We start from the raw sequence: 72,089 nt of genomic DNA, 5'->3' as shown, positions 1-72,089 counted from the left end.
ACCCCATCAGCATCCAACATTCCAGGGAAAATAGCCCCGGTTCATTCAGCCTCTCCCTATAGCTCAAACCCTTCAACTCCAGCAACATCCTTGTCAATCCTTTCTGAATGCTTTCAAATTTAACGCCATCTTTCCTATAGCAGGGAGACCAGAATTGAACGCAGTAATCCAAAAGTAGCTTAACCAATGTCGTTTGCAGTCACTTCATGACATCCCAACTCCTATACTCAATGCACTGACCAATAAAGGCAAGCATACCAAACACCAAACACCTTCTTCACTACCCTGTCTACTTGCAAACTCCACCTTCAAGGAATTGTGAACCTGCACTCCAAGGTCTCTTTGTTCTGCAACACTCCCCAAGACCCTACAATTAAGTGCATAAGTCCTGATCTGATTTGCCCTACCAAAATGCAACACTTAACTCCAACAACTCCGAGTTGAAGGGAAGAAACATGAACAAAAATCTCATAGCTGTGTACTATGCTGTGATGACCCGAATCCTAACTGAAAGAGCATGTTTGGACCCTACAGATGTCTCTGTGATGCACACCATCGTCAAATAGCTACTGAGGCTCAAATGCGAATAATGGCCACTTGGGCAAGGTATTGAAAAGGTGATTGTTACTTGTGGAATCACACTGGCTGAAAGTGTGTAAAAGATGGAAGGAGTAGAACACGAGTGAACAAACCTGCCCTTAAAACAATGTCATAGGTACTTTGAACTGGGTGAGAAACAGTTGATAAGAAATCCTGTAAAACTGCCATTCTGCTTTTAATTATTTATATCTCCTCCTACTACCTGGAGCACCAAGGACACAGCTAGGCAACAAAACCTTCTCCATATAAGGGGATGCATGGTTTTCATCCAATCAAAAGAAAGCATTGATTATCCGAGGTGAAGTGAGTCATTAGCCTTCAGAATAGAATCATATGGTAAGAAATGAGGAAGAGGTCAGAGGTTAGATATTTTTCAGAATGCACAGCATATTTCTCTACAGTTGATTGGGAAAGGAAGAGCAAGAAGTTGGCTTAGATCACTAACTATTATTAACCCTTCAGCTCAACTTCTGTGAAATACAAAACTGACACAAAATCAGACCATATCTGTTTGATGTTTTCACAATTAATATTGCTCTGGGGTCATCTACTGAGGCTGGAGGCTGCAATTTCTGTAGGGTGGTATTATTTAGACAAAGCTAATTAGTTTTCTCAAACAGCTACAATTCCGATCATAGTTTACTGTACTAACTGTGTTAAGTCCTGGTTTATAAGCTTCAGGGGCTAACTTGTTTCTGTTTTTATTTGCCTTTCCATTTCAAATGACTAAAATCATTCTATACTGAAACAAATCAAAGAGAGCTTCCTCCGCCACATATGCATTTGACTTTGGAATGTTTAAGCTGAATTACATGGCAGTCTCTTTCTTTTTCTTCATATTAAAAATGACACTGTTTGGGAGCTTGACTTGACTTGGTGCCAACAGAAATGAGGGCTGTGAGAGAATGAGTATACATTCCAAGAAGCCATGATGGAAAATTACAACACAACTATGACTTTGGTGTTGCCTGCCAGAATTAAAATTAGCAAAACATTCGTAATTTGATGGACAAGTGTTTTTTTCCTAAAATTTGGAGGGTGAGTAGAATTGACCATCCCAACGACCAAGATTGGCACCAGCTCCTGACTAATAAATGAAATGTGACAGGAGAACCTGCACAGGAAAAAACAGAATTTTTAAAAGCTATAAATTGGTTTCTGCAAATGTCGGGCCGACTACCTCCTTATTTGGAAAGGATACAACTTGGGCATTTTCCCAAAATTTGACTAAGCAAAACCAATAGATGTGCAGGCTTAGTGTACCAGAGGACTTTGCCCATGGTTTGACAATTGAAGACTATGTAGGTTGCCCATTATGCCCACCTTAAAGCAGGTAAAGATTACACTAATAGACAATGCAGCGCAGCTAAAACTAGCCAACAAATTAGAAAACAGAATAATGATTATACAGAAGCAGAAATATACATCATGATGCTGTTGATAACAACATTTCAAAAACAATGAATAAAAATCAGTACCCTGTGGTTTAAAATATCGCCTTCAGGACAATAATTAGAAAGGTCTTTGGAAGAAGCAACCTTTCAGTCTTCACAACAGCATGTTTGTTAATAAGTGCACCCTTGACAAGCACACAGAGCTCTAATGCTAATGCAGTGACTGAAATAGACTGGACAAAGACTAAGACATATTGAGGATAGACTGTAATTTTTATGTCAGATCAAACTGAGCTGAATAAAATCTTGCCAATGGAACAACTTCAAATCAAAAGGGGTAATCAATTAAATCACAGAATTTTAATACTCTGCCCTCCTTTAAATCTTGCATGGCATTGATTTTTATCACTTCACCATTGGTGTTGTGTCCTAAACGCTGGAATCCCCTTTCTCGACCCAGACTGTCTGAAGTTTGCTTTGTGTGGCTCAGTGTCAAATTTTGCTTTAAAGGATTTAGTGAAAAGCCTTGGGACAGTTTATTGGATATGTTCTATATAATCCTATTCTGGGTTGTTATTCACATCTCTGGAGTAGGTGGGATTGGAACCTTGGTCTCCTGGCTCAGATGTAGGGACACTCTCACTGCTCCACAACAGCGTTTTTCTCTTTTTGCAGTATATTCACATAAGTTGTTGCTGTTGTCAGGAAGCATGCCTTTTGACTCATCACACTGTGCAGGCTGTGTTATTCATTTCCTCTCATAAGCTATCATAAATGCTATAGAGGACTTGATTAAATGTTTTTGTCTCACTAACCCTTTTATTTGTTTATTTTTTAATGACATGTAGACATCACTGGCTGAGCCAGCATTTATTACACTCTAGCTGTTGCCCAACTCAACACATGTCCCTCAGATTATGTTGCCAAAATAAACATTAATTGGTCATTTTTTCCAAATGGTGTTTGTTCAATCCTGCTGTGTACACATTGACAATCAAATTTGCCTCGATGTAATTGCCCAGATTTTGCCATCAGTGGTGAAGGAATAGCAGACAATTAGAGTCATAGAGATGTACAGCATGGAAACAGACCCTTCGGTCCAACTCGTCCATGCTGACCAGATATCCCAACCCAATCTAGTCCCACCTGCCAGCACCTGGCCCATATCCCTCCAAACCCTTCCTATTCATATACCCATCCAACTGCCTCTTAAATGTAGCAATTGTACCAGCTCCACCACTTCCTCTGGCAGCTCATTCAGGTCTTGTTACCGGCCTGTCCTCAAACTTTCTTTGGATAGAATTGTATTTATTTGGTTTCCCCAATAGTGTGTAGAGTTAATATGGTACCAGGCCCGAGACTCAACCCATGGTGTGTTCTAATCTTGGCAGGCAACTGCTGCCGCTCTCTAGCTATTCTCAGTGGCCAGTGATTCCTTTGGAAAGTGTCTGCATGTGGCCATTTCTGTGTAAGTAGTGTCAGGTTTGGCTGTGATGCCATCTAGAATCGGCTAGCTGGCCAAAACTTAATGCCTTGGCTCACAATTCACAGCATTTGGACGAGACCTAGAGAGCTGCTAGAGTTTGTGAAAGCAAAGTTTGCATGCAGGGCCTTGAAAGGAGAGAACATTTAAATAAAAACAGGAAGCTGCCTCATGAGTGCCTTGCATTTATTTTTTATTGGGAGGGTTGAGGTGCAGAAAGATAACAAACATTAAGGGAAAATTTCATAACACTGACCAGATTTTGAATGGATTTTTTTTTGCCTCGGATTGGAACACAGGTTGCTTTATGTTTCATTGGAATGGAAGTGAAACTAATTTGTTGGTGTTGTGATCACTGATCTGTGCCAAAATAGTTTTGTTTTGCTAAACTCAGCTTGGGGAAACTAAGCCTGGCTGTGTTTTTTTTGGTGTTTTCCACTTTCTCTTGTATTCTGACACTTATTTTGGCCAATTGATCCCTGCTGCAGTGAAATCTATTAAAGCATCCACGTAATTAAATTCAGGACTACACACCCAGCCATCAAATTATTAGCTTTTATTCTAACTTCATTGTAGTGTTTTATAAGCAGCCAGAAAAATTCAGCGAACAGTACACATTCTGCTCACAATCCTGGGCGAATAATAAAAAATAGCCACTCAAAAGTGTCTTGCTTGGGCTTTTCGAGGATAGTGGTTAATTCACTGGACTCATAATCCAAAGGCTTGGGCGGATGATTTTGATCAATTATCGCCCATCATCCTTTGAGAAGGCGTTGTAATCATGTGCTGTAGGCACACCTACAGTGCTATTAGCAAGTGACTTCCAGGATTTTGATCCATCACGAGTGAAGGAAGAACGATGTTGTTCCAAGTCAGGCTGGTGTGTGCCTTAACCTTACAAACTTGCACATTTAAGTGAGCAGGGTAGAGATGCTATATTTCAGTCATGTGTCATGAGGGAGAGAGAAGACTGCATTGCCGTCCTATGTGGCTTAGTTTGGCAGGATTTGCTGCTGAGACTTACAGTCAATCCCCATTTTGAGCTGGTCTCTAATCATAGCATTGCAGCAATTCATAAAAATATGTTCCCTGGAATCCTGTATGCTGAAAGGCACAGGTATGTCTGAGTACTGTGCTATACCATTTTATGACAGCAATTTGCAAAGTTGACTCTGCCATTCCCTACCTGTAGATTGCAATCTCACCCTTATATGTAAGCATTCTTGGCTCAGTGTTCATCTTCTCAAGGGACATTTACTGTACTTTCATATTATCGTAAACTGATAGTTGCTGATGACACTATCACGCCGTAATGTTGTGACACAGGAGGGATGGGAACTGAACTACACAGAGTCATCAAAATTCTTAAATCTATGTATCATGAAAGGAACACTGTCATTAAAGGCAAAGCATTATTTTACAGTTTATTTATAGGAGTATGTAATAATGTAACTGACAAGAACTCCGGATCAGAGTTGATGATCTGGAATCTGAGCTTCAAACACTGCGGCATATCCGGGAGGGGGAGAGTTACCTGGACGCTTTGTTTCAGGAGGCAGTCACACCTGGGAGATTAATTAATTCCCACTCAGCTAGTGATCAGGCACAAAAGAGTGTGACTGTAAGTGAGGCAGGTAGGGGGACCCAGAGTTCAGGAGTGGAGGAGCCTCAGCCCTTGACCTTGTCCAACAGGTACGAGATTCTTGCTCCCTGTTCGGATGAGGAAAAGGGCTCTGGACAGGATGAGCCAACTGACCAAGGCACCATGGTGCAGAAGGCCATTCAAGAGGGGGGAGCTAATAGACAGGTAGTGGTTATAGGGGATTCTATAATTAGGGGGACAGATAGTATCCTTTGCAAGCCGGATCGGGAGTCTCGCATGGTGTGTTGCCTGCCCGGTGCCAGGGTGCGAGACATCTCTGACCGGCTTGAAAGGATATTGGAGCGGGAGGGGGAGGATCCAGTTGTTGTGGTCCACGTTGGTACCAACAACATAGGCAAGACTAGGGTGGAGGACCTGTTTGGGCATTACGAAGCACTAGGCAGGAAATTGAAGCACAGGTCCTCAAGGGTCATAATCTCCGGATTACTGCCCGAGCCACGTGCCAATTGGCATAGGGACAAGAAAATTAGGCAAGTAAACACGTGGCTAAGGGATTGGTGTGGGAAAGAGGGATTCCACTTCATGGGGCACTGGCATCAGTTTTGGAACAGGGGGGATCTGTACCGTTGGGACGGTCTCCACCTGAACCGATCAGGTACCAATGTTCTGGCGAAGAGGATAAATAGGGTGGTCAGTAGGACTTTAAACTTCTGAGTTGGGGGGAAGGGAAAGTGAAAGCGACAGGGAGTATGGAGGTAAATGGAAAGATAAGCAGCAGGATAGCATGTTTCCAGGCGGATTTAAAATTGAGGCAGACTGAGAATGCAGAAAAAAGCAAGGATAACTTAGGACATATGACTTACAACATCTCTAATAAGGAAGTTAGCATTAAGGCACTTTACCTGAATGCTCGTAGCATTCATAACAAAGCCGATGAATTAATGGCACAGATAATAGTGAATGATTATGATGTAGTAGGCATCACAGAGACTTGGTTACAGGGGGGTCAGGACTGGCAGTTAAACCTCCATGGTTTTTCGACTTATCGAAAAGACAGAGAGGTGGGCAGAGGGGGTGGGGTTGCCTTGTTAGTTAAGAACAAAATTAAATCTATGGTATTGAATGACATAGCGTCGGATGATGTGGAGTCTGTGTGGGTGGAATTGAGGAACCACAAAGGCAAAAAAACCATAATTGGAGTTGTGTACAGACCTCCTAACAGTGGTCAGGACCAGGGACGCAACATGTACCGGGAAATAGAGAAGGCATGTCAGAAAGGCAAGGTTACATTGATCATGGGTGACTTCAATATGCAGGTGGACTGGGTAAATAATGTTGCTAGTGGATCTAAAGAAAGGGAATTCATGGAATGCTTACAGGATGGCTTTTTGGAACAGCTTGTCATGGAGCCCACAAGAGAGCAGGCTATTCTGGACCTAGTGCTTTGCAATGAACCAGACTCTATAAAAGATCTTAAAGTAAGGGAACCCTTAGGAAGTAGCGACCATAATATGGTAGAGTTCAGTCTGGAGTTTGAAAGGGAGAAGGCGAAATCTGATGTAATGGTGTTACAGTTGAATAAAGGTAATTATGAGGGCATGAGAGAGGAACTGACTAAAATAGACTGGAAGCAGAGGCTAACCGGGAAGACACTAGAGCAAAAATGGCAGGAGTTTGTAGGTATAATTGAGGACACTGTACAGAGGTTCATTCCCAAGAAAAGAAAGATTAACCGGGGAGGGATTAGACAACCTTGGCTGACAAAGGAAGTCAGGAAATGTATTAAAGAAAAAGAGAGATCCTATAAAGTGGCTAAGAACAGTGGGAAATCAGAAGATTGGGAAGGATACAAAAGCAAACAGAGGATAACAAAGAGTGTAATAAGAAATGAGAGGATCAAATATGAAGGTAGGCTAGCCAGTAATATTAGAAATAATAGTAAAAGTTTCTTTCAGTACATAAGAAACAAACGACAGGCAAAAGTAGACATTGGGCCACTTCAAACTGATGCAGGGAGCCTAGTGATGGGAGATAAGGAAATAGCAGGAGAACTTAACAAGTACTTTGCGTCAGTTTTCACAGTGGAAGACATGAGTAATATCCCAAAAATTAAAGGGTGTCACGGGGCTGAGTTGAGTATGGTTGCCATTACGAAAGAGATAGTGCTAGAAAAGTTAAAAAGTCTTAAAATTGATAAATCTCCTGGCCCCGATGGGATACACCCTAGAGTTCTGAGAGAGGTTGCTGAGGAAATAGCAGAGGCATTGGTTGAGATCTTTCAAGAGTCACTGGAGTCAGGAAAGGTCCCGGATGATTGGAAGATGGCTGTAGTAACCCCCTTGTTCAAGAAAGGATCAAGGCAAAAGATGGAAAATTATAGGCCAATCAGCTTAACCTCGGTTGTTGGTAAAATTCTAGAATCCATCATTAAGGATGAGGTTTCTAAATTCTTGGAAGAGCAGAGTCTGATTAGAACAAGTCAACATGGATTTAGTAAAGGGAGGTCATGCCTGACAAACCTGTTGGAATTTTTTGAAGAGGTAACAAGTAGGTTAGACCAGGGGAACCCAGTGGATGTGGTCTATCTGGACTTTCAAAAGGCCTTTGATAAGGTGCCACACGGGAGACTGCTGAGCAAGGTGAGGGCCCATGGTGTTCGAGGTGAGCTGCTGGGATGGATTGAGGATTGGCTATCTAACAGAAGGCAGAGAGTTGGGATAAAAGGTTCTTTTTCAGAATGGCAGCTGGTGACGAGCGGTGTCCCGCAGGGTTCGGTGCTGGGGCCACAGCTGTTCGCATTATATATTAATGATTTGGATGAGGGAACCGGGGGCATTCTAGCGAAGTTTGCCGATGATACAAAGTTAGGTAGACAGGCAGGTAGTACTGAGGAAGTGGGGAGGCTACAGAAGGATCTAGACAGGTTGGGAGAGTGGTCCAGGAAATGGCTGATGGAATTTAACGTGAGCAAGTGCGAGGTCTTGCACTTTGGCAAAAAGAATATAGGAATGGACTACTTTCTAAATGGTGAGAAACTTAATAAAGCCAAAGCACAAAGGGATCTGGGAGTGCTAGTCGAGGATTCTCTAAAGGTAAACATGCAGGTTGAGTCTGTGATTAAGAAAGCGAATGCAATGTTGTCTCTTATCTCAAGAGGGTTGGAATATAAAAGCAGAGATGTACTACTAAGACTTTATAAAGCTCTGGTTAGGCCCCATTTGGAGTACTGTGTCCAGTTTTGGTCCCCACACCTCAGGAAGGACATACTGGCACTGGAACGTGTCCAGCGGAGATTCACACGGATGATCCCTGGAATGACAGGTCTAGCATATGAGGAACGGCTGAGGATACTGGGGTTGTATTCGTTGGAGTTTAGAAGATTAAGGGGAGATCTAATAGAGACGTACAAAATAATACATGGCTTTGAAAAGGTGGATGCTAGAAAATTGTTTCTGTTAGGCGAGGAGACTAGGACCCGTGGACACAGCCTTAGAATTAGAGGGGGTCATTTCAGAACGGAAATGCGGAGACATTTCTTCAGCCAGAGAGTGGTGGGCCTGTGGAATTCATTGCCACGGAGTGCAGTGGAAGCCGGGACGCTAAATGTCTTCAAGGCCGAGATTGATAGGTTCTTGTTGTCTAGAGGAATTAAGGGCTACGGGGAGAACGCTGGCAAGTGGAGCTGAAATGCGCATCAGCCATGATTGAATGGCAAGTGGACTCGATGGGCCGAATGGCCTTACTTCCACTCCTATGTCTTATGGTCTTATGGACTTAAGATGCAATTTCCTGTGGGTAAGCTATGTGTGTCAATTATGCCCATTTGTACATCTATTTTGCCAACGCCTAGTTACAATCATATTTCCTGTCAATTGCATTAAAATATGCCTACACATGAAGTTGAACACAAGTAATTGGGACCCAAGGAAAGCACTACATTCACGTTCTATGTTCAATTTTTATGCCTGCAAATTAAACATTTAATGTTTTTGATTCTCTTTCATGCACAAGAGACAGAGTGGGTAGATTAAACTGGTTAATTCATTATAATTTGCCCAAATTCAGCTAAAGTAGTGCAAAAGGTCTAGGAGTTTCAAATGCACATTACACCCAGTGCCAGGCAGGTTTCAGTGATTTTTTTACCCTAGTTTGAAGAAACAGCCTGCTGCGAACGTGGTGTCCCCACCATGTACTATTGAATTAATAACCGTCATGGAATTTTCATTAATTATACTATTTGTGGCCCTTTTAGATTGTTTTTAAAATCAAGTTGTCCTTTTTTGATGTAAAGACGGAATCCTTTAATTTTGACATATTTTTGTGGATTGAAATGGGAAAAGGACTGTATGAAAACTAAGGATTTTTGATGAATTGCTGTAGCTTTTAAAACTCAGTAACCTAACATTTAGTGTAAGCACAGTTGACGTAGCTGCATGTTCAAACAAATGTGGAAACAATCTGCAGATGAGCTAGAACCAAACAGCATGACGAATGGAGATTTCGCTGGCAACAAGTAGCTGATTGGTCTCTAGATTAGTAGCCATTTGTCGATGAAAAAGGCCTGCTGCCTGCCGACAACTATGTGATTGGCTCCCAGGCAGCTGAACATCTTACTGCTGTGTATATTTTGGGAAGAGAGTTTGGACCTCTTGAGGAGAAGCAACTATTTTTGCTCTGCTGGAAGGGCCACCTTAAGCCTGAAGAAAGCCAGTTGCTGTAAGCTGTGGCTTTTAACCTCTAAATCAGAGACCTTATATGTGTGAAACAGCCACCCTGTACCTTCTATAAGCAAGTGAAAGTATCTGCAGAAGGGGCATCAAGGAGCAGCATCACCTAACAAGCCAAAATGAACACCGCAGTGGATCCTGTGAATAGGAATCATTGAATTGCTTTCCCAGTCCTCTCCTCCATCATAATATCCATGCATTTTTCTCTGTCTAATTTTGTTCGTATGTCTGTTTAGAGTGGAGTTTGTTGGGAGGTAAGAGTTTTAGTTCAGAGAGTTATATGCCAATGACTTGCAATGTTTATCTGTAATTAGAATCTATTTATCTCTGATGAATAGTCATTGTTACAAGATGATTAGGGGTTTAGATAATGTTGAACATGGGAACCTTTTTCCACGTATGGAGTCAGCTATTACGAGGGGGCATAGCTTTAAATTAAGGGGTGGTAGGTATAGGACAGATGTTAGGGGTAGATTCTTTACTCAGCGAGTCGTGAGTTCATGGAATGCCCTGCCAGTAGCAGTGGTGGACTCTCCCTCTTTATGGGCATTTAAATGGGCATTGGATAGGTATATGGAGGATAGTGGGCTAGTGTAGGTTAGGTGGGCTTGGATCGGCGCAACATTGAGGGCCAAAGGGCCTGTACTGCGCTGTATTTTTCTATGTTCTATGTAGAAACCTGGTCTGTGTTTTCTGACAGCCTGAATCTGGAAGATGTGCTTTTTTAATATCTTTAAATTTCGTGATGACTTTGCGAATAGTGAGGCTTGATTTCTAGTGTGGGCCCCACAGTGAATAATAATAAAATAGGTGGGATTTATTTAAAAAAAAAGAAATTGGCTAATGTGCATTAATGAAACCAGTAAATGCTATTGTATTCAGTGCCATATTCAGTTATTTAAAATCAGGATACTCAAAGATAGATTACAATATCATTATAAATTCTTACATATTGCAATATTTTGCAATAGGCCCACCTACACAGAGCTGTGTTAATAAAATTGCATCAGGTTACCACTCTTAAAGAAATAAAATAATGTTTTTAACTCAAGAAAGAAAGGTATATTGTTTTAACCTAAAACATTGCCTCTTTGATTCATGAAGCATTTTATTTATGATTTTGCAAGTTAGTTTGAATGAAACTTAAAGCATATTGGGAAATAAAAATAATTTTGAGCACAATTTGTGCCCAGATTATAAATTTAATCCCGAGGAGAAATTCCAGCACGTTTCACTACTTGCAACCGTGAAACATTTTAATACTGCCACAATAATGTAATTGAAGAAACAAATTAGACAGCATCTCATTGAGGATAACTGGATGCGAGAATGCTCAGTGAAACAAGGAACCTGATTCGATTTCTCACATGCCTTAAAGTTTTGCTGTTCACTTGATACCTGCTTTGAACCAGGGCAAGTGGAGGAAATTTGAGTACACAGCACTTTATCTTGTGAACAAATCTTTATGATGATCCCAGCACAAAAGAGTGTGGAAATTTTGAAGGAGCATAATTATATGTATATATGTTACATGTATGTAAGTAACTATGTATGGGTTTAGTACTGTTGGATCTTACTGTGCAAGCCAAGGGTAACCAGAAAGTAAATATGTATATAATTATGAACTATGTATAAAGTCCTGCACAAAAGCTTCTTTGATTTATACACTGGGTATTTGCATCTTGCTTTGATTAATGTCTCTGAGCCCATGTAAACAGGAAATTCCACACCATTGTTTCCTGTGCTACAACCTGATAATTTTAAACTTTCATTTTAATTGGAATCTCGTATCTCTTCCTACTCTTCTCTTCCAAATCTCTGGATTCTCAAACCCATTGTGATGCTGTCATTTTGAACGAACCACAAAGTTATATTTTTAAGCATGCTGAAATATTTAAAACAATCTTTTTGACTAACAAAAGAATGACGTGTAAACAACACCACAATTAATTCAGGTGAATGGATTCTTGACTCAGCATACTGTCACAGTGAATATTCTTCCCCTTGCAATGCAACATTTAATGCAGCAGATTAGATGACACAGGGTAAGCCAAGTCATATCAATTTACATGGCATTTACATGTGCCCTTTACACCACTGCACTGTAAGAACCAAGAACAAAGTAACAAGCAGCAGGCACTGACTTTAGGCTAACAGTGAATGATGATTAAACCAGGCCTGGGAGTTGCTGAAATTCCTATTAGGTACTGGAAATTGAAAAGCAATTGATTGCTCAATTGCAAATGTTATTGAAACATGTTTTGAGACTGCAGCCACCATAGATGAGGATAACTGTTTTAAAATAAAAAACATCCCACATTGTAATCTTGTTTCATTTCTCCAGTGTCTCTAAAGCAACTGCATGTACTGTTGATCTGCAAACCTATCCACCTGTCTCAGCATCACAGCAACTTCACAATCTTTTTGGAATTATTTTGGTTCCATTCAACTTTCTGGGAAAATGGAGCAGACACATTTTCCAAGTTGTTATCTAAGCCCTTTAGTTTGCATGGAATTAGTCTGTGCAAGCCAAGGGTAACCAGAAAGTAAACATGCGATGTTCATTAAGGTCTGCTGTCATATAAAGAGTTATTTTTAAGACCATGGCTTTGTGGTCACTGATTTTAGTGAATGCAGCAAGTTCAGATTGTGTTTGTTGTCAACTATATTTGAGACTGATATGTTGTAATTCGGCTTCAGTGGCTCTTGTACAATATAAACCTGGTGTTTATTGGAATGTTGTTCCATTAGGTTTCATCAGCAGTGTCCAAAGAAAGGGTTCTTACTATAATTAGCATTTACACACAGGAACTTCCTGAATGCTCTTGAATTGTATTTTCAGTTTTGAATTGGCTATGATTTCTTTAAGTGCCTTGTGTCCATTAAATTTAGTGAATGTCAATCTTCCTGGTTTCTGATGATTTTTCTCTTGTGGTACATGCTGGACAGTGTGTGGATAATGGGAATGGTGAGGACAGTGCCAGGCTTGCTTTAATGTTTTCAAGAGCTGCATAGGTAACTGAGACTCAATGAGTAAAGAATGGATACCTTCGACAAGATACCAGGGAAAACATACCCTGGAAAGCATCAGTGTCTTCATTACAGCAAGGAACAGAGGCTTGCCAAACAAAGAGACCTTGGGCTGCAGGTTCATACTTTCTTGAAAGTGAAGTCACAGACAATAGTGAAGAAGACTCTTGCCTTTATTGGTCAGTGCGTTGAGTTGGCAGGTCATTTGCAGGACATTGATTAGGCCATCTTTGGAATACTGTGTTTAAATCTGGTCGCCCTGCTGTAGGAAAGATGTTGTGAAACTTGAAAGGGTTCAGAAATGATTCACAAGGATCTTGCTGGGGTTGGGGCTTTGGGGGGGTGGTTAAGCTATAGAGAGAGGCTGAATAGGCTGGGGCTGTTTTCCTTGGAGTACCGGAAGCTGATGTAGTGACCTTATTAAGGTTTATAACATCGTCAGGAGCATGGGTAGGGTCAATAGCCAAGGCCTTTTTCTTAGGATAGAGGAGTCCAAAATTAGAGGGTTTAAGGTGAAAGGGGAAAGATTTAAAAGTTACCTAAGGGACAACTTTTTCATGCAGCAGGAGCTGCCAGAGGAAATGGTGGAGACAGGTGGGCGGCACGGTGGCACAGTGGTTAGCACTGCTGCCTCACCAGCGCCAGAGACCCGGGTTCAATTCCCGCCTCAGGCGACTGACTGTGTGGAGTTTGCACATTCTCCCCATGTCTGCGTGGGTTTCCTCTGGGTGCTCTGGTTTCCTCCCACAATCCAAAAATGTGCAGGTTAGGTGAATTGACCATGCTAAATTGTCCGTAGTGTTAGGTGAAGGGGTGAATGTAGGAGTATGGGTCTGGGTGGTATACGCTTCGGCGGGTCGGTGTGGACTTGTTGGCCGAAGGGCCTGTTTCCACACTGTAAGTAATCTAATCTAATCTAAAAAAATTACAACATTTAAAAGGCATCTAGATGGGTATATGAATGGGAAGGGTATAGAGGAATGTGGACCAAATGCTGGCAAATGGGACTGGATTAATTTAGAATATATGGTTGGCGTGGACGAGTTGGACTGAAGGGTCTGTTTCCGTGCTGTACATCTCTATAACTCTATGACTCAGTGCTGGTGCCAGTCAGCCTACACAGCAGTATTAATCTTAACTGAGGTATCAGTTGCTATGCTGAGGAATCTACACACGAGTGCCCTATATTGGCCATGTTCCAGACCCTCTGTTGATGTCCATGTTTCTTCAGGAGAAGGGTGGGAAATTTGCAAGGGGGTTAGGAGTAGGGGGCAGGTGGCAAGAAGAGTAACTATAGAAACTGTAAAAGAAAATGGATAAGTCTAGTGTTAACTATTCAGACTATGGTAAAACACTGCACATTTGTAATCAAATTTAGTTTTGCATCTAACTGCAAATGTTTTCTCAAAGCCTCACTGTAAGAAGCTGAAAATGTTATATTTTAATTAGTTTACCCTCACTGAGCAGCTTCCTTTTTCTGTGTTTTTTTTTAAACATGCACACAGCAGCTCTCCATATGTCACGCCGACATATGAATAAGTCTAGGGTTGAGCTTCCTGAACTGTGATAACCAAGGCCAGTTTAACTGCGAGCAGAGTTTTCTTGTGGTGCTTGCTTTATCAAGGCTGAGGTGTGGTCATTTATACAGCAGTCACTATGGCTTTACTGATTTTATTTGGAAAGTGAAATATAAAACAGATCTCATAGTGAGGAATACCCAAAGGAATCAACCATGTGTTCTAGTAAAGAAAAACTTCAACAAAATACAAATTAAAACAACATGTTCTGGTTTGTGAGGTGACCTCAGTCTTGAGCACATGCACTGTTGCCCAGGTTCACAGTTTAACCCATTGCATTCTGTTTTTCTCTTCTGGCATCATATTTAGGAGAATGAAGGAAAATAGCTCTGTTTACCAAGTTAATTTGGTTGCTAGCTTCCTGCGAAACACTGAAGGAAGCTATTTTCTCACAGAAGTTTTCACCTAATCTCACTTCCACCTTCACTTTTTATAAACTGTTACTTTTTGAATAATCTGAATAGTTATGCGTTTCCTTTTAAACTGTGGTGGGCTCAGATCCCATCAAAGGTTCTCATAGTCAGATTATTGTTCACTTTGTATTGTGCCCATTCATAAAGGGGACAAAGAGTGCTACTTTCAGACCCAAAAGGCCCAGCCTACCTTGTTACCCTGAAAGGCAAAGCATCTCAAACGTTTGAACAACAGGTTAGGCAAGCGTGCCATGCTGCTCCCGAATAGTGGCTTCACAAGTGCTATTTTCCACAAACAGTCTAAAAAGAAATTCGAAGCAAAAGTGAGGACTGCAGATGCTGGAGATCAGAGTCTAGATTAGAGTGGTGCTGGAAAAGCACAGCAGGTCAGGCAGCGTCCGAGGAGCAGGAAAATCGCTGTTTCGGGCAAAAGCCCTTCATCAGGATTCATTGCCCAAAATGTCGATTCTCCTGCTCCTCAGATGCTGCCTGACCGGCTGTGATTTTCCAGCACCACACTCTCAAAAGTCAAAGCTTAGTTCACTTACACTCCTAAAAACAACATATAGTCATGCACAGGCATCCATTCTCTGCAATCAAAAATAATATCTTCAAGTCTTGTACCTTTCTTAAACTATCCATGAATTTGGGGAATCTTTAGTTCTCATTGGTTGGGGCACTGCTATAGAGAAACAATCACAGTTAACTTGCCAACTAATCACCACCCTTTCTCCTGAAGGAGAAATTGTTCTGATAGTTTGAAAATTAGTATTCTTACCTTTGTCCTAATGAGAAGCTTCAGTAACAGATCTCTTTTCAGTTACTTTTCAGAAAGCAAAGCAGAAATTGAGAAATTTTGTACGGAACATTGCAAAAGTTCTTGACTTGCCAGAACATCAATCCAGTGCATTTCTATCTCACATAATGAAAGAGAAGTCTCATATACACACACATTTTGCTGCAGAAATGCTACAGTTAGTAATAGCTTTATTAATTTTTGTGACCCTTTAACAGATGTACAACATATGAATTGAATTAGTAATTTCCTATGAATGTGCAACTCAACTCACTCAGTGATTGTGGAAAATACAGAAGCAGTTTTCCTTATTTGGACTTTGCTTGCAGAATGTTTGTTCTTGTTCAATGAATCCAGTCAATCTGAGGGAAACTATGCAGACAATGTGCCAAATACAACAAAAAGGGACCTCAGAGAATGTTGCATTGCTACATTTGATTTAAACCAGTCACTAAGTTACAATGCATGGTGCACAATTTAAAGAAGGAGTATTGTAAAGTTGTTGCAAAGCCTCTGCAAAAACACACCAGATGATTTCTGCTAAGATAACTATGATTTAAGTGATGCACTGTCTACTTTATTTCTGCTGCCGTTTTGTGACAATTCTGATTGCAGCTGATTTCGAGTGAGATGCAGACTCTTCTGTAAATCTGGCTCGTCCAATTCATAGATGGGCATTAAATGCCAAATACATTGCATATGTAAGTGGGCAAGTCATCCACAGTACTCACTAGTCCTCTGAAATGGACTGCAACTTCAGGGTGTTAAGCATATGCAGCTCAATAGGGAAACGCTGAGATTGCAGTCTGACAGCACTCCAACAAAGGCCATACATCTACCTTTCTCATTTGACTAATTAAATGAAAGTGATTATTGGTGTAGTTATTATTACAGTCCGGATTGTTCAGCAAGTGCTGCTGAATTACGGTGTCACATATAACAGTAGATTTCTTTACTCTGGGATTTTGCAAATGTGGACTGGTTGAACGTTGCCTAATAGGCTAGCTATCAATGCAATCAGTGAGAGGTTTGACTTGCCTGCTATCACATCACTGTTAGAAACCCTTTAAAGAACTATACCTAGTCATATCAGGTATGTGTAGACTTTCAAACAAAGGTGTTTATAAAATCTAAAGACCAAAAAACCCGATGAAGAAAACAAACTTGATTATGATGAAATGTTGCGACAGAGGTCTTTTGATGCATTGGGTAATGTCCCTGCTCAGAGTAAACGCTCCTGTTTCAAGTCCTACTTCAACACTGATGGACATGGAAGGTGTGTGCATGACGTAGTATAACCTTCCAGACAAACCCATGCACAGTGATAAAGAGCAAGAGAGACACCTGGTTAAGCATGTGCTGGAATGAAAATCAGAGCCTCTACCATCACTCTTTATACCTCTGGACTTTAACATGCATATCGCCACAACAACCCCGATCCCTTGGGAAGCCATTTGGATGGAAGGCTTGTATGGATCAGATTGATGGCGTAAGTATAGTGTTTGCCTGCTAGTGCTTTGAGGACCTGTCTCCTTAGCTTACCTGTGGTGATGGTAATGGTGCTGTGTGGTAGATTTGCCTTTGAACTGGCAACTGAAGGAAAAAAAAGAGCTGTTAAATGATTGAATAGTTAATTATTAAGATCACTTTAAAAATGATTATTTATAAACATATAAAATTCTAACAAGCTGGACAGACTAGATGCAGTGAGAATAATTTTCCTGTCTGGGAGTCTAGAAGCAAGGGGACTCAGTCTCAGAATACAGGATAGATTATTCAGGAACATTTCTTCACTTAAAGGGTAGTGAAACTGCAGCTTACTGATCACAGAAACTTGTGGAGGCCAAATCACCGAATGTATTCAAGAAAGAGAGCGTTTTGCATCGGGTGGGGTGGGGCGGAGGGGAGGGTGGTATGGGGAGAGAGCGGTAATTTGGCATAGAGATAGGTATTCCCCCATGGTTATAGTGAACGTTGGAGCAGATTCAAAGGGCTGAATGGCCTATTCCTGCCCTGATTTCTGTGTAATGAATTTTTTAAAAATACAATACCTTCTCCTTACACCCCATAAGCTTCTCCAAGCCTTAACTTGCTCTGTTTTTAAAAGTAATTCCATTTTAATGCTTGTAGGTTCCTATTTGGTGTAAAAATCCTATCATGGAGTCAGCTGTTTGACACCCCGTCAGTTTCACGGTGTGGATCCCCAGTAAAAAGCGTTACTGTTAGGTTTTGTCCCACTGCACAGCACTAACCTGACATTTTCTTGGCAGCTCTCTCACAGTCAGTGGCGAGGGTCCTTGTGTCACTACTTTCCACAAAATCCAGTCCATCATTCCCTCACTAATTCCACAGAACCAAAGCTGTCAGTAAAAGGTCAGTGGTCACCAAGTAACCAGATTACTATTTGGTGAATAGTTTGTTCAATAACATTTCAATAAATGGCCAGGGGAACATTTTTAAACAAAAATACAGAGCAGAAATCAACAGACTCATGTGACCCAAAAATGGAATAATTAGTTTTGAATGGTAATAATAGGGAGGAGAATCAACTCAATAAATTGTGCAGTATGAAAGAAATGGGATTTTGGAATGAGCATAGGAAAGGCAGAAACACGCATAAAAGGTGATCCAAAGGCTAGAGAGATTTAAAGGAACAGCTGTAAATGAAATTGTCAGCACTGTTATAGAAAATATTCTGAATGATTGTTTCTTCCATTTCCGCTGAACGAGTTGACCAAAATAAAATTAATGCTAATTAAATAAAGGTAGGGAGTCTTGGAGAGGTTCCAGACAAATAAACTGCCAGTAAGAGAAGTTATTTGTGCCTGACGTCAGGAATAAGATTCAGGAGAACATTGATAAAACATTGAAAATCATTTAGGGACTCACTGAATAGTGGGGAGCTACCAATTATGGAAATAGGTATAAAGGTAGATTATTTAGAAAAGGAAATTTAATGGACGCAGGCAAGTCTTACAATTCTGCATGAAATACTGGCCTCAAATATCAATATTAAATGTGATGACTATCAGCATAATAATCAAGTAAATGTTAATCAGAGGCATGAACTGCTTCGACCTCTGAGTGAAGTTGATGCTTGGTGCACTGTACTTAGACTTCCAAAACAATTTTGGTTAAAATTTTCCCTGGAGCTCCAGAGGCTGAAGCTTAAAGCGGTTTATAAAATCATAAGGGGCATGGATACGGTAAGTAGACAAGGTCTTTTCCCTGGGTTGGCGGAGTCCAGAACTAGAGGGCATAGGTTTAGGGTGAGAGGGAAAAGATATAAAAGAGACCGAAGGGGCAACTTTTTTCACACAGAGGGTGGTACATGTATGGAATGAGCTGCCAGAGGACATGGTGGAGGCTGGTAACAATTACAACAGTTAAAAGGCATCTGGATGGGTTTCAGGGGGAAATGGGCCAAGTGCTAGTAAATGTGACTAGATTAATTTAGGATATCTGGTCGGTATAGATGAGTTGGACCGGAGAGTCTGTTTCCGTACTGTACAGTTCTTTAACTGTAAATTTGGGGATCGAGGTTAAACCATGAGAATAGACAAGAAATTGGCTGAAGAGTAAAAAATAACTTGTTAGAATATTTATGACTGAGGGGAACACGCTGAGAGGGATCCCTCAGAACCTGATGTTTGCGCAACTACGGTTTCTAATTAACACAAATAAGCTTGTCGCAGAAGCACAATGAAAAGTGATCCAAGTTGCCAAATGATTCAAGACCAGGAGGAATGGTGGGATCCGAGGAAGGAGCTCAGAAAGAATCAAATAAATAATTTATGTTCGTAGTGAAGTGTTAGCTACGATATTGAAGATATTGCATGTAATCAATGTTTTAATGATTCAACTTGTGCCTTTAAATATGAAATGTCCATGAACACTATTTATTGTCGTGTTCTTACATGATGTGATGACAGTCTCAATGCACTCATGAACCAACATGTTTTTGCAGTGTCACCTGAGTTTTCTATATGTTAGCTGGCTTGTTTGAGTAATTTCAGATAGATATTCACTATCTTGTGTGGAAAGAGAATAATTCCACTTGCTATTCATCAACAATGATTGCCGTAAGCTTCCAATTTCTTAATCATTGTTGCAGGGTTTGTCCTGAATACTCACAGCTTTCAATTTAATTAGTAGCTTTTCATGGGAAGTTGAGGTACCATGTCACAGAATAGTCTACTTGGGTTACCACATCCTCATGGCTGTGGGGGAGGTTGGTCAGACAGGATCTGTGTTGAGCGCTTTGAATGAGGCTACCGTAATATAGATAATCTTCAAGTTTGTTCCTGATAATCAATTCTATTATTTTACTTGGAATAGAAGTAAGACTGATGTGTCTACAGCTGCCTATTTCTAAATTGTCACCCTTTTAATTATAGCTATCACATTAGCCTGTTCTGATCTAGAGATACCTTCTCAATGTCTAATGACTCCTTCATGATGATTGTCAGTGATGCATAAATCTCTTCCTGACTGTCTGCCTGGGATAAATATCAATTACTCTGCAGATTTGTTTGTTTTCAGCACAATTAGCCTGTCTGGGATTTCCAACTAATTTATAATGGTTATTTCGGATATGCCTATTTTGAAGTGAGCTGCACTCTTGGTAGTGTCATTTTTCAGAAGAAATGTTAAACCACAGTTGCAGCTCTGCTAAAGGTAAAGGATCCCACAATACTTTTCAAACAACAGAGAAGCTCTTTTGGTGTCCTAGCCAACTTTTAGCCCTCAACCAGCACCTAAATCAGATAATCTGGTTGTTTGTTTTAATTGCCATCCACAAATTCACTAGCTGCCTTTCCTAAATTAAAGAAGCGACTATACTTCAATTGCTCTTAATGGCTCAAAAGCATTTTAGGATGTCCTGACTTTATGACAGACACTCAATAAATGCAGGTACTTTCTTTGCCAGATTGGTTAATTTTATAGCTTTCTACCAAGAACAAGACAAACCTTTTAGAACTCTCAGAGGACCCTGACTGTCCCAGGCAAATGGTGGAAGAGGGGCAATTTAAAGTTTGATTATTGTTCCTTTTTTGAGCCCGGGGCAGCAAGGTTTTGTTTAATTTACTCTTCTCCCTTCTTCTACTCAAATTCTCTTCTGGGGTGAGCCAAAGGTCCTGGTTTCTGATGCCCAGTTTTGAAATAAGCCCACAGCAAAAGGTGAAATCAAAGGTCACATTGATTAGGAAAACAGGCGGAACACTGCTTCATTATTCCATCCACACATGTAAGCACTCAGGAAATTAAGGAAGACAGGATAAGAGAGGAAATACATTATAAATGACAAGTTTTTGTAATTTCAGAAATACTAAAGTCTGATCATGTGATTTACAACTTTCTGGAGGTCAGTGTCTAATAATAGTTTCTTTGGTGATTTCATCCCGGTAGATAGCGATCTTATTGGTAAACTGAAGGCTTCTTTCCAACAGCAACTTGGAATGGAAGAAATGAAGTATCCAAGGTTAGGCAGCCATCTCAGGTTAGAATCCTGCTCCAGCTCTCAAGGCCTCACAGGAAATGACTTCAAATCTCAGAATCCTATATGTCAACAATTCTACAAATTCTGATCCATTGAAATATTATTACTGAATATTTCCCTTTGTTCAGAGCTGCCTGGAAACAAATGGTCCATCTCTGAGTCCTTTGTGTCAGTTTTAGCTAAAATATCTATATAATGTTTGGGTGGGGTGGTGTTCAGAAGCTTCTGGAAATATAATCATGTGATCAGCCCCAGCCATTTTATGAGTCCAGCAAGGTTGTCCATTTTGAAAAGGAATAGAATCTGATTATGGAAATATAGGTGGGAATACATTTCCTTTGGAGTTTATCTTCATGGCCTCTATCCAAGACTCTGTCATATTAAAATACCCTATCTCTGATTGTGGACTGCTATCACTGAGCTTAATCCTGAGGAAAGAACATTAGGCTGAAATATTGAATAGCATCTTCCGTTCTCCAAAAGGATGAGCTTGGAGTTGAGAAGGGAATTTAATTGGGTTGGGTGGTGGTGTGCCCAAACCTTGCCGCGTTGTCTCCATCAGAAATAGGTCCTGGATGCGAGGTCCCAGCATTGATATTCCCATCCTGCTATCAATTGAGGCCCTATCGTGGCCAATTAAGGTCCACTTAAGAGTCTTAGTTCACTATTACTGGAATTAACCCAGTTCCAAGAGGCCCTGTCACTCATGCAGTGTTCGTGGTATAAGCAGGTCATCACCGAGGTTGAGACAGGGGACATATAATTGTAACCCGATTGAAGGACTGAAAATAGGATGGGGGTTGCCTGCTGAAATCCTTCACCCTGCTGTTGTTTCCAACCTTCAGCCCACGAATCTCAAGACTACCAACCCTCTTTTCCCAAAGTCACTCTTCTGATTTCTGGGTCTTCCCGGAGCCTGGAAATCTGACAGTGCTCTTAGTTTTGCCAATGTTTGATTAACATGTAGTTTGCCAGGCCTTCCCTGGAATAGACATTGTGGATCTCTTTCCTGCTCTTTCCAGCACTCGCACCACCTCAACAAGTTTGCACCCTTTAACTCTTTTTCTTTCCATAAATGTTGTTTTATTTTCTGTGCATTTTCTGCTTTTACTTCAGGCTTTTTGAATTCACAATACTTTGCTTTCGAGTCACTCCATTCCCTCAATAGCCAGACAATTACAATCTTCAATAGGAGATAACCTTTGACTTCATTGGTGTTACCATTGCTGAATCCTTCACTGTCACATCAGAAACTGCACTAGATTGCCATATAAGTACTGTAGCTCTAAGAGCTATGAATTCTACAGAAAATAACTCATATCCTGACTCACCAAAACCTATCCACCATCCACAAGGTACAAGTCAGGAGTGTAATACTCTCTACTTGCCTGGGTGAGTGCAGCTCCAACAACATTCAAGAAGGTTGACACCATCCAGGACGAAACAGCCCACTTGATTGGTACCACATTCACAAGCATTCATTCCCTCCATACACAGTCACAACAGGATGTGCCATTGACAACTCCTTTCAATTGTGTTCACTTCCATCCAGAAGAGCAAGGGCAGTAGGTACAAGGGCACACCACCACTTGCACGTCTCCCTCCAAGCTATTCACCATCTTGATGTGAAAATATATTTCTGTTCCTTCAGTGTCGCTGGGTCAATGTTCTGAATTTCTTCCCTGATGGCAATATCTGTCCACCAAACCAAATGGACTGCAGCTCACCGCCACCATCTCAAGGACAACTAGAGATGGACTAAATGCTGGCCCAACCTATGAAGCCCACATCCCTAGAACAAATTTTAAAAACTCCTTTCTATGACTAGCAACTATTCATTTTATCCCATCTGGCTTTCTAACTTCACTTCTGTGATGTTGAGCAATGGCTAGCACCTATTCACTCACATAATCTTGGAGTTTTCGATGGGTATCCCAATTTTTGTTATAAATATGAAGTTTATTATATTCTTATGTTTTGGGATTGTATCCTTAAGATACATTGAAGGAATAGAGGGAGTTAGCTGATGTGCTTTGAATTCTGCCTGACAACAAGCCTAGATGGGTTGGTTGATAAAAGTTAAAGGTTGTCTACTGGGACAAAAGTATGAGACGAAGATCTTTAGACCATGATAAGAGTGACTGGTCTGATTGTGGGTAGATTGTCAATCTCCAAATCTGACAGGGAGATGTTAGGAATATTAGGTTTTTAAATGGTTATACCTTGATCTGTCGGTGCAATTCCATGATGCACTGGTGTTGTCGACCTAGAAGTTAACATCTTGAGAAGTTACGACCATGATACAAGTCCCTTGTGATTCATGTTGAAATGAAGATGAGTTTTGAGCAGTGAAGAGCCAGTAGCAACAAAAACACTGTGAGTTGTGTTCTTTCCTGCTCCTGTTACTCTACCTGACTGCTGAAATGGGACTACATGACTCAGTGACCTACTGCCATTTGCCACAAATCTCCCTCTCCGCATTTCTCTCAGATTCCTCTGTGAGAAATTATGTGTTTATGTTGTTCACCAGAAATACTGACAATATGGACAACCCTGTGACCTACACTTGTGTGTTTTACCAGGGAGCATGAGAGGAGTAAATGGCTCAGATTTAACTATTTTATTCAGGGAGTGAACATATTCTTGTGAATGTACCTTGCATTAACCAAGATAATTTTTAAATTGACTGTGATATTCCACAAAAATTTACATAGAGAACGTGCCAATGAATACTTTCTCACAAGTTGTGCTTGCAAGCATTGCATGTTTGATTCCAGATGTAGTTTTTCCAAATTAGTATTAATATTCTGTCATTTTCTCCCAAATAATGCATGTGACCTAAATAGAGAGTACAAGGTAGACTTTTTCTGTTGGTTGGAGATCAGGATGGGGAGTTATTATAAATGTTTCCTACCAGGGAAACATATGGCTAACCTGGATGACCCCTGACCCTTTTAAGTCTTCATAATGAACTGATCATTCATCAGTAATAGGAAGCTTGCAGACTGGAGAATGGCGCAGACAATTTTTAAATGCCTGCCTTAAAAAGATGTTTTTTCTAAACGTAGAACAGGCAATTTTGTAAAGTTCTTCAATAGTATCCTGAACTAATATCTGTGAGCCACGCTTGGGAAGATGTCCCAGACTTGCAGATGCAGCAATGGAAGTGCTTCTTCAAAAGGTCAAGGATAGGAATGTTGTTCCATTTGTCATCTGAAGGTATTTCAAGGAAGATCAGCCAATGTTATGACTGATTGCAGCTATAATATCAGAAACATGGCAACAATACCTTTAAGGTACTAAAACATTCCAAGGTTTCATCTGTTCTATTATAAATGCATGGCCTTTTCTTTATCTGCTTTGAATTGCTCACCACAGGTTTTCAAAGGAAACTTATGAGCCTGCTGAGAGCCCATCATTCATTTCTACCTTCTTCCCAGGCACAGGATTGCCTTAATGTAAAATTGACCTGCATAATGATGTGCTGTCAGGTACTATTCACTTGTTTATTAATGAAGGGATTCTTCATTCATAAAGTCCATTTCATTATATCTGGAAATCTAAATGTTTACATGGATTATTCATTTTTGCCTTGAACATTGGGAAACCTGCAGGTTGGAAGAATTGCTTTCACTAAATTCCATTTTGCACGAGAGAGTGATCAATGTGCTTGTCCCAGTCAGCAAATCATCAGTGACAATCTTGGTGCATCTACTTTATACACTGCTGATTCCGTGATGTTAAAAATGTCCGTATCGTGGGGAAGGAGTTGCAAACAGTGTGATAACCTGAAACGTCACAGATCACAGCAAATCAACCTTTAGTTGTATAAAGTAAAAGTATTGCAATGATCCAGTAAACTCTTTATTAAAACTTTCAGTCACAGCTCCTATTTTATTATAAATATGATGATAAATGTATTTGTTTTCATAATTTGGTTTTTGATCAAGTTACTCTAAACACTGAAGCAGTAGTATCCCAAAGTAACAATGGAGCATTCCACAGGATGACTGGCATTGACTGTACTCATTAACTCTCAAACAGAACACTGCTTAGATTTCTTCAATGGTGTGCCCTAACTTACAGTAACATTTACCAGGAAAAAGGTTTTATCCAAATAATACAGATCCAAATTACAAAGTTTTCTGTAACATGAAACAAATCAAACTAGTTTAACTATATACACAATCCAGATATACAATTACAAATGAAAATATACAAAAACCTTGCACACAGATATGTGTATGTGAAGTGGTAAGCCAAATCTGTCTAGCACAATCAAAGATAGATCTGAATTGTCATATCACTGAGAAATTGCATGTGGCTTTGGTCTTAGTGATCAGGGGACAATAGAGATTTTATCAACAAAGTGCAACTATGGTAGAGTTGTAGAAAATAAACTTGAGATATTCAAGAAATGTGTGCTGGACCCCAGATGTTTAAAATATTTCTAATCATTTTGATTAGATTAGATTAGATTACTTACAGTGTGGAAACAGGCCCTTCGGCCCAACAAGTCCACACCGATCCGCCGAAGCGCAACCCATCCATTCCCCTACATTTACCCCTTTATCTAACACTACGGGCAATTTAGCATGGCCAATTCACCTAACCTGCACATCTTTGGACTGTGGGAGGAAACCGGAGCACCCGGAGGAAACCCACGCAGACACGGGGAGAATGTGCAAACTCCACACAGTCAGTCGCCCATGAGCTGTGGTTACTCTTTTTTTTCAATCTCCTGATAGTTTTCTCCCATTGCTTTCCTGCTTTTCTAGAAATAGAAATTCTTAACATGGTATGATTGTATTGACACTGGCAATCCTCCCGTACCTGGTTGAAGTGGCAATTTGTATAGTGGGGATGTGGGAGATACTTAACTATGAGTCTGAGATCAACAGACAAGTACATTCCAACACAAGTAATGAAATGAATATCAGGATCAGAACTGGGAATGCTAGCTGAGTTCTGTATTGCAAGCCTATACTATGTCAAAGCAAAGATTTTTTTAAAGCATTTTTATTTAAAAAGAAATCACATTTTTGAGCCAATTTAGATTCTATTTGTCTTAGACTTAATTTATCTGCCATCATTATTAAGTAACACAATTTTCTCTGTCAGTTACAGTGGATTTGAATTATGTTGGATTTTATAAAATGAGTAATATTCATAATTTATTTCACCTTTCTGTACTATACTGCTGCAATATCTATTCAATTGTCAAATAATCGTGTTACAAATAATGCTGATAACTACAAAACAATCAGTTAACATAAACTAGTGTGAGTTTGAAAAAAACTTATCCTGTATTAAATATCAAAAAACAAAGTCCAAGAAATAACATCCTTGAATGAGACAGTGATGTCAAATGTATCAGCTATCAATACCTCATCAAAGTGCTAAACATTTATATTGTGAGATTTTAAGTTGTTCCATATTACCGATTACAAATTGAAATGCTGGCTTTATCAAAGGAAATGAATCAACATTTGAATATCAATCTCTGCAGACAATCCTCCACTTTTGCTTTCTCTGTCCTTCAGGTTGATGGCAAGGAATACAGCTAGAGTTCCTATATTCTACTGAGGCTGCTTCTATTCTTTAATATTCCCATAATGTTGAATTGTCCACTTCATCAGCATCCGCCCTAAGTGTGCCTGCTTGATTTCCTCGCAGATACTTTTTGTTCTTTGCTTTGATAGCCAGTCGACCGTGATCTCGGAATTCTAAGTAAAAGTCTTCAGGAATTACACTGTCAGTACAGATTGTCCCAGTACTGGAAGTGTACCAGAACTTGCCATCAGAGCCTGTGAAGAAAGAACATGCGCTCAGGAATACGAGGACAGAGAGCTAGTGCCCATCAAACAATATTATAAAGACAACCATAAAAATTGATCTCCTCAATACACAATCCGACTTCGTGTCTTTATTAATTGCACAACATCGCTCCTCATTGTGCTTTCCTTACAAATTTACTGGTATGGGGATAGTGACGTCAATTTATGGTTTAAAATTTCACTCGATTGGTTTCCTTTACTCTCTTTTTTTAACACCTATGACTCATGAAACATTTTGGCACTCTGAATGTGACTTCTCTATTTCTTCATCAGTCCAGGCATTGGAACAATTAGTTAATTCTTTGAAAATTAACCATTCTTGAGGTGTGGCATCACTAACAATGCTGGCATCTTGCTCCCTGAAAATGTAATGGGAGTCCATCTTCTTGAATTGCTGCAGAATCAGCATGGGACTTTAGAGATGTACGTGTCAGAGTGGGTGAGAATAGCAAGTTTCCCTCCTGAAAGGCATTAGTGAACAGTTGTGTTTTGAATTCAACAGCTTCATGGTCATTTTCTGCTGCCATCAGATATATATTTTTCAGCAGAATTAAAATTCTCAAACTGCCATGCTGGGATTTGAATTCATGTTCTCTGAACTACTCCAGTAAATAAAAGTCAAAACAATGGTACTTTTAAAAGCGAGAGGAAGAGACAAAGGCAGCACATGGTCTGTGCAGGACAGAGAAAGAGAGAGAGAGAGAGAAAAAAAGAAACTCACACTGCTAACTGACACAGCAGTGAACCTGTGCAGGTACTACCTTTGCTGTTGAATTCATGTATCGCTGGAATGCATCTGGGAAATTAACAGTGAAATTCACAACTGATCCTGAAGGAACCTGTTTGGGAGAGGTCACTGTACAGAGAGAGATAAGTGAATAGTTTTAAGTGTGGCTTTGGGGCCTTGCTGAAAGTCTGCAGTAGTGAGTAGAGTGGGTTATTTCTTGATTATATGTTTTTATTGAGATATGTCTCTTGATTAAATTTAGAAATATAAGCCATAAGTATTAATTTAACTTGGAATAGTGTTTTGCAGAGGAATAAGATTATGTTATATTCTGGGTCTGTAGATTGGAAGAAGCAAAAATAACCCTTAGTAGAGTGATGTGCTCTTCTTGTTGAATGTGGGAGTTTAGGGAGAGTTTATGTATCACTGAGGATTATATCTGCAACAAATGCTGTTGGTTGTGAATCCTATCAGATTGAATGGATCGGTTGGATTGACAGTGAGAGACAATGAGGAATTTACAAGAGCAAGAAAATGTGACCAATGGCAGTTATAGAAAGGGAGAAAAGTCACAGATACAGTCACACAGATGGGGTAACTCCAGGAAAGGTAAGTGAGATGGGCAGGTAGTGCAGGAGTCTTCTGTGGCTATTCCCATTTCAAACAAGTATGTTGTTTTGGAAAATGTAGGGGGTGATGCATTCTCAGGGGAATGTAGCATGAACAGCCAAGTTTCTGGTATCGAGACTGGCTCTAATGCAATGAGGGCTGCATCGGATTCCAAGAGATCGATTGTATTAGGGGACTCTCTAGTCCAAAGCATTGACAGATGTTTCTGTGGCAAGCAGTGAAAAATCAGAATGGTGTGTTGCCTCCCTGGTGCCAGGATCAAGGATGTCTCAGAGAGGGTGCAGAATGTTCTCAAGGGGGAGAGGGCCCAGCAGGAGGTCATTGTACGCATTGGAAACAACAACATAGGAAGGGAAAAGGTTGAGATTCTAAAGTTAGGCAGGAATTTAAAATGGAGGTCCTTGAGAGTAGTAATATCTGGATTACTCCCAGTGCTATGAGCTAGTGAGGGTAGCAATAGGAGGATAGAGCAGATTAATTAATGGCTGAGGAGCTGTTGTATGGGAGAAGGATGCACATTTTTGGATCATTAGATCTGTGACCTGTACAAGAAGGACAGATTGCACCTGAATTGGAAGGGGACTAATATACTGGCAGGGAGATTTGCTAGAGTTGCTCGGGTGAATTTAAACTAGTAAGGTGGGGGGTTGGACCCAGGGATATAGTCAGGAAAGAGGTTAATCTAAGATTGGTACAGTTGAGAAAAGAAGCAACTCAATAGTCAGGGCAGGCAGTGACAAAGCAGAAAACTAGGTAGGACTGTTAAATGAATCTGAATTTATTTCAGATGAACTCAGGGCATGGTTAAGAACATGGCACTGGGATATCTTAGCAATTACAGAAACGTGGCTCAGGGATGGACAGAAATGGCAGCTTAATGTTCCAGGATACAAATGCTACAGGAAGGACAGAAATGGAGGCAAGAGAGGAGGGGGAGTGGCATTTTTGATAAGGGATAGCATTACAGCTGTGTTGAGGGAGGATATTCCCAGAAATACATCCAGGGAAGTTATTTGGGTTGAACTGAGAAATAAGAAAGGGATGATCACCTTATTGGGATTGTATTATAGACCCCCTAATAGTCAGAGGGAAATTGAGAAACAAATTTGAAAAGAGGTCTCAGTTATCTGTAAAAATAATAGGGTGGTTATAATAGGGGATTTTAACTTTCCAATCATAGACTGGGACTGCTACAGTGTTAAGGATTTACATGGAGAGGAATTTGTTAAGCATGTACAAGAAAATTTTCTGATTCAGTATGTGGATGTACCTACTACAGAAGGTGCAAAATCTGACCCACTCTTGGGAAATAAGTCAGGTCAGATGACTGAGGTGTCAGTGGGGGAACATTTTGGGGCCAGCGACCATAATTCTATCTGTTTTAAAATAGTGATGGAAAAGGGTAGACCAAATCTAAAAGTTGAAGTTCTAAATTGGGGAAAGACCAATTTTGATGGTATTAGGCAAACTTGCAAAAACTGATTGGGGCAGCTGTCCGCAGGTAAAGGAACAGCTGGAAAATGGGAAGCCTTCAGAAAAGAGATAACCAGAGTCCAGAGACAGATTATTCCTGTTAGGATGAAAGGGTGGTAGTTATAGAGAATGCTGGATGACTAAAGAAATTGAGGGTTTGGTTAAGAAAAACAAGGAAGCATATGTCAGATATAGACAGGACAGTATACTTAAGAGGGAAATCAAGAGGGCAAAAAGGGGACATGAGAAAGCTTTGTCAAATCCGGGTGAGGAGAATCCAAAGGATTTTTACAAATACATTAAGGATGAACGGGTAATGAGGGAGCGAATAGGGCCCCTTAAAGATTAGCAAGGCAGCCTTTGTGTGGAGCCGCAGGAGATGGGGGAGATACTAAACGAGTGTTTTGCATCAGTGTTTACTGTGGAAAAGGACAGTGGAGGAGGACATGCTGGATGTCTTGAAACACAAAAAACTGGATAAATCTCCAGGACCTGCTCAGGTGTACCCTAGAACTTTGTGGGAAGCTAGAGAAGTGATTGCTGGGCCTCTTGCTGAGACATTTGTATTATCAATTGTCACAGGTAAGATGCCAAAAGACTGGAGGTTGGCTAATGTGATGCCACTATTTAAGAAAGATGGTAAGGATAAGTCAGGGATCTATAGACCAGTGAGCCTGACATCAGTGGTGGGCAAGTTATTGGAGGTAATCCTGAGGGACAGCATGTACATGTATTTGGAAAGGCAAGGACTGATTAGGGATGGTCGTCAAGGCTTTGTACATTGGAAATCATGTCTCACAAACTTGATTGAGTTTTTTTGAAAAAGTAACAAAGAGGATTGATGAGGGCAGAGTGGTAGACGTGATCTATATGGATTTCAGTAAGGCATTCAACAAGGTTCCCCATGGGAGATTGGTTAGCAAGGTTAGATCTCATGGAATACAGGGAGAACTAGCCAATTGGACACAGAATTAGCTCAAAGGTAGAAGACAGAGGGTGGTGGTGGAAGGTTGTTTTTCAGACTGGAGGCCTGTGATCATTAAAGTGCCACAAGGATCGGTGCTGGGTCCACTACTTTTTGTCATTTATATCAATGATTTGGATGTGAGCGTTAAGAGGTATAGTTAGTAAGTTTGCAGATGATACCAAAATTGGAGGCGCAGTGGACAGCGAAGAAGGTTAACTCAGATTACAACAGGGTCTTGATATGATGGGCCAATGGGCTGAGGAGTGGCAGATGGAGTTTAATCTAGATAAATGCAAGGTGCTGCATTTTGGGAAAGCAAATCTTAGCAGGACATATACACTTAATGGTAAGGTCCTAGGGAGTGTTGCTGAACAAAGAGACCTTGGAGTGCAGATTTATATCTCCTTGAAAGTAGAGTCGCAGATAGATAGGATGTGAAGAAGGCATTTGGTATGCCTTCCTTTATTGGTCAGAGTATTTTGTAACGGAATTGGGAGGTCACATTGCAGCTGTACAGGACATTGGTTAGGCCACTTTTCGAATATTGTGTGCAATTCTAGTCTCCTTCCTATTGAAAGGATGTTGTGAACTTGAAAGGGTTCAGAAAAGATTTACAAGGATAGTGCCAGAGTTGGAGGATTTAAGCTGTAGGGAGTGGTTGAATAAGGTGGGACTGTTTTTCCTGGAGTGTCAGAGGCTGAGGGGTGACCTTATAGAGGTTTATAAAATCATAAGGGGCATGGATAGGGTAAATAGAGAAGGTCTTTTCCCTGGGTTGGGGAGTCCAAAACTAGGGGGTATATGTTTAGGGTGAGAGGGGAAAGGTATAAAAGAGACCTAAGGGGCAACATTTTCATGCAGATGGTGGGCATGTGTGGAATGGGCAGCCAGAGGAAGTGGTGGAGACTGGTACATTTGCAACATTTAAAAGGCATCTGGATGGGTACGTGAATAGGAAGGGTTTGGAGGGATATGGATCGGATGCTGGCAGGTGGGACTAGATTGGGTTGGGATATCTGGTCGGTATGGACGAGTTGTACTGGATGGTCTGTTTCCATGCTGTACATCTCTATGACTCTACTGGGTCCAGCCAGGTCTCAGGGTATTAAGGACAGTTGAAACACTCCCAGTTATAACCTCAAATTATTTATTCTTCAATCAAATTGCCTGGGATTAGTTGACTCAGATAAAAATTGGAACCTTCCAGGTCCATATAGTTCACATTGGAAAGTGAGTATGCCGATTGAGCCATTAAAGCTTCCTGTGCAGTTTCATGGTCGTGTGTAGTTGGACAACCTGATGTTGTGTTTGGTGACTTTCTTTCAATCTTGCAGTATTTCAGGATTTTGAAACTTATACAGCCCTTTTGAATTATAAAGTAGGATGAATAATTTCTGTGCATCATCACATTTTGTGAATAAATTGCCCTAATTATTCCAGGGTAGAACAATTCATTAATTTACAGAATATGAATAGATTTTCAAAGTTTGCAGCGTTTTATTTCAGTTTCTCACCATCTTCCAGTCTTATGTTTATTACACCTAATTTGACTGGGAGACTCTGCTTGGCATGATATCCCTGTGTTTTTAATGCCAGTGCCTCCCTGTATTTATAATGGATAAGCAAATGATGGCAGCAAGCTTTTCAAATTCTGACAAGAAAACAGAGCTCACATTTATATAGCACCTTATCATGTCCTCAAGATGTTTTGAAATAATTCCTATACAATGAATTGCTTTTTGTTCCAAAATCTCACTTTAATTTTTCTGTAGGTCGGCGTGGCAGTCAATTGTACATAGCAAAGTTTGACAAATGCAATTGTATGTGAATAATTGATTTAATGTTGGTTAAGGATTGTGGATTGATCAGCACACCAAGAAAACTCTTTGCTTCTCATTAGGTAATGCAATAGAATATTTTTATGTCCGTGTGAAATGGTGAAGAAGATCAAGGTTAATACTACCAACCTGGTGGTCAGCAGACAAGCAGTCATTTAAAAGGGAACAATATACCTGCATGCTTATATCTCAACCCCTAAGCACCATTTTAAATCTGAACGTGCAAAATAGTTCCTCATGAATTTATACATCCTGATTGCATTTGAACAGGAAATCTTCTGCAAAGGAAAAGTCATGGTCCTCCCTGATCTAAACTCCCCTCATTCCCTTCCATGAGATACTCAAAAAAATACCCTCTGTTACTTTTGGAGGATGGCCCTGGGCTCACTCAACATTTTTACAATGGACTTTGCTCTGAGCACCTGGCTACCTGACAGCTGAATGAAGCCTGCCCCCTTAAATTTTCCCAATCTCCTGCTGCCATGGGGATATAAGAATTAATCCACTCTAGGTGAAAATCTATATCAGGGATACTGTTTAATATCCCATCCAAACCAGCATTTCACATAATGCACCACTACCTTGGCCAGTTAATGTGCTCAAGTCGTGCACTGTGATTTGAACCATTACCTTTCTGGCTCAGGGTTGGAAGTGTGATTGTATTTGTACATTAAATCTGTATCTCTCCTTTTCCAAGTATCTGTAATTACTGGCTAAATCCTTACTGGGTGCATAAGATGAGACTTACCTTTGGGGCCTCAAAAATAAATCTGCAGACAACTCACAGATATGAAGATCACTACTGCATTAAGACTTTACTCCATTGGATCCTTCAAACCCATTGCTAGTACAATAACAAATCAGTCAATTAACTGTCCTTCGGGGTAACAAGTGAGAAATGAAGGCTTCTACAGGTAAAGACAGTCATCAGTCTCTCTGCAGTCAAGACACAAGATTGAAAGAAAGAGTGTTTACATTGTTCTTCTCATGACGATCAAAATGTCTCAAAGTGCTTTATAACCAGTTAAGTACTTGGGGAGTGTGGTTATTGTTTAGTGCAGGAAATGCAATGGTCAACTTTGCACACAGCAAACTCTTACAAACGGCAATGTGACAATGATCAGTGAATTTATTTTCTTTGATGTGGAGGTGCCTGTGTTGGACTGGGGTGGGCAAAGTTAAAAAACATACAACATCAGGTTATAGTCCAACAGGTTTGTTTGGAAGCACTAGCTTTCAGAGTACTGCTCCTTCATCAGGTAGCTGTGGAACAGAATCATAACACACAGAATGCTATAAATTCCACAGCTACCTAATGCAGGAGCGGTGCCCCGAAAGTTAGTGCTTCCAAGTAAACCTGTTGGACTATAACCTGGTGTTGTGTGATTTTTAACTTTGTTTTTTTGATATTAATGGAGGGATTAATATAGGACATGACACCAAGGATAATTCTCCTGGTCTTCAAAATAGTGTCATGGGATGTTTACATTTACTCTGGAAGAAAGATGGGGCTTTACTTAATATCTCATTCAAAAGACAGAAATTTATAAGAAATTTATTTTGAAATATAAATACGTACATACACAACATGTACCTAAGAGAGTCACATATTCCTTAAATTTGATGTTTTGGACAGGATATTCTATAATAATTACATTCATTGTTGGTGCATGACGAAAAAGGTATTTCTGATTTATGAAAGCTATCTAAATTAACACAATTTAAATAAACACTCTGTCAGCTTATTGCACATTGGACTAGATTGGCACTGACAGCCAGTTAATTCTAACATAATATTGCAATCCTGACAAAATCTATGACTAAAAATGAGAGCAATGTTTGAAACTCATAGGGCCAGCAAGTCATATAGCACGGAAGAGGCCCTTCAGCCCATCACGTCTGCAACAATCTATTCACATTAATCTCACTTTCCAGCACTTGGCCAATAGCATTGAATGTAATGACATTAGATGAGTATGCTCATCTGAATACTTTTTAAAGGTTGTGAGGTTTCCTGTCTCTACTACCTTCCCAGGCTGTGCATTGCAGACACCCTACACCCTCTCAGTGTGTCAGGGTTTCCTCCAATCCCCTCTAAATCTCCAGCCCTTCACCATAAAATTATGTCTTCTCATTAATGACCCTTCAACTAAGGAGAACATCCATCTTGTCCATGCCCCTGATAGTTTTATACACTTCAACCAACTTTGAAGGGAATCTCTCAAGATAAATGGTCCTTTAAGATTTTTAGTAGCACCCTACATAATGACCCTTCAGGTCTCAGAGTGACAGGCCTGCAGCAGGAAAGCAACTTAATTAGCTGGTAGACTCTGCCATCTTCCAAGAATTAAGTTCTGGACAAGAAGGCTGATGTGTGACTTTCCTATCACATCACCAACTGAGGGAATTAAATGGCAATTAATGACTATTTAAGGATCTCGTGAGAACCTCTTCCTACCTGGGCTGGAATTATGTCTGGTCCAGACAGTATAAATAAGAGATAGCCCGCTTGACTAGTGAAGCATTGTGGGTAGTTTACTAGTTGCAGGGTAAGGTCCCTTGACCTGCACTAAATTGGGAATGATGGAGGGACTGGACATTATGCAGGTAGTATCACTTTCAGCCAACCACCAACACCCCCTGACACACACTTACTTATGAATTTACTGACCACCCCCATCTGCCTGTTATCCCCAACCCCAGAAATCCGGTCCCATAAAACATCTTCCAGACACCTTGTTCCTTGCCATCTTGTTGTTCTTCCTGCAGCAGCCATGATTTTCACCCCCACCCCCCCCCCCCCCGATGATGCTGCCAAGGCTGACAACTGAGAGCCTCTGATTGGCTGGTAACTCTCGCTGACTGGACATCTTATCCTGGGGACCTGATTTTACAGAACAGCCCATTGTTGGCCTCTAAGCTGCCTGATTGCAAGAAGATATGACGGGCCTTCATGTGAAGAGTCAGCTCAGGTGCCCTACCACCTTTGGAATAAGCGAGCAAGATACCTGATGACTCTGCCCTGTAACATTATATCTTTGTTTCGGTGAAAATTTGTGCACAACAATTTATCTGATGGTGATAAAATTTATCCTAAGCATGTTAGCACATTAAAGTATGTTATAGCGACTGTTCTTGAGGCCAAACCAAAGGGTCAAGAGGCTCCTAAAAAACAATGAGTTATTCAATGCTTTAAAACGGAAAAATCCATTAATGTGCAGAGTCCAGGCTCTCACCTTTAATATGATAAGCTCCATTCTCAGACACGAGGTGAAAGACATCATAAACTGACCGATTTGCATCAAGTGTGCTGGAGCTTTTGTGGTGACAGACAAATCCATGGTCTCCTCGTAGTACTAGGATGGGCCTATTAATGAGCCTCAATGTAAACTCCTCATCTTCCCCTAAAGCAACATCAAGACAGAAATATCACCTTAATTTTGTCTCAGCTCTCAGCTTCAGTTGTGATGAAATGCAATCATCATTCTGGGGACATTTTCCTGCCTTTTGTCTTTTCATCCTGGATCAATTTCGGCATTACAACAAGAATGCAAAGGAAACCAAATTGTGCTGTTTATGTAAACAAATGCATTAGCAATCATTTCTCAGTTTCGTATATCAGCAAAGATGTTAACCTGAAGTAGTTTCATGTCTTTATTAAACTATCAGGCAAGAAATTCATATGGAGGCACAAACATTTGTTACTGATAGCTTGTGGGCCATTTCAAGCAAACAATGTTCAAGTATGATGTGATCTATATGGACTTCAGTAAGGCATTCGACAAGGTTCCCCATGGGAGATTGATGAGCAAGGTTAGATCTTACAGAATACAGGGAGATCTAGCCATTTGGATACAAAACTGGCTCAAAGGTAGAAGACAGAGGGTGGTGGTGGAAGGTTGTTTTTCAGACTGGAGGCCTGTGACCTGTGGCCACAAGGATCGGTGCTGGGTCCTCTACTTTTTGTCATTTACATAAATGATTTGGATGCAAGCATAAGAGGTACACTTAGTAAGTTTGCAGATGACACCAAAATTGGAGGTGTAGTGGACAGCAAAGAGGGTTACCTCAGATTACAACAGGATCTGGACCAGATGGGCCAATGGGCTGAGAAGTGGCAGATGGAGTTTAATTCAGATAAATGCGAGGTGTTGCATTTTGGGAAAGCAAATCTTAGCAGGACTCACACACTTAATGGTATGGTCCTAGGGAGTGTTGCTGAACAAAGAGACCTTGGAGTGTAGGTTCATAGCTCCTTGAAAGTGGAGTCGCAGGTAGATAGGATAGTGAAGAAGGCATTTGGTATGCTTTTCTTTATTGGTCAGAGTATTGAGTACAGGAGTTGGGAGGTCATGTTGCGGCTGTACAGGACATTGGTTAGGCCACTGTTGGAATATTGCATGCAATTCTCATCTCCTTTCTATTGGAAAGATGTTGTGACACTTGAAAGGGTTCAGAAAAGATTTACAAGGATGTTGCCAGGGTTGGAGGATCTGAGCTACAGGGAGAGGCTGAACAGGCTGGGGCTATTTTCCCTGGAGCGTCGGAGGCTGAGGGGTGACCTTATTGAGGTTTACAAAATGACGAGGAGCATGGATAGGATAAATAGGCAAAGTCTTTTCCCTGGGGTTGGGGAGTCCAGAACTAGAGGGCATAGGATTAGGGTGCAAGGGGAAAGATAAAAGAGACCTCAGGGGCAACTTTTTCATGCAGAGGGTGATACGTGTATGGAATGAGCTGCCAGACGATGTGGTGGAGGCTGGTACAATTGCAACTTTTAAGAGGCATTTGGATGTGTATATAAATAGGAATGGTTTGGAGGGATATGGGTCGGGTGCTGGCAGGTGGGACTAGATTGGGTTGGGATAGCTGGTCAGCATGGACAGGTTGGACCGAAGGGTCTATTTCCATGCTGGACATCTCTATGACCCTATGACTCTATGAAGTTTAGAAAGGACTTTTAACAATCAAAATTCCTCTGTATGTATTTTTATAGTTCCCTGCAATTAAATCTCAAATGAAGTTTAAATTGTACATATTTAATGTAAGTTATTTGCATATTAATTTACAAAACCTATTATTGCTTTCCCTTGTTTCTTGATAAATAATTCTACAGTTAAAGCATATGTCACATTCTAAAACATTCAAGTTATTGAGATTCTAATCTTCATGCTTTGAAACACATGTTAAAGGTGATGATTTTGAAACTTAATTAAGAGCAATCACGTGTGAAACCAAGTAGTAATTGTAATTGTTATATGAATACTGTTGTAGGTTAGATGTGGTCAACATATCTTGCGCATCAACCAAAAAACAATTTCTTCTGGAATCTCAGATTGTGAATGATATTTTGGTTCTAATAATAAGGGATGAGCTAAGTGAGTTTAAATTGGATTTGGAATCCTTATTGTAGCACCTCATTAAATCTTTTCCCCTGAAATTGCACTGTTAGTGCCCAATATGTTTGCATTTTCATGAATTCCTGGCCTATCATTTGAATGAGGAAATGACCTGTTCAAGTCTTAACTGAAATAACTGTCACCAAGTCAACCTCTATTTACATGCGCATAGCACTTGACACTGATCCAGCTTCCTGAGAGGCAGCTCCCGGAATGAACAGATCCTCTGACATGTGTGTTTATATCTGTCAGTCAAGATTCCCTGACCTACCACGTTAACAGCCCCAATCAGGGAACTCATATTCTGTGAGGTCCACCTGGCTGAACTTGTTACAATCACAACATCCCTCCTCCTCTAAGTCTGGGGATGTAGGCCTATTCTTTCTCTTGTGGCCTTTTCTGGGGTGTTTTCACAGCGTAAATGGTTCTTCCAACTCAGCCTCAGATACAGACCGTATGTACCAGACCATAGCCCGCCTCTTGCATTCATGAGAAGCGTCAACTCAGGTGTCTTACAACCTTTGGAATAAACGAGCAAAGCACCTGACGAGTGGTAACTGAACCAGCTACTTTTCAAATGAGACTGGAACTTAATATGTAAAAGTTCCCTGGTATAGGTTCTCAGTCTAGCTGAGGTCTTATGTAATCTTAAGGGTTGGAGTCCATAGCGAATTTTGTTAAAGACTGGTTCTGCAGTCAGTGATACCATGCTAGTATCAACCTCCATTAGAAGCAGGTGACCATTTAACCAGACATTTGTTTCGATTGGTTCTGATCTGGATGTTGCTCAGCAATTTCACTGTTCCTAACCAGCTGTAGGTGGGCCTTCCAGGGTATGCATTCTCCTGGATACTGGCTGAGGAGTTCTCTTAATCAATTCAGGCCAACTGGGACTCTTCCACTGTCTTTGTTCACATACCAGCAGCAACTACAATGGCTGGCAGGTGCGGATCCTGAGGAAAATGTTAACCACTTGGCCGAGGTTTAGCTTTGTTTTGGGGTTTTGCTGTGGGCTGACTGATAGTTTGTCTGTTCAGGATATGTGCTGAGTGAGGCTATACAATTACCTTCACTCAAATAGTGTTCCCCAAGCTCAGTTGAAAAGGTGAGGGTGTCCACTTCCGTTGGAATACCTTGTAAATTATATACTCCACTTGCTGCATTTTCCAATGACAAAGCCAGATGCTGTGCTCACTTGATGTTCAGTTGGGCTTCAGCTAGTAGGTGCTTTTGCATAGATACATCATTAATCCCACATACCAAATGGTCTCTCTGCATCTCACTAAGGGTTAAACCAAAGTCACATTCCTCTGCCAGCCAACTTAACCTCGTCAAAAATCCCAACATGGATTCCCTTCGTTCTTGAGCTGCCAAGTAAAATCAATAGCATCTCAGAATTAGAGGAGGCTTGGGGTCATAATATTCTTTAACTAAATCCATCAACTGTTGAAAGGTTTCAGCATCTGGTACCTCAGGAAGTGTTAGGCTCCTAATAATCGAAAAAGCTGTCGGCCCACAAGCTGTCAGGAGAATTACTCATTGTTTTTCATCTGCTGCAATGTCATTTGCACAGGAAAAATAACACATTCTTTCCATATACTGGACCAGTCTTCGATGGCAGGATTGAATGTCAAGCTTCCCAAATAATGGCTTGATGCCAGAAATGCTTAAAAGCGAATTTCTTTAGGAATATATTATTTTCTTTCATTGCCACTGAAATAACTCCACAGAGGCCGGTAGCCTATCACCAAATAACTCTGTATTTAAATATGCATAGTGCTTGAGTCTGCTCTCAGAATTCCTGTTTCTATCTGTCAAATAGCGCACCCTGATTGGGGCTGTTAACCTGGTCCAATCAGGGAACTCATATTCTATGAGGTCTACCTGGCTGGCCTTGTTACAATCACTAAAATAATTTTGTTACACAAAACCCTTTAATGTGAATAGTTTAATCCCAATAGGCATGACTAAGAATTATTTGGCATTGGTACATAGTAGTTACTGAAAATAACACAGTTAACACCATCCATCTGCAGCTCAGCTTTTTAAAGTTTCTTTCAATCTGGATTAACTCACCAACTGAATCACTCACTGATGCAAGATGCCCATTTTTCTTTGTACAAATATATTTGCCATTGTTAGCCTTGATTGCTATTCTTCGTCCACGCCATTCAATTTCAAACATACAGTTGGCATCTCTGGATTAGAAAGAGGAAAATAATCTGTTCAGAGAATTGGTCATCTTCTCAGCAGTCATCTCTCACTAAAGCTAAAATGTACACCATTTCTGTGTACATTAAAGTATTCATTAAAGTTAAGTAAGGTGCATATTACAAACTCTACATTGTGACCAGCCCACATCACAATTATATGTAACATTACACATGTAATAACTGTAACACAATCAACATTATGTGATTCAAGCCTGGTGAGATAGTGGGAATGACATTGTGGGAATGATTTCGATGACAAGTGAATGATATTTTGTTCACAGGGTTTGGAAACAAAGTGACAAAATGCATAGTGATTATGGCAATAACATAAATGCACTTTGGGACATAATTCACGCTTTGGAGTTCATTCAGAATTTAGGTTGTTAAGTAAAATAGGCATTACCTGCCTGTTCTATATCTCTCTGATTTTTATTCCCACTTATTAACAATTATTACTTCCATTCCTGTCCTGAATTTGTGAAAGGTGTTGTACAAAGGAAATATTTTATTTTACTGATTAGCTCTCTTTCTTCCAGTCCTATACCATTATTAACTTTAATTTACACCTCCAGCAATTAGGATTGACTTCTCCAATTAGCTCTTTCCAGGCCTCACTTCATGTTCCCTTTGCAAATCCATAGATACACCAGAATTCCATTGCCCATGTTCTCTACTGTGTGGACTACTGCATGTTATGTGTCCATTCTTTGTTCAGCTCTACTGGTGGTCTATAATCCTGTAAACCTCATTCTGAATGTCTTCGACCAAAGCGATGTTCCTTTAACTATATGATTCAGCTTGGAACTTGCCTCCTCTGACTCTACATAACTGTTTGTCCCTTTTCGTCTGCTCCACTTATGGAGGTTGATCGTGGAATCACTACTGCACTGCCCTCTTGAATCATTTCCCTCAAACACCAGAGGATGCGGTGGAGGCTGGTACAATTGCAACATTTAAGAGGCATTTGGATGGGTAGATAAATAGGAAGGGTTTGGAGGGATATGGGCCAGGTGCTGGCAAGTGGGAATAGATTGGGTTGGGATATCTGGTTGGCATGGACAGGTTGGACCGAAGGGTCTGTTTCCATGCTGTACATCTCTATGACTCTATGACTCTATGTTGCCATTATTTCTGACTTCAAACACCTGCCAGATGTGAAGTTCTTTGATCATTTGACAGATCGCACAAGTACACACACACAAATTGCAAGCAGGAGGAGGCCATTTAGCCTCTCAAGCTATTAGTGAGCTCTTGTGGTTAGGGGGACTGGGTGGGCGGGTGGGTTAAAAGGAACAAAATTCTCAGTGCATCAGAGAGCTGACTCCATCTTTCCAGCTTCCACATTTTCCTAACGTAGAGCAGGAGGCTGGCACCTCATTGGCAGCAAGTAAGGGCATTTTAAATACTTTAGTCAAGGTAGGAGGCTCTGATTTAACCTGCTTTGTAGCCTTGACAGGTTTTGCAGGCCTTGTGAAACCCAGCGGCTGAAGCAAGGCATGAAGTTGCAACTTTGTGGGCCAGGAGAAACAGGAGTCACCCCTTCCTGCTCCTCAAGCTCTTCTCTGTCTGATTACCCACCCCTCCCCAGGGCTGGGGATTGGCCAGTCCCACAGACCAGATTTCCCCATTGGGAACACAGAGTCATAGAATCATACAGCACAGGAACAAACCCTTTAGGCCAATTGACCATAATACCAAACTAAACTAATGTTACCTGCCTGTGCTTGGACTATGACCCTCCAAATCTTTCTTATTCATGTACTTATCTAAATGTCTTTTAAACTTTGTGACTGCATGCACATCTGCCACTTCCTCTGGAAGTTCATTCCACGTATGAACCACTCTCTTGAGTAAAAATGTTGCCATCGTGCCCTTTTTAAATCTTTCTCCTCTCACTTTAAAAATAGTCTTGAAATTCCCTAGGGAAAAGACACCTGCCATTCACCTGATCTATAAGGTGCATACTTTGAAGTTAAAATTCCAGTGGCAAAACTCCACAGCATTTATGCTGGTTTCTCAGTTACACAATCTATCCCAGGAAGTGTTCCAGCTGGTGTTTCGATGCTCCTGGCAAGGCTTTGAAAGTTAATATTTGGGCTGGTGTGTAAATGGCTGGTTCAAATGTAGAGGTGGACACTGTCAATGGGTTTTGTGAGCTAACTGAGCAATACAATAGTGACCAGTCTAAGTTTATAATACTTTACACTATAACAAAAAATGTATTTTGAATGATTCAGGTAACTTGCATTTCAGAAGCAGTGCATTGGATTCCTCCATGATTCACCAATGTCCAGAAATGCCCTGTATGTGCACGTAAGATGCATTTTTTAGTTTCTTTGTTTATTTCCATTTGATAAGTTTCCTGATCTGTTTCTTCATCCTGATTGGCTGAGATATTGATACCTGACCAGAAAGAAAAATACAATGTGATTAAAATAATGATCTGGTTAGAAATTTCCGATAGTTGACAGGTGAAAAAACTGGTTCATTTTTTTCCTGGACATTTGCTTGGTCACAACCATTCAGCGTTGTGGGATCATAACTCACAAAAGGTGATTACAGCAGTTACATTTAAGAATACACTTTGTGAAAGAAAGGAATTGACGCATATCTTGGAAGAACCAGAAAAAAATATAAGGTGCATTTGTACCATGAACAGTGGCATGCTATAAAAATCAATGTAAAAGGTTAAATAATTGATTTGTTAAACAATTTTATTTGCATTCTTCAGAGCAACAGTATCAGCGATTGGTTTGAAAATATCAAATCTAGCATGGGAGGTATAAATGTATACTTTCTCTCTTTTTGTATCCTTCACTGACTCCTCAAAGCCTGTCCTCCATCTACTGTATAAGGCACAAGTCAGGCATCTAATGGAATACTCCACACTTGCCTGGATGGGTGCAGCTCCAACACCACTCAAGAAGCTTTATACCATCCAGGCCTTTACTTGCACCATATCCACAAGCATCCACTTCCTCCACCACCAACACTCAGCGTATACCACATCCAAGATGCACAATAGAAGTTCACCAAAGATCTTTAGAAAGCATCTTCCAAACCCATGACCGCTCCCATTTAGAAGGCCAAGGGCATCAGATAGAGAGGAAACATTACCACCTGCAAGTTCCTCTCCAAGCCACTCACCATCCTGATTTGGAAATATTGAATCATAGAAACCCTATAGTCTGGAAGCAGCCATTGAGTCCATACTGAGCCTCTGAAGACCATCCCAACCAGACCACCCCCCCTCCCCGCCTCTCCAATCCTATACCCGTATTTCGCATGGCTAACGCACCTGATATGCACATCCTTGGATACTATGGACAATTTAGCATGGCCAAACCATCTAACCTGCACATCTTTGGACTGTTGAAGAAAACCCATACAAACATGGGGAGAATGTGCAAAATCCACACAGACAATCGCCCAAGGTGGAATTGAACCTGGGTCCCTGATTATGTGAGGCAGCAGTGCTAGCCACTGAGCCACTATACAACCCTATATCGCTGTTGCTGGGTCAAAATCCTGGAATTCCTTCACTAAGGGCATTGTGTGGCAACCTACAGCACGTGGCTCACCACCACGGGCAACTATGAATGGACAATAAACATTGGCCAGCCAGAGACAGTCACATCCTATGAATAAATGAAATAAAATTCTACATGGCAAACCAGTCATTCAGCCAACTGAGCTAAACAAGCCTCCAAGCTGAAGTTACACACTCTCTGGTACAGCCTAATTGATCAATCAGGGAAACAGAAAGTGTGAATCTTTCTTCAAATAAATGATTACTTGAAAAAGAAACACAGGAGGAGGAGAAATTAATCTTGAACGTTAACATAAAGAGTTTCAATGTCAGCTGCCCATCACATTCCACTTCTGGGATTTAGATGCTTTAACATCACCAGAACTGAATGATGACGGGAATGTATAAGAGGTGAGCACCTGTATCTAACTCCAGGCTCAGTGGTGGCACCCTTATCTCTGAAGTTTGTAGGTGTGTAATCCACTCCATAGAAAATAATCTAAAGGAAATCATTGCTACTGAAGGAATGGCTGATGCACTAGTAGTGCTATCTTTGTGCTATACATGGTCAAAGTAAGGTCCTGTCAAGCAAGTGTTAAACATCCTATTCAAAGAAGAGCAGAAGCATTTTCCTGGTCAACATCAAAAAGTAGATTCTCTGCTCATCCCATTCTCATTTGTGGGACCGTCTCATGTACAGATTGACTGTGTCATGCCCCAGTCTCTGCCTGAGGGTCACCTCATTCCCTTTGTGCATTGTATACCACTCCCCTGCCTCAAGGGAGATCAAAAGGAACATTTCAGAATGCTGTTGAAACAATGCCACTCCCTGAAACCAAACCAAAAGGTATTATCAAACTGAATGGATTATTCAAAGGCGGAAAGTCTGGCTGTTTCAAATTCTCAAGATGTTAAGCCTACAGCCAGAATATGTACTCAATGTAACCAGTCCCTTATTTGGAAAAGGACATTGAATTTGTCAAAGGTCACTTGATGAGACAGCTATGTTTTCAGTCTGCTTTTGAAAGGAAAATTCCCAGCTCTGTGACCTCAATTTGGGAAAGACTGCTCAGCATTTGGTTTGGAATTTACCTGTGAGTTGGACCAAACCTGGAAAAGAGTGCAGTTCTACAGATATGAGCAAGTAATCGGCCAGCATCCATTCATCAGCACAGTATGGAAAAATTAATACTACAGTAATAAAACCAAAACAGCCCTCCAGTCCACATCCATCTGTCACCTTCTCTCGTGCATTCCCTTTGCCCTATGCATGTCATTCATGACATCTCATGTCCCAATCCCCTGTACCATAATTCCCTCCGATCCAACATGCAAGCTTGTGTTCCAGTACATGTCTTCCATGTTCTCCATACCTCCAATCCAATCCATGCTCCCAATCCATCCCCATCTCCATCTATAGCTCCATGCCACCTTAGTGCCAACATGCCAACTCATATTCCCCATCTGCCAACCCTTACCCTTCCCTTCTTCCCTCCATGCAGCTTATCCAGTAATCCACTCTTGTACCCACCATGGGAAAACCTCAGGAACCTGCTAACAGAATATACTGTGCCCATTACTCTTGTCACTATTTTAAAAAGTACACCCACATTGATAAAAACAATGAAATCTCTTGAACACCCTTCAATTAATGCCATCATCGGGTTCATGTCAACAGACAAATGGAAAAAGCTTTCTTCAAAATCTCTTGATGTTTTGAAAGCCAAAGCCTAGCAGAGCTAAATCACTTGACAGGTTTGATTTTTTTTTGATGATTTGACATTTCTCTGACAACTTCAACAGTTCTGTGGCAGTTGGACAGTTCCAAGGGCGTATATACTTTCTGGGCACATTCGAGTATATTTCTAAAAATCTCAAAGGGTATCTGATACATCCCCCACTGCCCACCAAAGATGTTCCAGGGTTATATCAAAAGGGGTATCATAACTCTCCAGAAGTGTATCCTACGATCCAAACAAATCCATAAAGTGCAGAGCTGCTTTTAGCAAACACAAGGTTGCACACACTACCAGTCAAAATTCCATTTCAGTAGAGGCAGTTGATGATTTAAATGGCCTGTTGTCTCCATAAAATGCACATACATTAAAACTGAACTGACTCCACTCTCACCCTCTAACAATGGGAAATATTGTATTTGGAAGTGAGACTTCTTAAACAGTTAAACATTGAAAGTGGGAGATCCTAACACAGAGAAGGACTTCCATTTAAACGGTCCCAGCTCGCTTGTAAACCTGGCTCCAGCTCAGCACCGCCCTCATGACCTGTCCTACCTGCCTATCTTCCTTTCCACCTAACCACTTCACCCTCCTCTCTGACCTATCACCTCCATCCCCACCCCCATTCACCCATTGTACTCTATGCTACTTTCTCCCCACCCCCACACCCCTCTCATTTATCTCTCCACTCTGCAGGCACCCTGCCTCTATTCCTGATGAAGTGCTTTTGCCCAAAATGTTGATTTTCCTGCTCCTGGGATGCTGCCTGACCTGCTGTGCTTTTCCAGCACCACTCTAATCTAGACTCTGGTTTCCAGCATCTGCAGTCCTTGTTTTTATCCTGTAAGTTCAGCTACAAGAGATCTAATTGCTTACTGAGAATCCTTTGCTTCAATAGATCTTCACTTCAATATTAAAGTATTACCTTTACAAAGAAACTGCTGACCTGCCCTGACAGAGAATGAGATTATTATAAGATGAAGCTGTATTTTCTCTGCCACTTTTTTCTGATTTTGTGTGTGTGACAGTGTGTGTAAGATGAGTGAGTGAATGATTGGTGATAAGTTTGTGATAATAAATAACTTTGTCTTAAAATTGACAACGGTTTGCTGCTGGAATTATTTAATTGGTACACACACTGAGGGGAAGAAAGCACACACTTCTCTCATCATAAAAAAATGGTGATTACGGGCAGCAAGGATCAAATAAACTCTGTTTACAACAACTGGGACATTCCCATTCATTCCAACAGTTAATATACTTCACAAGTCATAGAATCACAGTATCATAGAATCCCTACAGTGTGGAAGCAGCCCATTTGGCCCATTGAGTCCACACTAACCCAACCCCCACACCCACCCTATATTCCTGCATTTCCCACCCATCTAACTTACACGTTCCTGAATACTACAGGCAATTTATCACGGCCAATTCACCTAAGCTGCACATCTTTGGGCTGTGGGAGGAAACTGGAACCCTTCATTGATTGTGAACTGCTTTGTAATGTCATGAGGACATGAAAGGCATATGATTCCTAATCCATCCAGCTATCTCTTCTGGATGTAAATGTGAGGGTGTTTGTAGATGATCACAGATATTTTCACAATGAAATGCTTTGCATGGGTACATGGAGCCTAGCACTATCTATGGAACTGTAAGGTAACAATGAGCCAACACCATCGGAACTTCAGGAAAGAAACAGGGAAATTTGGAGGAGAAATCTAAAGCAATTTTCGAATCAATGAACCTCCGAGCAGAAAGCAATCTATGATGTAAAATTCCAACTCCAATCACAGCCACTACATATTTCAATACAAGGTCTTATGAACATTTTTTCTGCCTAATTCAATGGGAAAACTCTCTTTTTGCACTTTGCTTTAAATTATAGATCTTCTTAGCCAATCATACAGTATAGAAGAGGCCCTTTGGCCCATCAGGTCTACACCGATATGTTAGAAACACTAGATCATCAACCTAATCCTAAATTACCAGCACTTGGTTCATGGCCCTGAGGGGTACTTATTGTCAGTGGAAGTATCTGCAGTCCTGTTCACAGCCATTGCTGGACCACCCTGTCCCAACATCATTGCAATAGAGAAAACATTATTTGTTGTGTATTTAAGAAGGTGGTTGAGTAAAAGGAAACTAAATTCAGTGTGTAAATCAAAAAAGAATCATTAAATTCTGATTTTATTTCTACCTGAGTGGAGAACAAATTTAGACAGAGTTTCAGTAACTTACTGTTCAAAATCATTGAAAAAATATATAGTATATTGGCATTGTGTCACATTTTAGTAAAATGCTGTTTAAAGCACAGTATTGTGGGAATAGCAGGCCAGTGCTTATAATAGTTGCTAATAACTTGTTTCCTCAGATGTTAGAAACAAAGCCATGGAAAACAATGAAAGGAACCAGTCTGATAAACAGTGGGTCTAGGGGAAGATTAATTGTTGTTGTTCCAATCATTCCATCACATAATTCATAAAGCACAAGTGGTAAAACCACTGACTGAAGAGAGTTGGGCCACGACTAACTGAAAATATTTAACAGCTGGTTGTTGAGATCATTATAAGGAGACTTTGTGTCGGCAATTTTACAAGTGTGTTTTGTTCTGGGCAAATCCAAGATTTCTACATGATCACTTGATTGTTCATTTATGTTGCACCTTTCAGCTTCAGTCTCAGACCATACTGTCTGCAGTGCAGACTTGTAGAATTGTCCCCAATATTTGATTGTAAGACACAAAGAAAGCTGTGTTGTTCCAAGCCACTTGTCTGAAATTTATTTTAATAAGCAAGTCAGAGGACCTGTGCACTCTTCAATGTTAGCTATTCTGTTGCCATGACAAGGACTGTCCTGATGCAGGATCATTGCATTTTTCTTCAATTCAGTGACAATCTCCTAATGCTGAGCAGAGATGCTGCTGGGAACCCACTCTACCTCTTTAGTAAGGCCTGGCCCAAGAAGATTGATCAGAATCTGGATCTGGATGGTGGAGAAGGCTCACCCTGACCTTTCCCTGGAGGGGCAATGAACTTGGAAAAATTCAACATGATCACTCTTTCCTGATGAAGGGCTTATGCCTGAAATATGGACTCTCCTGCTCCTCAGATGCTGCTTGACCTGCTGTGCTTTTCCTGCACCATACCTTTTGACTCTGATCTCCAGCATCTGCAGTCCTCACTTTCTTCTGATCACTCTGTGTTGACTGTGGCTTAGCAGGCAGCACTCTTTCAACTGAGTCAGATGGCTATGGGTTCAAGACAAACTCTAGGATCTGAGCAGAGCTTTCTAGGCTGATTCTCCAGTGCAATTCTAAGGGAATGCTGCATTGTCATTTATGTAAATATCTGCCCTCTCAGGTCTATGCAAAAAATTCTGTGGCAGTGTTTTGAAGAAAAGCATGGGAGTTACCTTTGGTGTCCTGGCCAGTCAACATCACAAAATATATTAACTCATCATTTACCCATTGCTATTTGTGATGTCATTTTATGACACTACAACAGTGACTAAATTTCAAAATAGTCTAATTGACTGTGAGGCACCTTGGGTCATTTGGTGTCTGTAAAAGCCACTATTACATGTAAGTCTTTATTTTCTCAATTTGAGATCTGACAGAATTGTAAGTAAATCCAGTATTTTTTCTTCCCCTGTTAATTTGCTTGGTAAATTATTCTAACAATGTGTATATTTGTAAATATTTGCCTTAAGTTAATTACTAAGTGCTTGACATTTAAATGATCAGAACTACCACTTGAGCTTGTGTTAGAGTAATAAACGGAGTTTATTTTATCCACTGATGTTTGAATTTATTACAATGATTAAGGTTGGTTTGGATAGATACAACAGTCTTTTCTCTTTGGCTAATCTTTTAAGGGTTAAACAGAGATTATGTAAATAGTTAATGAGGTAAAGGGTTGTTAATCCTTACATTAATGCTATGAGCAGGAAGTTGTCTCATTTACTCTACATTGCGTGCCAATGCTTGTAAGCCCATTACCTTCAGACAGAATCTGATGTGCAGTGCAAAATTATAATCATCTTCGTCATGGGAATAGATTATCTACTTTCTAATAGAAGGCGCAATGGAAATAGTTGGCCTATAAATCAACGTATTGCTGGAAAGCCTTTTAGACTGGAAATCTCCTGAATGGTCACACGTTAACTAATCTGAAAACTAATTTCTCCATATGCCACACCTCAGGAAAATCCAGCAAACACTTACGATGAAAATAGAACATAAACGTTACACAGCCAAAATTACAGTCAATGCAATGCACACCAAATGAAAGAATGTTTGCTGGAAAAATACTTGATAATCTACAGGTGAACAGGTCGAAGATGCATGTCATCAAGTAATGATTTTGACGGAGGGAAGATAGCTGATTGTATGGACAATGGGGAGCACTGGGGTGCTAAGTGTATCTTAATGGATGAGAAAGGCATCATAACTCATGTATGACAAGTAGCTTGCTGGAAAATTTGTTTGTTGATGTGAAACAAAATGAAGAATATAACCTGCTGTTCAAGGTATTCTGATTCAGGTAAGCAATCACTGAGCAATTAGGGCTGGACATAAGCTACCTACAGTGATTAACTTGATCTGTTCCCCATCTTCTCCTCCCACTCTGAACTAAATCCTGGCTTTATTCCTGTGGCAAGTCTGGTTGAGTGTCGACAGAAGTCATCGTCTATGTGGTTGGCGGATCTACCTGTGTTCAAACTTACAAATTCAACAATTTGCAACTGCAATTCCAAGCCCCTTAAACAGAATAACCTTGACCATTCAACAACAGCTTTCTGTTTTTGTTTCAAAAATCATAATACTGTAGCTACTTTTGTAACTTGTGGTTAATGATAAGAACTAAACTAAATGAAAAGAGTAATGTAGTGTTTCACCCAAACTGACACATTGTCAAATTGTAAGTGTGCAGCTTTGGATCAACAATTTGTAACTTGGCTAGGTGGCAAGAATGTTCATCTGTGTTGTGCAGGCTAGCAAGAGTTGTTTTCCTTCCACAGAGGTTTTCATTTTAACATCTTTCTTTAAAAAAGCTTCTTTTTGTTGTTGGGAGTTGCCAAGTCCACAGCAGTCAGCTAAGAAACCTACAAATCGGCTGGTTACCAGATCTGCTCATCCCTGTACAATGTCTGTGAAGATAACTAAAGCAGATACTAGGGCCTTCATTTGCAAATACAGCCTAGGTGGCTGCCAAAAGCTTTTGAAAATTGGCTTGACTCGACTTCAGTTCAATTGTCCTGAGTTTGGGGCCCATCACATTGTTTTGAATCCAGTAAAGTCAGCCCCATTTCCTCCTACAGTTTGTCATCTACATGGGCTTCTAATGGGCATTTCGTAAAATTCTGCATTAGAGATTATTAGCGATGTGAAGTCAGAGTTAACCTTGTGATATAACTGGTAATTGGTTTAGCGATATGGGACAGGAGTAGGGATAAAAGCATTATATTCTGATTGGTGTAAAATGACAAGTGGTGTTTCCTAAGACCTGTACTAGGGCCTCAAATTCTGATCATATATGAATACCTTAGTCAGATGAAGGAATAGAGAGTTATGTATTCAATTTTGAAGATGATACTAGATGAGTAGGCATTGTATCGATGATGCTGGAGGTTACAAAGGTTATACATTAAGTGACATAAAACAACTACACCAGATACAGTTCTGTGTAAAGGTCATTCACTTTGATCTGAGAAAGACAATTGGATATAATTTTCCAATGGTGGAAGACCAAGAGCAGAGGAATTTGGGTGACAATGTGCACACTTGAGTGAAAGCAAAAGGTAATCAAAAAGGAATGCTGGTCTTTATTTCAAGGAAGTGATGCTTTAATCATACTGAACTGGGTTATGCTGTTCAATTATTGGCACTGAATCTTTAGGAATACATATTAACTTCAGAGGGGGCATAATGCAAAGTTAGCAGTTACACCAAGGTTTAAAAGATTAAATTAAGAGGGAAGATTGCAAAAATGTAGTTTGTACAATTACGTTAAAAACATTGAGGATGATCACATCAAGGTGTTTAAAATTATAAAAGGATAGAAAAGAGTAAATACAGAGAAATGATTTCCTTTGCTGGGGAATCAGAAAGAAAAGGCTTGGTCCTAAAATTAGTGCTAGGCAATGTAAGATAGGAAATCAGGTCACATATCACACAGAAGGCAGTAAAAATATGGAACACTCCTCATTAAAAAAATCTATGGATGCTGGATTAATTATATTGTTTAAGACAACTGATTAGATTAGATTACTTACAGTGTGGAAACAGGCCCTTTGGCCCAACAAGTCCACACCGCCCTGCCGAAGCGCAACCCACCCATACCCCTATATTTACCCCTTACCTAACACTACGGGCAATTTAGCATGGCCAATTCACCTGACCTGCACATCTTTGGACTGTGGGAGGAAACCGGAACACCCAGAGGAAACCCACGCAGACACAGGGAGAACGTGCAAACTCCACACAGTTAGTCGCCTGAGGCGGGAAATGAACCCAGATCTCTGGCGCTGTGAGGCAACAGTGCTAACCACTGTGCCACCGTGCCGCCCACTAACTGATAAGAGTTTTGTGAGAAAAAGGCAAAGAATGTGCAAAGGCAACAAGATGGAATTGAGGTACAAATCAGCCAAGATCTATCTGAATTGCAGATCAGACTAAGGGGCTGAATGGCTGTATCTGTGAATTAAAATGTCCAGTCCCTCTGACTGTAGGATTTTCTGGATATAAGACAGCTTTGGGAATAGGTTTTCATCAAACAGTTATACTGATAAATCATTCAATGTTCGGAGATCCCTAAAGATTCTGGGGTGTATGATGTAAAAAATTCCTCTTGTTCAGAGGTTCTTCCAGCCAAGTGTTACAATACTTCCTCAGTGTAATTGTTAGACGATTCTTGTCGAGAAGGGTTTAATCGTATTAACAGGAAAAGCCATTTGTTTTTGTCATGCTTCAATACCCTATGGATATAATTTTGCAATTCTTAAAGGAAAATTGAATCCACATTCTAACACACTACATTACAGATCAGCATGAGGCTCGACTATATATCTACTTAAAAACAATTTTTTGTCTGTTGTATTCTAACAGGGGCATTAACAGGTTAAAATATTGGAGAGAACAAGCTTGAATGAGCACACTAAACATTTGTACAATGAACATCACTGACAGTAATTTGTACTGTATTATCTGCTTATTTCAAAAAGTAAAGGAAATGAAATTTTAAACTTGTTTTTATTATATGTGGAGATTAGATATTGCCATCCTATGGAGAAGAAGCAAGTGATGAAGCTCTCCAACTATCACACGGTAGCACATGTGAATATTATTGTTTCCTTCAAACCTGTTCTCTACACATCAGACCAAGGCTCGACCATTAGCCAGGAGCAGTGTGATGAATTACAGTGCGTGACAAGAGTAGGAGGGTGCTGCAAAGTCAAGCAGTGATTTCTAAAGGAGCAAAAACAAACCACTCTATAAATTTCTAAAGAGCAATTCTCTTTTAATCATCGGTTTTTGTAATTTAATTGGCACAGACCTAAAAGCTATCAGATGGAATGTGGAAGATCAGCAACACAGAGTACCATTTACTTAAAAAAAGCACTCAGTGACATTGGACTGCAAAAATCCATGTTCTCAAAAGACTGTAGGTGATCACAAAATGGTTTAGCATTCATCATCATCCACTGTCACTCAGTGGGTATTGTTCCCTCTATGAAGCAATAAGTTATGGGCTTAAGTCCCAGTTCAGATCTTGAACAATGAAGTCAAGAATGACATTCTAGTGCAATACAGAAGGTGCGCTACACTGTTGGAAGTACTACCTTTTCAGGAGAAGTCAAACTGAGACATCAGGTAAATGTAAATGATTCGACAACACTATTTTGAAGCAGGGGAGTTTTCTCAATGCCCTGACCAAAATTTATCTCTGAAATAACATCATACAAAAGAAAAGTGGTAATTATTACACTGCTGTTTGTAGGAACTTGCAATCAGCTGCTGCATTCCTTACATTACAACAGGGACTGCACTTCAGAACAGTTCTTCAATTATTTTGAAAAAACATTGCAACATCTGGTAGTTGTGAAAGGTAAATGTAAGTCTTTCTTTTATTATTTTTCTTCCATGAACCAGAATGCTTGTCTCTGTAGAAATCACTAATTTGTTCCACCAGTGTCCATTGGGACAAATGAACCCATTCTGCCTCAACCATGGCTCCTAATCTCTGACTTAGTTCGTAAATAAACTAATATTGAAAAGTCCATGAGGGACTGTTATGACCAAATTAAGCTAGAATAATGCCAGAAGTAAAGACTAATAACAATTTTGTATTGGATACACTGAAACAGAAAAAAAAATTAGAATTCTACAGCCATTAATGGGGCTGATTGTTGCATAAAATGCAATGGATTTCTAATCTTTCAAAGTTATATGCATTTTCTCATTATGAATCTGGTTGTAGGCCTGTTAAACTATTTAATGAATGAGTGTTGTTTTTACGCTAATATGTATGAAAAAGTGTAATTTTGAGTATTGGTTAAGCATGTTCACAACAGTACTCTTGGATTTTATTTTTACATTTCTCAATTCACTTCAACTTCACCAGTCCAGAATTCTGTCCTGATGCACAGAGAATCAGTGTTTTTTTAAGCTCTAATGTTTTGAACAAAGCCATGCAACTCACAGCATCATTTAATATAGTTCCTTGGGAGAAGAAGCACGAGTAATGCAGTTTTTAGATAAATAAAACAGCTTTATGGTGTTTTATCACTGTTACATGTTTCAGATAAAAATCGCACAACACCAGGTTATAGTCCAACGACGCTCCTTCATCAGGTGATAGTGGAGGGCTCAATCCCTATCACCTGATGAAGGAGTGTCGCTCCGAAAGCTAGTGTGTTTCCAATTAAACCTGTTGAACTATAACCTGGTGTTGTGTGATTTTTAACTTTGTACACCCCAGTCCAACACCGGCATCTCCAAATCATGTTTCAGGTAAATGTCTTTCTTTGCAAGTTCTTACACTTGTATTTAGACATCCTAATGTCATTTTATAATCCAGAAAATTCCAAAGTCCAGAATGATTTGTGCTCAAGTAGTCCACATTGGAGAGACAACAGTGCATGTCCCATCAGCTGATTGAAGACGGTTACGGCATTGGAAGGAATGTTCACATCATGGCCTGTCAGACTCTTAATCAGCTTGGTAATCTACCCATGGCCCCACTGTATTCTCCAAAGGAATAGTATGAAAAGCATAAAAACCAGAACCAACAGGAATTATCCTTGTTTTAGACTATTATTTGAACCTTTTAAAACAAAATAGCAAGATGATGCAAAAACATGAACAAAATAAAATGGGAAACAGGACCATAGTACTGTAGGCTCGATTCTCTTATCCACTGAACTCTATCAATACAACTCCATGCTGGGAATGAAGATTTGTGATAGCTCATTTACTTTTTCCTTTGGCCCTCAAATGACAATGCATTTCCCAAATAAACATGAAGAGAAGAGGCACCTTAGGGAACGTTGATATGAGGAATCAAGGATGGAAGGAACCAGTTGAGAAATACAGAAATCATTTGATAAATCCTTTCCCACTTTTTGTGAAAACGTGTGTCACAGCAGGATGAATAGTTAGACTTACTGTGTACACTACATTATATGTGTACAATTTTATATTTCGTACAGTGTAAAAGCATTATAATGACAGGGCAGTTGCAACTCATGCTGTGATGATGTGAGAGTTCCTAGGTGGTTTCAGCATTTGCTGCATTCGCTAAAGCTCAAAGTAACTGTACATTAGGATCTGTGGGAGGTACACACGGGGGAGGTGGACAGCTTTCCAAGAGATGGTCTTCCCACTCATTCCATATTTCTTGTCATTTGCACCTCTGTAACATTAGGTGGAAGAAATGCCAGTGCATTTTGGTGTCTAGCATTTCTATGAATCACAGCAGGAAGGGATATAAGGAATACGAGCAGATGCAGGCTATTTAGCACACTGAGCATGCTCAGGCTTTCAAATAAGATCATGGATGACCTAATTGTGGCCTTAACTCCACTACCCCGACAGCCCCTCATTATTCTTGACTTTTAGATCACAAGATGTTGTCATCTTTTAAAAAGCTGCTAAGCCCAATATATAGGGCATAGAGCAGAATTTTTCTTTTCTAATATAACAAATTATTATTTAACAAACACTCAGGCCATGCAAATTTCCCTCTTCTTAAATCTTCAACAACTATCACAGATCAGCAGGTGGCAGAGATGAATTAGCCCCACTATTATGGCGTAAGAGTGAAGGATTCAAGGAGAAAAGGCATCCAAATAAAATCCCTTCAGAGTGAGCTGAAGGACTGTGAAGAGTTGGGCATGTTGCTGAGAGTATGGACTGTTTTCTGTCTTCCTACAGGTGTATGTAAATGCAAAGTGAACTGACTGCCTGTCCTCCATATTTCAATAAATAATTAAAAGTCACATCGATTTATTAACAAGTCTATTGATCTTAATATCACAATGTCCACTTGGAAATACTGGCATGAAGAGACAGGTGGGAGAAGACTTTATAAAGGCCTACATGAACAAAGGTGGAAAAGAACATCGAGATCTCATTTGATTTAAAATAATGTGCTTGAAAGCCACCACAGTTCAGACAGCATGTTAGGAGAAAAGACATCTTCATATTTTGTGTGAAAGACCTTTGATCAGGCTTTGTCAGTTGTTTCTCCGTAAAGATGCTGTCTGATCTATTGTGCATTTCAGCATTTTCTGACTTTGTTAACTTTTTGGAAAAAAACATTGGACTTAATTTGTTAATCTTAAAATACCATTTGTCAAGATAATGCAATATAATTTTAAATAACAAACCATCCCTTTTTGCACTACTTATTCCTAATATTAGTCCTACGAAATTGCAAGCAGATATATTTGTGAAATAATATATTAAGGGTGAATCTGTCACAACTCAACACCTGTATTGTACAAAATTGGTCTTGCTGGTAAGTCATGTTCATAGGTCTACAAGGGCACAACTATAGTTAGATATCTAATGAGTAATGAAGCAGATTTAATTGAGTGCTCTTGTGGTGCTCCACTCTGAACCAGGAGGCCTCAGTTCCAATCCTGCTTGCTCCAGTGGTGTATAATAACAACAATTCGGAAAATACAATGAAACAGGTTAGTGAGTTAAGCTGAATAGGGGTGAGCACCTTGAGAATAGTGATCTTAAATTTACACAATGTAAGATTTTACCTAGAAAAGGAAAAGGTCAGCATTAGCACAGATTTTAAAAAGGTGAGGAGTGAGCTAACCACAATAGGGTTAGTGAGATTAGCACACATATCTGTTGAACAACAATGGGAAGTCATGAGTTAATACATGCCACTAAAAATTATGGAAGCTGTTAGTCATTCACAATACCATGGATGAAAAATAAGATTAGAAACCATTTAAAATTGAAGATGACCTATGAGGTCTATATGCACAATAGCAATAATATTTTTTTTTAAATTGAGAAAAGTGATAAAAAGGGAACAATGGTAGGATAAGAATGTTTGAAAGGAAATGAGTATTATTTTTACAAAAAAGTGGTGTATTATAAGAATAGTATTAAAGAGAAAATTATTAAAAGTAACATGGGAGATGATTGAGTTTAATGATTACATTAGAATTTGCTAATGGTTAATGGTTAGATTCTCTGACGAATAGATGATAGTCATGCTAATGGAAGGCAGTGCTTTGGCCTAAAGGGAAGCATGATAGAATTCTGAAGAGAAATGAGTGAGTCAATTAGAAAGGCCTAGAAATTATATTTCACATCTCTATTTAGTGATGTCTCTATTGCAGAGGAAATAGAGTGCAGCCAACATTTTATAAATTTTAAGGTATAACTAATCATAGACTGATTAATTTAACATCTGTGGTAGAGAAACTTGTAGAGTTTTTAATGAAAAGTAAAATTAAAATATATCTAGATGAACTAGAGAAACTAATTTGATATGGCCAACATGTATTTCAAAAGGGATGATTGTGCTTGGCAAACCTGCATAATTGGAGGAGGAAACAAGTGTGGAAAATGGGACATGCAGTAGATACAGTCCACACAGACCTTCATAAAGCCCATTGACAAGGTACTGCTTGACAAAGAGAAAAGTAAAGAGAATTAGATGAAGACAGCGAATTCTAACTAAACATTTTTACGAGTGCAAAACTAGAGTGACAAATTTGAAATGGAATCCTGAAACAAAAGTTGAGTTAATGCTCACTCCTGATGCAGAAATGAGCTCCAAGGTAATTTAGCATTTGTAATTCTGCTGACCAACCTCCCAATGGCTCAGAGTGGGTTGTGATTTTTGGTGGTGGTGGTGGTGATGGTGGAGGGGGGGCGCGGAAATCAGAAAATCATGTGACCCACAGACTGCCTGAATAGACTACGTAAAAAGCAGAATCTTCTACCAAAGCTGTCCCATTGGATCTCTCAGTTGGTCACTATGTGAGGTAGGGATCCTAATCTTTCATTAAGAGGACAAAGGGGCACTTAGGAACACCAGCCTAATCCAATTTTCCCAGTCTCTGCCTCTCGAATCAATTAGCTCATTTCTCTTTAAATGTATAGCTTCTTCATAGCTTATTTTGATCTCTTTTATCGTGGAACCATCAACTAATATTACACTAGAAGTGTCAATTTGTGCAGAGTGTGACACTTGCAGCTCTAACTAGGAAGTCATGGCTTCAAGCTTCACTCATAGAATGATACAACACAGAAAATTGACTATTTGGCCACCATATTAATGCTAGGACATCCACAGCATAGTTTAGGTCAACATCTTAATGCAGAACTGCAGTGTTGCATTGCTTGAGGTGTCACTTTCTCGATGAGCTGTGATGCAATGATATTATAAAATCAGCTTTTCTGATATCTAACTCAACATTCTTTCCTCAAATAACATTATCAAAGACAAATGAATTGCTCTTTCATTTTATTGCTACTTTTGGCAACTTTCTGTCCACAATATAACTAGTGGTTAGTGGTGCTGGAAGAGCACAGCAGTTCAGGCAGCATCCAAGGAGCAGCGAAATCGACGTTTCGGGCAAAAGCCCTTCATCAGGAATGCCCGAAATGTCGATTTCGCTGCTCGTTGGATGCTGCCTGAACTGCTGTGCTCTTCCAGCACCACTAATCCAGTATTTGCTTTCCAGCATCTGCAGTCATTGTTTTTACCTCTACTGCATCTTAAGACCAACTGTACAGCAAAGTAATTTATTATATTTGTAGTTTGAGATGTGAGGTCTTTGATGAGGTTCTATGTAAGTATGGCTTCTTTCTTAGGCCAGTAACAATAATAAAATTGCAAATGAGAAACATTAGATATGATAATGAATGGGTGAATGTAATAATGAAAGGATAGATTTTCCTTGCAGGCAAAATTTAAGCTTTCCTAACCATTGGCTGACACTTCAAATTGCTGTGGATGCTATATTTCTTTAAAGAGAGGGTAGAATGTCTGAACTACAAGAAAGCCAAATCTACATTTGGAGGCATTGGTGAGATAAATGGCAATGGATTTTTGTAATTCGTTTGTTCCAGAGTTGACACATTTTTCAAAGTCATAAAACAACCTAGGATGGATGCACTCATTGCTAGTGTTCTAATTTACCTGCCATTGATGAAAAATCACAGAAAATCTTAAATGGTGCCAGATCTCCACATCAAAAGGCACGGAGGCATATTAGATTAAGAAAATGATTTAAAATGGAAAGTTCTGACTTCTTCTCAGGGACTTTAGATGGTCAAAAGTGACTGTCCCATTATAAAATGCCAATTCTATTTATCAATTTTAAAAATAGGCTGTAATAGTAGAGTTGAAAAAAATCACCAGGTAATCTGTGTTCAATGGCTAGCTCTCTTCCAACTTAGGTTTATTTCAAATTTCAAACAATACTATTTTGCTAGTCTTTTTCATTGAGGCCAAGCTCCATACATCTCAATTGCAAGATCAACAGGTTAACCTGTACTAAATATCGTGGAGAATTTATCATTAATACGTTTGTTGCTCTCAGCGCTACAGATCTGCTCTCTGGAATAATCTACCAATGCTTATAAAAGTACCGCCCACATGGAGACAATTACATCCTCCCTTGCTTCTACAATGTACTGAAGGAAGCATACAGAAAGCAGGTTTACTGTCTGGGATGATTCCAGTAAACTGACAATATGAAAGTTACACCTTGCCTCCCTCTGCTGTGATCCCTGTTGCAAAATACACATATGTCAATATAAAATTGAGGCAGCATTAGACTTGATTATGATTAAAGTCTCAGGACAATTTCCAGTATGAAGTGCAACTAGTTAGCTAAATGAGTTTGTCATTAAAATTAGAAAGTCTGTGTATTCATTTCACTTTCTGGGTAGAAATAACTTGAAAAACATATCAAACCAGATGACAGGGTTGTCACTGTTTGGACCATAAAACTTTGTACTGTGGGAAACCAATATGAACAGCAAATACTCCCAGGTTAAGTTTTATTCTTTTGATCCATAGTAAAGCTCTCCTTCTTGTCTCCAACAATTGGTTTCAACTCCAAATTCCACACAGCACTGAAAAACCTGACAGAAATTTCCTTCTGATGTAGAATCACTGACAGTAGAACCTTTGTGTCTGCCATTGCTGATTCAACCAGAGCTTTGATGCTTTGGCAGGATTTTAACTACAAGATGTGAACAGGTGTAGATGGCTGCAGGTGAGGGGTTAAAAAAGGGAAAAATATTGACATGACCCAGTTGACTTCTACATTTATGGCGTATGGAAAACCCCTTTGTAATGGGTCAGTGGCTAAATATGAAGCCTCTTCAGTAATTAAAGTATGGATTATTCCTGTAAAATGCTGTCTGTCCCTTTAAACTGAAAGCTGCTGTTTTCTTCATAACCTTGAAAATGTCCAAAATGTCCCTTGCAGTTGCAACAGTTTTTCAAATTTCAGTTGATAAAAATTCCCTGCATAATGATGCAAAAATAACTGGAGAAGATATTACTAATCATTTTTAGAAAATGTTTTTACAATCTTACTTCAATTTAACTGAAAACCTATTATGAGTGTGCATTCTGTAGAACGTATCAAATGAGTTGGGCAGCCTTGGTCAACAAATCTACAAGTCATAAGCCGATAGCACTGACTCGCCCCTAATGTGGCATTGATTGGCAACATTGCTTAGAACATAGAATTTAGAATAGTACAGTACAAGAACAAGCCCTTCTTCCCATGATGTTGTGCCAAATATGACACCAAGTTAAACTGATCCCTTCTGCTGAACCAGGGTCCATAGCCCTCCATTCCTTACTTATTCATGTCCTTATCTAAAAGTCCCTTAAACGCCCCTAATCGTATCTACCTCCACCACCACCTCGAGCAGCACATTCTCAACACCTATCATTCTCTATTTAAATAAAATTGCCTCTCACATTTCTTTTGAATGTCCCACTCTTCCCCTAAATGCTTGCCCTCTAGTATGAGGAAAAGTGGAAGATTCTAGTGTTGTAGGGGTACTTAGATTGGGCACATTGTTGAGTTGGAGTAGAGGAACTTTATTCTTTGGGTGGAAGTGCTTAACCTGGGAGCAGGTAGTCCCTCTATAATCAGATTAGATTCCCTACAGTGTGGAAATAGGCCCTTCATCCCATCAAGTCCACACCGACACTCTGAAGAGTAACGCACCCAGACCCATTTCCCTCTGTCCAGAAGTCATAGCTGTGCAAGTGAAAGCTATGAGAAATCAAAGCCAGGCTATTGTATCAGTGTCAGTCATATTTGCACTGAGAAGTCACTAGGATCTACCGAGATGGAGCTAAAAGGCCTGGGACTGGAAATGAATCAATACATCAATTGTGTTAGGGGACTCTCTAATCTGAGGCACTGACAGATGTTTCTATGGCCTGCAGCGAAAAATCAGAATGGTGAGTTGTCTCCCTGGTGCCAGGACCAAGGATTCTCAGAGAGGGCGCAGAATGTTCATCAAGGGGGAGATGGCCTAACAGGAGGTAATTGTACACACCGGAACCAACAACATAGGAAGGGAAAAGGATGAGATTCTGAAGGGAGAATATAGAGAATTAGGCAGGAATTTAAAAAGGAAGTCCTTGAGAGTAGTAATATCTGGATTAACCCCGGTGCTATGAGCTAATGAGAGTATGAATAGGAGGATAGAGCAGATTAATGCGTGGCTGAGGAGCTGGTGTATAGAAGAATTCACATTTTTGGATCATTGGAATCTCTTTTGGGGTAGAACTGACCTGGACAAGAAAGATGGATTGTACCTGAATTGGAAGGGGACTAATATATTGGCAGGGAGATTGGCTAAAGCAGCTCAGGAGGATTTAAATTAGCAAGGTTGGGGGTGGGGGTTGGACCCAGGGAGATAGTGAGGAAAGAGATCAGTCTGAGACTGGTACAGTTTATAAAAGAAGTGAGTCAAACAGTCAGGGCAGGCAGGGACAAAGCAGAGAACAAGGTAGGACTAATAAGTTAAACTGCATTTATTTGCAAGAGGCCTAACAGGGAAGGCAGATGAACTCAGGGCATGGTTACGAACCTGGGACTGGTATATCATAGCAATTACAGAAGCATGGCTCAGGGATGGACAGAACTGGCAGCTTAATATTCCAGGATACAAATGCTACAGGAAGGACAGAAAGGGAGGCAAGACAGGAGGGGGTGTAGCGTTTTTGATAAGGGATAGGATTACAGTTGTACTCAAGGAGGATATTCCCGGAAATACATCCAGGGAAGGTTTTTGAGTGGAACTGAGAAATAAGATAGGGATGATCAACTTATTGGGATTGTATTATAGACCCCCTAATAGAGGGAAATTGAGAAACAAATTTGTAAGGAGATTTCATTTATCTGTAAGAATAATAGGGTGGTTGTGGTAGGGGATTTTAACTTTCCAAATTTACACTGGGACTGCCATAGTGTTAAGGGTTTAGATGGAGAGGAATTTGTTAAGTATGTACAAGAAAAGTTTATGATTCAGTGTGTGGATGTACCTATTAGAGAAGGTGCAAAACTTGACCTACTCTTGGGAAATAAGTCAGGGCAGGTGACTGAGGTGTCAGTAGGGAGCACTTTGGGGCCAGTGACCATAATTCTATTAGTTCAAAAATATTGGTGGAAAAAAATAGACCAGATTTAAGAGTTGAAGTTCTAAATTGGAGAAAGGCTAATTTTGATGGTATTAGACAAGAACTTTCAAAAGTTGATTGTAGGTAGATGTTCGCAGGTAAAGGGATGGCTGGAAAATGGGAAGCCTTCAGAAATGAGATAACGAGAGTCCAGAGAAAGTATATTCCTGTTAGGGTGAAAGGAAAGGCTAGTAGGTATAGGGAATGCTGGATGACTAAAGAAACTGAGGGTTTGGTTAAGAAAAAGAAGGAAGCATATGTCAGGTATAGACAGGATAGATCGAGTGAATCCTTTGAAGAGTATAAAGGCAGTAGGAGTATACTTAAGAGAGATATCAGGAGGGCAAAAAGGGGACATGAGATAGCTTTGGCAAATACAGTTAAGGAGAATCCAAAGGTTCTTACATTAAGGATAAAAGGGTAACTAGGGAGAGAAAAGGGGCCCTCAAATATCAGCAAGGCGGCCTCTGTGTGGAGCAGCAGGAAATGGGGGAGATACTAAATGAATATTTTGCATCAGCGTTTACTGTGGAAAAGGACATGGAAGGTATAGCATGTAGAGAAATAGTTGGTGACATCGTGAAATATGTCCATATTACAGAGGAGTAAGTGCTGGATGTCTTGAAACACAAAAGTGGATAAATCCCCAAGACCTGATCAGGTGTACCCTAGAACTCTTTGGGAAGCTAGGGAAGTGATTACTGAACGACTTGTTGAGATATTTGTATCATTGATAATCACAGGTGAGGTGCCGGATGACTGGAGGTTGGCTAATAAGGTGCCACTATTTAAGAAAGATGGTAAGGACAAGCCAGGGAACAATAGACCGGTGAGCCTGATGTCGGTGGTCGGCAAGTTGTTGGAGGGAATCCTGAGAGACAGGATGTACATGTATTTGGAAAGGCAAGGACTGATTATGGATAGTCAACATGGCTTTATGGATGGGAAATCGTGTCTCACAAACTCGATTGAGTTTTTTGACAAAGTAACAAAGAGGATTGATGAAGGTAAAGCAGTGAACATGATCTATATAGACTTCAGGAAGGCGTTCAACAAGGTTCCCATGGGAGACTGGTTAGCAAGGTTAGATCTCATGGAACACAGGGAGAACGAGCCATTTGGATACAGAACTGGCTCAAAGGTAAAAGACAGAGGGTGGTGGTGGAGGGTTGTTTTTCAGACTGAAGGCCTGTGACCAGTAATGTACCACAAGGATGGTGCTGGCTTCACTGCGTTTCGTCATTTAAATAAATGATTTGGGTGTGAGTATAGGAGATATAGTTAGTAAGTTTGTAGATGACACCAAAATTGGAGGTGTAGTGGATAGTGAAGAAGATTACCTCAGATTACAACGGGATCTTGATCAGATGGACCAATGGGCTGAGGACGGCAGATGGAATTTAATTTAGATAAATGCGAGGTACTGCTTTTTGGGAAAGCAAATCTTAGCAGGATATATACACTTAATGGTAAGGTTCTAGGGAATGTTGCTGAACAAAGAGACCTTGGAGTGCAGGTTCATAGCTCCTTGAAAGTAGAGTCGCAGGTAGGTAGGATAGTGAAGAAGGCATATGGTATTCTTCCCATTATTGGTCAGCGTATTGAGTACTGGAGTTGTGAGGTCATGTTGTGGCTGTACAGGACATTGGTTAGGTCACTTTTGGAATATTGCGTGCAATTCTAGTCTCCCTCCTATCAGAAGATGTTCTGAAACTTGAAAAGATTTACAAGGATATTGCCAAGGTTGGAGAAATTGAGCTCCTGGGAGAGTTTAAATAGGGTGGGGTTGTTTTCCCTGGACCATTGGAAGCTGAGGGGTGACCTTATAGAGGTTTATAAAATTATGAAGGGCATGGATAGGATAAATAGACAAAGTCTTTTCCCTGGACTGGGGGAATCCAGAACTAGAGGGCATAGATTTAGGGTGAGAGGGGAAAGACATAAAAGAGATCTAAGGGGCAACGTTTTCATGCAGAAGGTGGTACGTGTATGGAATGAGCTGCCAGAGGAAGTGGTGGAGGCTAGTACAATTGCAACATTTGAAAGGCATTTGGATGGGTATATGAATAGAAAGGGTTTGGAGGTTTATGGGCTGGGTGATGGCAGGTGGAACTAGATTGGGTTGGGATACCTGGTCGGAATGGACAGGTTGGGCCGAAGGGTCTGTTTCCATGCTGTACATCTCTATGACTCTAAATGCCTTGTTAATGGCAGAAACACGCCATTAACAGTTAATAAGCAGCTTCTTAACTTAAACTTAAGTCAAACAAGCTAGATGTTGAGAAATCTTGACATGGTGAGCAGGGTTTATTAGCTGTAAGAGAGGTTGGACAAACTTGGATTGTTTTTGGCAGAGCATCAGAGGCTGAGGGAGGTCCTGATAGAAAGATATAAAATTATGTGAGGCATGGATAGCGTGGATAGTCAGAGTCTTTTTCCAGGGTGGAAATGTCAAATACTAGGGGACATAGGTTTAAGGCGAGACGAGCAATGTTTAAAGGAGATGTGTGAGGAAAGTTTTTTGACAGAGAAGGCAGTAGGTCCCTCGAATGCGCTGCCAGGGAAGGTGGTAGAAACAGATATGATCATAAAGTTTAAGAGGCATTTAGACAGAAACATAACCAGGCAATGAACAGAAGGACACAGAGTGTGGGCAGGCTGATGGGATTAGATTAGAATGGCATTATGGTCAGCACAGTCATGGCACACTGACTGGCCCGTTCCTGTGCTATACTGTTCTATATTCTATGTTCTAAAAGGGACGAGGGGCCACATGTCGGGTAGCCTGCCATCCAGTTTGACTGTGTATTGGACTGGGCTGGCATGTTCTGAGTTGTGGTCTTCACTGCTGGTCCTGGATGAAGAGGAAAATCGTTAAGTGCACTTAAGGAAGTGGCCCTATGAATACTGGATGCATTGGTGGTCATCTTCCAAGATTCTTTAAATTTTGGAATAGTTCATACAGGTTGGAGGGCAGATACTGTAATCCCATTACTTAAAAAGAGAGATAGGGAGAAAGCAAAGAATTATAGGTCAATGACTATGACATTGGTAATGGGGAGAAAGTGAGGACTGCAAGATGCTGGATATCAGAGTCGAGAGTGTGGTGCTGGAAAAGCACAGCAGGTCAGGCAGCATCCAAGGAGCAGAGAATCAATGTTTTGGGCAGAAGCACTTCATTCCAGAAATGAAGGGAAAGGATTCTGATACAGGAACAAGGATGTCTTGATACAGGGCATTGATGAGGCCATACCTGGAATGTTTTAGTCTCCTGTTTTAAGGAGAGTTTGCTAAATTAATTCCTAGGGTGGAGGGACTGCTGTATGAGGAGAGATTGAGTCAGTTATGTTTATATAAAATGGAGTTTTGAAAGATGAAGGACTAGAAACCTATAAAATTCAAATAGGACTAGAGGGTGGTTGTAATGTGGAATCTGCTGCCTGAGAGCATGGTGGAAGGAGGTACTCTCACAATGGTTAAAAGCATCTGGACAAGCACTTAAAATAACAGGGCATAGTAGCTATGGACCAAGTGCAGGTAAATGGGATTAGTACAGTTTTGTGTTTGTTGGTTGGCTAGACATAATGGCCAATTGTATGAGTCAATGACTAGACAGGTTAGATGCAGGAAGGATGTTGGGGTCTCCAGAACCAGGAGTCATTGTTTAAGTATAAGGGGCAAATCATCTAGGACTGAGGTGAGAAAACATTTCCTCACCCAGAGAGTGGTGAGTCTGGAGTTCACTACCACTAAGGTTGAGGCCTAAACATTGTGTTTCAAAAAGGAATTAAATATTCCTCTTGTGGCTCAAGGGATCTCAGGACATTGGGGCACGGTTTAGGATATTGAGCTCCTGATGATCAGCTATGATCATATTGAATGGGGGAGCAGGGTTGAGGGGTCGAATCGCCTATTCTTGCTCCTATCTTCTCTGTTTCCATGTAAACCCTGTTTCTGCATCATCCTATCCAGTAGGACCTCCAGATCCCTGCAGCATGTTGGAACACTGATTACTCCAAGTCTGCCATGTTTGGGTCAAATGTCAGGAACTCTGAAAGACAGTGCTTGTCTGATGCACAACTGGCTTTTATGGATGGCATGGGCTTAAGGGACACCAGTTAATTCTGGGATACCTGTGCAATGGCAGGTTGTTCTGGAATCGGCAGGTGTTAGGATGGGGCTGGAATCAGACATGAGGGATGCTATAGAGGCAGGGTAGGTAATTAATAAAGTATGTTTGGTAAGATATGATGAGAAAACTAATTAGGCCTCACAGTGAACAATCATCCAAAGAACACAATGCAATTTTCTCTTTGCCAAAAAATCATAAGATTCAGCCCAGAGTTTCAAATAATGTGATAACAAGGTGTGTCACAAATACTATAATGTTCATTTCTGAATTAAATCCATCCCTGTTTACATGAGCTAAATTGAATTGAATTCCACTACCTAAAGATGATAAAAATTGGTCAAGAATGTGAAGAGAGCATTGGAAATTTGGCTGATGCCCAGATATAGAGGGCTGAGGGCCCTGCACGGTAATTATAGGATATTTTGGAACATGTGAGGCCCCCATGGCCAACAAGCTCATTGGTATAACAGAGGTCAGGAGAGACCAACATCAGGGATTACCAGTTTGCCAGCTATCAGAACAATCCATCATGGGTTAAATAGGATACACTTCATAAAACAGGGGTGTACCTACCATTTTAACAGGAGTAGAGGATCCACCTAGGGGACCTTGATAGGATTGTGGTCTGAAGAGAAGATCAGGATTTTTTTCAAATCATTGCCATAGTGATACTTCCAAGAGATCTCCAGCAAAGTCAATTTGTCCTGTCAATCTTCTATTGCACTTTCTGATATCTCTTCTTGGAGAAAGTTCTCAGTGGCTTACTAATGGTGCTGGTGTAGCCAGAACTAAATTAATAAAGAGTCCTCCTACTGAGACCATGTAATTAAATGGAATCAAAGACAGAAGCCGCTCCTTTATATTTTCAACCACAAATTTTGTCATGATAAAGTTGTTTTAGAAGGGGAAACTACATGTAGGGAAAGAGCTGTTTGAACTGCTGAAGTCGATTTTCAGTGAAATGCTATTTATGCTGCATAAGTCTTGTTTAAATTTCATACAATGTTAATCTCATTAAACAATTGATATCTGTGGAATTGTTGACGCTGTGATCTACCTCCAGACAGAGCAGTCTTCCTCCAAAACCTTGCCTTGGTTACTATTTATTGTATATGAACATTAGAAATGGGGTACATACTGGCTGCTGCACACTTGGAGGATTGGGCATTCACCAGTCAAGATTCAACAGTATTCAGGCATCCCAACTATGCTATCATGCAAGTTTTACCATTGTGTCCAACATATTTTTAATGAATAGATCAAGGTTTACAAAATTTGTTTAAAAAGTGAGAATTAATTCACTGCCAGGAAATGTGCAATTTCACATTCCAGTCAATGGCTGCAAGCCTCTTTCCTGAAGAAGGGCTTTTGCCTGCTCCTCGGATACTGCCTGGCCTGCTCTGCTTTTCCAGTACCACTCTAATCCAGGCAAGCCTAAATGTGACAATACATGATTCTTTCAAATGTTTATTGTCATTGGAATATGCCTTATCAGAACCTCTACAATATACAAAATCTATTCAGAACAGCATAGAGAAGAAAATTCCTGAGACTAGTTAATGGTCTACCAGTCTTCAGAGACCTTCTTTAAAGCTCCTAACAAAGGTTAGCTCCAGTAAATCAAGAAGAAAAAGTAGAACCTACTGCATCATGTAAAAGAGTAAATTTTAAGCATGGATTTCTAGAAACAGAATGCATTCCAAATTGTTTTTTTTTGTTTGCCTGTATAGGTCTACAACATTTAACTTGGCAAATAGGTTGCATTACTTTTCAAAATATTTAATTGGAATCAAAAGACTCCATTTCCTAGGGCGTTATTAGAAACATTTTAACATCTCCCAGAAGGAGGAATGTACTACTTTCTCCTTATATACTGCAATGATTGATTAAGTACTAACTTTCACAAATAAATTCATAGGAAGAATAATATTCCCTTGTAAACATGCAATCTAAAATTTAATGATTTTAGCTGCAGTTGAGATATTTTCTAGTCAACCTGTTTAGAGATGCTATTACACACCTCTGAAGCAGATGGGATTTGAACCGTAGCCTCCTTAGGGACATTACCACTCTGCCCAAGCTCCTCACCTTGTCTGATGGACACCAGGCGGCCATTTGAAGCTCGTAAAATCACTTGAGGATGACTCTGCTCCAGATCAAAAAGGTCATCTTTACCAGGCTTGGAATTTCGTCCGGATCTTAGCATACCAGTTGGTCCCATTGCACTCAAGTATTTTCCTTCATGATCCTTGAAGGCGATCTTCCCAGCTTTAAATTCCAAAGTGTAGTCAGTGCCCTGATCACGTTTCTTAATCAGCTTTCCATCATTTCTGAGAAACCTATTGTCACAGGTTTGGATGCTGTACTTTTTCTCTTGGTAAATCAAGGTGATGAGAGCATCCACACCCCAAGGAATGTCACTGTCAGCTGATAGCTCACCTTCTTGGGCTGACAGATGGGCATATCTTTTGCGACTGACACTTAGAAGGTTGGCTTGAGGGTGGCTGGCGAGGTGGATGGACCAAAGTTCGGACTCAGTGATAGTCTGTGCAAAGCATGAGAGATGGTCTTCAGATCCACCAAAGTACCGTTTGTGAGGTTCAGACTGCAGAGTCCATCTGCCATCGGCATGGGCAATAACGGTGAATCTGCAGTCAGTGTCAGGTTTCTCTGCCTCACATGACACATTGCCATCCTTATTAGCCAACAGGTACCGCCCAAGGTGGCTCTTGAAAAAGACCACTGAGTTGTTCCCTTCATCCTGTTCCAGCATCCAGATTTGCTTCTTCTTCAGACTGACACCAGATGCATTTACTTTGAAACCAAACGCCTCTGCTGTAAGGTACTTATTGCTACAATTAATTAAGCCAAACTGGATCCGTAAAGCTTGGTGGGTACCGTTTGTGGGCATTTTTGTTCTTTCAGGTTGATTTCCTTCTCACTGTGAAACTTCTGAATGTTTATTTTTGCAATAACTCTGAACTGGAAGCAACAGAGGCACTTTTGTTTAGATCTGCTCCTGACAGATTTGTAGTGGACCAAATATCTAAAACACCTAAATCCGCGAGAAGCAGTCACTGACGTCAGCTTCAATGTCCCAGTTCCCAAACCTCTTCACTTACCTACACAATGCTTTGGTAAATCTTTTAATTGCAATCATCCAGAGGTACCTCAGAAAATAATTGTCATGTTCTGAAGACTTCGTACTTCAGATTGGCTTTTTTTTGTACTTGTCCCAGATGCTGCAGGCTGCTCTAATCGTTCATGCTGTGGATTATAGGCTCACAGATTTTAATAAACTGCCAATGCTTTGTAATTAATAGCAGAGCTTGCTGGCACAACAAAAGGAGTTTTATGTGGAACAGTGGTCCTTTTGTGTGTTTCCTTTCCTTCCTTCGCGTTCCAGTGGACACGTTTCTTCAAACGTAGTTAATCGGTTGTAATATCCTTCCTTCTATAATTCTTTTTCAGTTCACTTTTGTACACCAGCGTGCCCAGTCTCTCAGAAACATCGCTCTGCTTAGCTCACCACCTACCTGTCGCTCTGAATTCTCGTGCGGTATTTCAGATGAAAAACCAGGTGACATGTGATAGCCTTCCGTGTAAGCGGGTTGTTGAGGTGTCCTCTTTCTTTTTGCGGGAGTGTAAAATTACTCTGTTCTCTGATTCCTCTCCCCCTGTCACCTGCAGCCTTCTCCAGTTTTACTGTTTAATCCTATTTACCATTATCCCAGGGCCTCTATTTCTCGTCTTTAATCCTTTGATCCTTTCTTATTCCAAAATATCTTACTCCAGCTGCACTAATTCTACCTTTAGTTGTGCATTTCCCTGGTAAAAAAGATACATTACAAAAAAAAAGTGGAACATTAACTCATAGGTGTATAATCAGCAGTCAATTCAAGAACATGGCACAATATGCCCTGTGTATCACTACTGTTCCTAGCTAATGTCTGAAATTCTAATTTACATGCACATCAACGTATACTGAGAGACTTCAAAACTTTGCCTGTGAACAAAGCAAACTCTGGCACGAAATCAACTGCATTTTTATGGCAAGTTATGAATGCTATACACATATCAATTCCTCTTCTCAGCTCCAAATTATTAACAAACACTGAAGAAAATTTAAGCTCCAAACAAAAGTTTTATTGTTTAAGTTCCAAAAATAGTGGGAATCAAGAGTGGATTCTGCATAAATTCATAATATTCACTATAAGTGGTAACACTATTTTTGTTCAAGCTTCTGGTCATAAGCATGGTGATATTTTGAGTTACAAAGGATACTCTATACATTTAGTTTTCTTTCAGTTTCATTGTGATGGAGTCATTCTACTGTCATTCTTAGATCATGAACATGCACCATTGAACAGCCTTGCGGGATCACCTATTGATTTAGAAACAAAGGGAAGACTGACATTTTAAAGAGAGACACAAATGATAGACAGTAATGGAGAAATACAAGTCCACTCCAAAGCTTAGAAAGGGAGAGGAAGATTCTTTATTGCATTAGTCACAAACAGCCCCAACACATGCTGACTCTCACTGACAGACATCAATCTGCAGATTTGCAATTTACTTGTCTCCCAATCTTGAGACATCAATAGTAAAATGTTCATTTTCCATATCTGTAGTTCCAGGTTCTAACCTCTCTTATAACTAATGCTTTAGTGTGCAGGTTTTATAAAGATGAATTTTGTCAGTTTGCAACCTGGCTATGGTTGAGGCACTTCATAATAAAGAAGATACTCCATTTCTGTGGTGATGGAGGTAGTGTGGAGCGAAAATGATGTTCCACCTATATGGCAATATTCAACTGTTACTGCTGTTTAAGTATGGTAGCTCTCTCCTTCTAAACTGAACACACCCTTCAGAGGACTGTGGTAACATTTCGACAAGTTCCTTCTTTAAAATGCAGTCTTTAATTTTTCATTACATTTACTTTTGTGTCATAATCCATGGAACTTTCATTGCTATAAATTTTGATTTTGTATATCGTACCTGTACATTTAATCACATTCAAAATGGTAATCCTGTCATGTATGTCCATTTCTGATGCAGGCTGAGTTGAATGCCATTTTGGGTAGGGACAATACTGTCAGCACTAGGAGTCTACAATGTAAGCGTGCAGAGGAGGCAGAATGTGATGTCAGTCAACGTATAATACTGATTTGACTGGAGTGGTGTCAGTTTCAAACTGTGTGCTCAAGTTCTTTCTTAACTTTACACAGCTGAATGTGCATTCAGCAACAAGAAGGATTTCCTGATCATGCAACAATGAGACAACAGA

General features: G+C 40.2%; 1 protein-coding gene across 3 annotated transcripts; it reads right to left on the bottom strand.

Annotated features, from left to right (window-relative positions):
- Positions 1 to 24,974: 24,974 nt before the first annotated feature.
- fscn2b (fascin actin-bundling protein 2b, retinal) lies at positions 24,975 to 70,495 on the bottom strand. 3 transcript variants are annotated; one of them, XM_072558593.1, is made up of 5 exons: positions 68,891 to 70,495; positions 42,454 to 42,610; positions 40,071 to 40,192; positions 35,832 to 35,999; positions 24,975 to 26,930 (listed from the first exon to the last, which is right to left on the bottom strand). In XM_072558593.1, exons 1-5 carry the CDS (start codon positions 69,711 to 69,713, stop codon positions 26,725 to 26,727), a joined length of 1,476 nt encoding a protein of 491 aa, XP_072414694.1. In that variant the 5' UTR covers positions 69,714 to 70,495; the 3' UTR covers positions 24,975 to 26,724. The 3 variants fall into 3 exon arrangements, with proteins under 3 accessions (XP_072414694.1, XP_072414696.1, XP_072414695.1); XM_072558594.1 differs by lacking the exon at positions 24,975 to 26,930 and adding an exon at positions 32,494 to 33,531; XM_072558595.1 differs by lacking the exon at positions 35,832 to 35,999.
- Between the last annotated feature and the right edge of the window lie 1,594 nt (positions 70,496 to 72,089).

The sequence above is a fragment of the Chiloscyllium punctatum genome, chromosome 39 (assembly GCF_047496795.1).
Source record: "Chiloscyllium punctatum isolate Juve2018m chromosome 39, sChiPun1.3, whole genome shotgun sequence".
NCBI lineage: Eukaryota > Metazoa > Chordata > Chondrichthyes > Orectolobiformes > Hemiscylliidae > Chiloscyllium > Chiloscyllium punctatum.
The sequence above is the reverse complement of the archived record's forward strand: the minus strand, read 5'-3'. Positions and strand labels throughout refer to the sequence as shown.

Excerpts from the sequence above, each read along its gene's own strand:
- fscn2b (XM_072558593.1), bottom strand. The coding sequence starts at position 69,713 with ATGCCCACAAACGGTACCCACCAAGCTTTACGGATCCAGTTTGGCTTA. Across the intron at positions 42,611-68,890 it reads CCTGGTGTCCATCAGACAAG|GTATCAATATCTCAGCCAAT; the intron begins GTGAGGAGCTTG and ends CTTTCTGGTCAG. Across the intron at positions 26,931-35,831 it reads TGGAGCTTATCATATTAAAG|GCTCTGATGGCAAGTTCTGG; the intron begins GTGAGAGCCTGG and ends CTTTCTTCACAG.